Source organism: Sphaerodactylus townsendi, linkage group LG08 (genome assembly GCF_021028975.2).
Source record: "Sphaerodactylus townsendi isolate TG3544 linkage group LG08, MPM_Stown_v2.3, whole genome shotgun sequence".
Lineage (NCBI taxonomy): Eukaryota > Metazoa > Chordata > Lepidosauria > Squamata > Sphaerodactylidae > Sphaerodactylus > Sphaerodactylus townsendi.
In genome coordinates this window covers 35,976,718-36,037,805 of record NC_059432.1, presented here as the reverse complement: position 1 = coordinate 36,037,805, position 61,088 = coordinate 35,976,718, and the positions used below count along the sequence as shown (strand labels likewise).

The 61,088-nt window shown below is 42.5% G+C and overlaps 3 protein-coding genes across 6 annotated transcripts; 2 read left to right on the top strand and 1 right to left on the bottom strand.

Annotated features, from left to right (window-relative positions):
• Positions 1–849: 849 nt before the first annotated feature.
• CEP55 (centrosomal protein 55) lies at positions 850–20,707 on the top strand. 3 transcript variants are annotated; one of them, XM_048507030.1, is made up of 10 exons: positions 854–1,006; positions 3,020–3,085; positions 3,638–3,831; positions 6,713–6,988; positions 8,649–8,699; positions 14,029–14,170; positions 16,522–16,820; positions 17,466–17,537; positions 18,078–18,203; positions 19,802–20,707. In XM_048507030.1, exons 3-10 carry the CDS (start codon positions 3,649–3,651, stop codon positions 20,000–20,002), a joined length of 1,350 nt encoding a protein of 449 aa, XP_048362987.1. In that variant the 5' UTR covers positions 854–1,006; positions 3,020–3,085; positions 3,638–3,648; the 3' UTR covers positions 20,003–20,707. The 3 variants fall into 3 exon arrangements, with proteins under 3 accessions (XP_048362986.1, XP_048362988.1, XP_048362987.1); XM_048507029.1 differs by lacking the exon at positions 3,020–3,085 and having other exon boundaries at positions 850–1,006; XM_048507031.1 differs by lacking the exons at positions 3,020–3,085; positions 18,078–18,203 and having other exon boundaries at positions 850–1,006.
• A 12,080-nt stretch (positions 20,708–32,787) lies between these two features.
• Positions 32,788–44,208, top strand: FFAR4 (free fatty acid receptor 4). Its single transcript, XM_048506613.1, has 3 exons — positions 32,788–33,476; positions 40,253–40,381; positions 42,568–44,208. Exons 1-3 carry the CDS (start codon positions 32,946–32,948, stop codon positions 42,973–42,975), a joined length of 1,068 nt encoding a protein of 355 aa, XP_048362570.1. The 5' UTR covers positions 32,788–32,945; the 3' UTR covers positions 42,976–44,208.
• RBP4 (retinol binding protein 4) lies at positions 42,521–59,936 on the bottom strand. Of its 2 annotated transcripts, XM_048506615.1 has the most exons (7): positions 59,818–59,936; positions 59,412–59,558; positions 56,032–56,168; positions 55,369–55,475; positions 47,638–47,850; positions 46,591–46,662; positions 42,521–42,892 (listed from the first exon to the last, which is right to left on the bottom strand). In XM_048506615.1, the coding sequence occupies exons 2-6, from the start codon at positions 59,541–59,543 to the stop codon at positions 46,628–46,630; spliced, it is 624 nt and encodes a 207-aa protein (XP_048362572.1). In that variant the 5' UTR covers positions 59,544–59,558; positions 59,818–59,936; the 3' UTR covers positions 42,521–42,892; positions 46,591–46,627. The 2 variants fall into 2 exon arrangements, with proteins under 2 accessions (XP_048362572.1, XP_048362571.1); XM_048506614.1 differs by lacking the exon at positions 42,521–42,892 and having other exon boundaries at positions 46,488–46,662.
• Between the last annotated feature and the right edge of the window lie 1,152 nt (positions 59,937–61,088).

Here is a 61,088-nt window from a genome sequence, read left to right as displayed (position 1 = left end):
TTAAAAAGGAGGCTTGTCTGAAAAAAAAGTTTTTAAAAGTTCTCCCAATAATTGGGGAGGGCAGAAGCAGCATAGGGAATGTAGATTGGAGCCAGAAAAAGACCCTGCTATTCTTTGCAAAAACCAATTCTGTTATATTGAGTCAGTAACAACATGGCAAGGGGGAAGACATGGACAGCAGTGTGAGAAGTGGGTAAGGATGGAGCTAGGCAGCCTGGCTGTGGGTGGAGGGAAGAGGTTTGGGGCAAAATTCATGGCTGCGCTTCCCAGTCTCAAGCTCCTTCTGAATCCTTTTTTTCTTTTCTTTTTTGCAGTTTTCTTTTTTGGTTGATAACGGAGCTGATTTGGGACATTCTTCTCCCTCCCCAATTAAATGTGGCAATCTTCCTTCTCCAGTGTTGAGTGATGATGTTGGGACACCAAAATGATTTGGGTTGGACTTATTTGCTGGCATCACTTTATATGCCACGTCAGCAAAACTCTTTCCATCTTATGGGATGGGGGCCTGCTAAAAAAAAAAAAGACAGTGAGCAATGGAAAACTTTAGTCAAATTACTTTTGCATACGTTAATTTACTTGGAGGTGTGTCAAAAACCACACCAGTCGTTAAGATTCTTGATGAAAATGAACCCACCCTTGGACCTAACCGAAACCAGAGAAACGCCAGGAACGGAGGCCAAACCACGCTAAGCTTGCACCCCTCTCCACGATTCTTCGTTCATTCTTCCAGATCTCACTATCAAATCCACATTGTCGGTTATATTTCTCCGGCAATGCACGAGCTTCAAACGTGCTGCAGCTTCATCGCCCTGCAGCAACGAACCGGAAACGGCGTCACGGGGTGCCGCGGTATTCAAACTCCCGGAAGCAGCCTCAGCGCGGCGCCGGGTTCGAACGGGGTGCGGCATTGCTCTTGTAGCCGCGTTGTCAAGAGGCTCTCCAAGGCAAACGGAGCCCATCTCCGGCCCCTTCCAACTGTGGGAGCTCCGAGGCATCTTGGCAGCGGGTAAGACGTTGGCACTTTTCCATCAGACGAGTGCTGGGGTTTCTTTGCCCAGAACTGAAGGGATCGACTTGGGTTTGAAATCTGACTTTTCGCACGGATCGCATCTGGGAGCTCCTGAAAACATGTCAGTCTCGCTTCTGTCTTCAGAGGTCCAAAGCCTCTGATTGAAAACTAAGTAGGGATTTGGGAAAGTATCAGCCTTCTGCTAGTTGGCCACAGCCGGAGGAGGAGGGCAAGTTGGCAAGAAAGCCCTGGCACAGTAAACACTGCTATCATTGTATTGTCGAAGGCTTTCACAGCCGGAATCACTGGGGTGCTATGTTGTTTCCGGGCTGTATGTAAGCTGCCATATGGGTGATATTTTCCCAGACATAATTTTAGTGAAACATTAAGGTGTTGCTCATGGCTAAATGCCTTCTTCACCAGGTGATTACTGTAAAATGGTATTGTAGCTGTGTGATCTAGCCCTTGTAATGGAAATGTTTTTGTGTTATATAAGGTGGAAGGCAGGGAGACACCAAATTGTTCTACCAGATTAAAATAAAACACTAGAAAAAATGTTCCATATATCAGATCTTCTGAAGATGCCAGCCACAGATGCAGGCGAAACGTCAGGAGAGAATGCTGCTAGAACACGGCCATACAGCCCAGAAACAACACAGCACCCCACTGCTATCATTGTACAGGCAACCTTTTTACATGCATCTCTTGCTCCTGGGTCAAGGTCCTCCAGCATTGTCTTGAGCAGTGATGTTCAACTGGTAGTTTTGCAGCATCCGGTTTCTATGCATATATTTGCTGCACCTGACTGTGACAGTTTAGAAATGGCTTCTGTGTCGGACTAGCCCACATTTAAGGGTTGGTGTGTTTCTTAAGGTGCAGATTAGCTGGTTTTAGCAATAACAAGGAAATGTGTAAAGCATGCTCCTTATATGGAGGTACCACCTGATTGGCTGGGAGAGGCACAGTTTGCCTATAGCCTCAGGTAGGGGGAGCTAGAAGTGCTGGTTATATAGAAACAGGAGGAAATCTTTCAGAGACGCACTTGAAATCTGAATTGTTTGGCTCTTGATCTGAAGAGAAGTCCGACTTTGTCAGCAAGAGCTCTTTGAGCAGTGAAAAGCTTTGTTAAGCTGAGGTGGATCTAAGTCTGTGGAGCTTAGCATCCAGGCAGAGCGTATCTGTCAGTACACAGTTCCATCCAGTCTGGGAGTGAAGTCCAGAGGGGTAGTGAAACCCAAATAGGGGCAAGGGAGCCAAGAGTCCTCTAAGCTCCAGCTGGTAGTGTGGGACAGTGGGTGTACTAGTTGCTAAGAAGCTGAAGACTTTAGTAGGAGGGAAAGTACCCTTAGTGGTCCACCTGTGTGTGACCAAGTCTGTGTCAGTGAAACTGCTTGGGAAACCTGTGAAGTAAAAGCTCTATCTAAAACTGCTTTCTTATGAAACCTCTCTGTGCCATCTGAGTAGCCAGTTCATTTCTGTAAATAATAAAGTTAAATCTGTTTTCACGTTACCACAAGTGCCAACGTATCTTTGGATAGTCTGAATGGGGTAGTGCCTGTCTGTGTTACCTCCAAGACCCAACAGAGTTTCCCTCCGTTTTTAAAGAGGCTTTGTTGAGTGGCTGAGTGAGTGGGGTGTTGGGGAGAAGTGACCGTTCATATATTTGGTGGCAGCGTTTTGTTATAGCTTCATTTCCAGTTTGCGAGATAAACGACATGCCCTCAAGCAGTGATGTTTCTGGAGGAGTGGGCTTGTTTATCTGGACTATATTAACCAGCAGGCATTTCTTACTCGCTTTAATTTAAGGTTAGATATATTTTCCTGGCTCCTCTCCATTCTGTTTTCTGTACTTGGCTATGGTGATTCACATAGAGACATTAAATTAATCGTGTGTTCTGTCTCAAACTTAAGAAGATGAGCTTAAGTCTGAATATGAAAGGCTGTTGGATTATCACAAGACTATTTTTTAAAAATTAATTTTTCTTTATTTTTTCCTTTATTTTTCCACAGAAACTGATCTGCCTCTTTCCTGTTACGTGACAGGCAGGCTGCCATCAGATCTTGGGGAGCTTAAAAGTCTGTTAGCAATCCCCCCTCCCTATTTAGACTCTTATCAAGACTCACTCCTATATCTTCTTCCACCCTTTCTCATAGCTTTACATGATAATATGGTGGTGGGAGTAGCTTTTTTTTTCACACATTCCACTTCTGTGTTTGGCAAACTGCTGATTTTGTGACATTTCATCGCAACGGGGCTCCTAAATGTTTCAGAATTATTTCTGCAGTTCCAGTTTAGCTTAATTTGGCTGCTTAGCTGCAAGAAAGAGCACTACTTTCTCCAACTGAATTATTTTCTTCGCTTTGAGAGGGAGGAATTGTGAGCTGTTCCTTGGTCTGCCTGTAGGCTGGAATTGGATTGAGGTTTCTGTCCTGTGTGCTCTTCCTTGGGATCAAGTTCCACAAAATTGGCATGGCTTGCTCCTGATTGTGTGTGATCAGGATCAGCCTCCAGAAAGGGGCTTGTGTGTCCCACATCTTGTCTGCTACATGTGATGCCACTTGTGTCGTTTCTTATTGCACCAATGAAGAAGCTTTTTCTTCAACAGTTCTTTATTTATTTATTTTTAGAAAACCTAAACATGACATCCAAAGCCACCAGTGAGACTAATTTCATCAAGTGGAAGCTAAAATCTGGAGATTCCAAATCTGACACTGAGTTGCAGATATATAAGAAAGAGAATGCAGCCCTGAAAAAATCTCTGGAAGAAATCATTAAGGGCAAAGGCAAAATGACATCTGAAGAAAAAAAAAGGCTCCTAGAGGTGATGCTAACTTAAAACTGTTTCATTCTTTATCTGCTAGCTACCTTTAGGTAGTAAATTAAACTGTGACAAATGAAGTAGTTTTGTACTTCCTCTTAACTTTAAAATCTGAATGCTTGTTCATAAATATTCACTCAGAAATCACCTTTTAAAGTGACTTCTTTCTCCAATTAACCCTTTGCCCCTGAAGGAAAAATAAGTTACTCGGATAGGCCACAGGAGTACTGCTTCAGCATCCAGTCACTCTTGAGAGGGGGGGATGAGATGTTGGAGTGAACACAGGAGAAGAGAGACTTGAGTTCTGCCTCAGGGAGAGACCAGTGATAGTTCAGGTCTGGTTCAGGAACACGGGTAGACAATGGTGGGTTCCACATAGCATAATAATGTGTTGTATCCATTGTTTTTGAATCCGGGTCTGCTTTTTCCCTTCGCATGGATGCCCAAGGGAAGGGTAGTTTTACCTGGTAGTGTGGCAGAGCAATTTAGCTCTATCTATGGGAGAAAAGAGAATGCTCCGAGAAAAGAGTGCAGCCTGTCTCTAGTGATGAGCACAGCTGGTACAATTTAGTCTGACTTTGGGAAAGGGCAGGCTGGTGTGGGTAGAATCCAGTGTGTGAGAGAGGATTCCACCTGGTGGCTAATCAACAAAAGCCTGCTTGTGCCTGAGAGCATTGTAGAAAAATCTAATTCAGGGATGTCAAACATATGACCTGTGGCCAGATTCGGCCACTTGAATCAGGCCTGTGAACCAGCTGAGGCAAGAACTCCCCTTGCTCCGTATCTGGAATGGCGGTGTGGGTGGGGTTGCCTCTGCTGGCTTGCAGGCTGGATAAGGCCTCCTTAGGCAACCACCCCACCCCGCTTCTGGCTCACCAATCTAGGCACACACACACACACACACACACACCCATGGCCACTCTGGGGCCAGCTGAGGCAGCCACCACCACCACCTAGAGCCCGGTCCACCCAAGTTACATTTATTTCATATACAGCCCTTATAACAAATGAGTTCGACACCCCTGAAGTCATAACCAGTTCAAATTTTTGTGCCTCAGCCAACTTTCTACTTTGTCTGTCTGGAGATCTGTGGTGCTGATTTGTTCCTTTAAAACCAACCTGTAAATACATACATATTTTTAGTTATTTATATATTAATCCAACTTCAGTTAGTGATCTCTATAATCTCCTTGTGGACCACAAAACCTATCTCACAGGAGCAAACCCAAAGCCTGTACATTCACTATGTGTAGAGCATCTGAAAACTACTGGGAAGGTTTATTGTTCAAAATAAACCGAGATCCCAAAAATTCCTCAGTAGGGAAAAAAAGCTTGTCGCACTATCCCACCCCATAACCTGCCCTACAAGAAAGGATACTTGGTTCAGTTTCCATATATATCTGAGGATGTGAGTGGTGACTTAACGAAAGCTTATACTGAAATAAATGTTAGCCTTTAAGTCAGAGGTATCTAGCTCTGGCCCTCCAGATGTTCATGGACTATGATGGGAATCGTAGTCCATGAACATCTTGAGGGCCAGAGCAGGACACCCCTGCTTTAAGTTGCCCTTGGTCTTTTGCTTTATTTCACACACAGATGTCAAGATAGATGGAGAATGGGAAAATGTAAACCTGAGTTCAATGCAAAATCCATGTAATCTCCCTGATAAAAATCACGTCTTGGTTCACGCATGAGCCTCATCATGTATGCTTCTTGCTTCTTTTATACATCCCGTGTCTGTAGGCATGCAGCTTCAAGGGGTGGCGCTACTTATACTGTAGACTATGATTCTGAATGTACAAGAAGCCATAATTAGTATGGCCCATGAAGAACAGAATGGCTACAAACTCGCTTGAAATCTGTTTTGGTGTCTAGCAACAGACCTTGCCTGGCTGGATTGTCTGCATTCACATGCCATACTATGTGTAGAGCATCTGAAAACTACTGGGAAGGTTTATTGAGCCCCTAGGGGATGGGGCGGTCTAGAAATCTGAAAAATAAATAAATAAATACCTCACTGGGATTTGAGCAAATCATTTAAATCATATTTTGAGACGTCTAAATGCAGCTGTATCCTGTGACTTCACAAAAATCCAGTTAATTTTTGTGTCACATTAATTGTCGCGCTGTGGGAGCAGAAACTTCCTGGTGTGTTTGTTTGCCTCTGGTCTTCTCTCTTCAGAACAGCCTATGTTTCTGGTTCTGTTGCCTTTCCCCGCCATCACATGTCCTCCCCCAACGAGAGCTTTTTCTGTGCCTTCCTGAACTAGAAATTGTTTGCAAAGATTCAAATGGTCCCAACTGTGTCTGATTCAGTTGATCCTGCTGGCACAATTGAAATCTGGCTAAAACTGATTTTGGCTTTTATTCACTTGTGCAAGGATCAGACAAGATCATTGTAATGGTTAGAGAAGTGGCACCACTCTCATGAGGTCACTCTCCCCATAATATGAGCCCTTTGGGGGTAGGGCGGTTTACCAAATCGAATAAATAAATAAATAAATAACTCAGGTGTACCGTTAAATGCTCTGTACACTTCAAGGCAACAACACAAGCTTAATTTTTTGTTGCTTTTACTCCTGCTGCCTGGTACTGAGGTGCATATTGCCCAGCAGTATGCGAGGCAGTGCCATCCAAGCTCCAATTTGAGGCTGTTGAGAGCTATAGGAAGAGATTAGTTTGGCAGGGAACACCTGTTAGTTCTGTATGTAGAATGTGCATCTTTTTCTTCGTTGTTACAGGCTGAACCACTGCTCTGTACCATAACCCCTGACCTTTTAACAGTTGCCAGTATTATTTGCCTGTACACAATAGGAATATAGCATTTCAAAGCCTGTTGTCCAGCCTGTTCCTTTACTGACATGTCTGCTTGTATATCATATAGAAAATACTTGCCCTTGAAACAGAAAATGAAAAACACAAGAGCGTTCTTGGGGAGAAAGATAAAGAAATCCGACACCTAAAAGATGAGCTGAAGAAAAGAAGCAAAAGTGGAGATCTTGCCAATCTGCATAACCAACTGGAAGAGAAAAACATTCAAGTTGCAAAAAGGGAACAGCTGCTGACTTCTGTCTTGGAAGAGGTGGAGCGTCTGAAAAACGAGTTAGCTACAAAGTGTGCAGAGCTCGAAAACAGAGCCGGAGCTGTTCAGGTTTCCCAGGCAAGTTTTTCTCGAGCTAACATGATCATGCAAGTTACCACTTGTAGATAATCTGTTCCCTTCCCCTTTGGTGCAGTGCTGCTCGTAAGAAGCAGTTAGGGGAGCTTTCTCAGGCTTAATCTGATATGGGTTCAGATCAGCTTGTTAAAGCTGAGATTATTTTAATGAGGCCTCACCAGCTTTCCCTCTCCCATTTCATGAATGAATGCAGCTCTTCCCGTTCAATGTTAGGAAAGCAGCACCCTGGCGGCAGGAGGGCTAACAGCTCTGTGTCTGATCTGAGTGCCTTTTAAGTTTGGCAGGAGAGGGGCTCGTTTGAAAAATTAAACCACCTTATCCTGTCATGAGAGCTAGATTAGGCTCAGAGTGTGTTAGATACAAAATCACCTGGTGAGCTTTATATCAGTATGTGGATTTGAAGCCGGGTCTCTCCAGTCCTAGTCTGAGGCTCAAACAACTATACTGCACTGAGGCCCTTTCACATACAGAATAATGCACTTTCAATCACCTTTCAATGAATTTTGCGGCTGGATTTTTGTGGCTGGATGTGTGGAATAACAAAATTCACTTGCAAACAATTGTGAAAGTGGATTGGAAGTGCATTATTCTGCATGTGCGGAAGGGGGCTGATATCCTCCCAATTGAATGAGTAAAGATGTATGTATGGAAGGGTGTGTTTTTCTGCTGTACTTCTGTTGCATGTAGTAATGTGGCTAGATATTAATGTTATCAAAATCTTTTCTAAAATGCGTATGGTAATGATTGGGCATTCTGAAATAATTGTAAAATGGTGCTCATTTATGTAGAGTGGGAAAAATCCTATTGAAATCCCCTATAATTTCTTTCTAGTTGGCCAGTTTTTTGGCTTGCTCCACTGTGGCTGAGTTTGTGTCATGGTTGGTTACGTAATGTTTTATTGGGAAGCTGCTATGAAAGATTACATTTGGGGGGAAATGCGCTTTTACTAGCTGCATAGCAGACAGCAATCCTGATGCTCAAATTTCAGGCATCAGGAGCAAAGAAATAATTCCTAAATACCTTTTTAATGACTCCCATTTTGAAGAACAGTGTCTGGTAAACCTCAAAGGTGGAAGGTGTTTTTAGCAATACCACTTACAAGGGCCAGGTGGCACTAGAACATTGACGATGATATTTATAAAGAAATTGGATTGTTTTATGTATTTGTGGTTGGTTCATCAGCAATGCCATTTAAAATGCTGACTGCTCTTGTAGTAGCATTCAAGGATCCTGTGATAATCTAAGGCGCCTTCCACACATGCAGAATAAAGCACTTTCAATCCACTTTCACAATTGTTTGCAAGTGAATTTTGCTATTCCACACAGTAAAATCCAGCTGAAAATTGCATTGAAAGTGAATTGAAAGTGCACGTGCAGAAGGGGCCTAGGGCTTATCATACCCACAGTAACAAAGGTTAGAATCTTCGTACGCATGTATGCTTTGGATTTATGCTTCAGCCCATTGCATGGAGATTGCCAGTGCTTTTCAAATGTAGAAACGAGGGCTTCTAGTACTCCATGACTGAAAGATTATGGAAGTATTAGTATTACAGCAGCACACCCTCTGCCTGCGTTCTTATATTTCTCGCAGTGAATGAATGAAGATCAGGAGGTGGTTTTTTTTTTGCTTGTTTGTTTGCAGGAAACTGGACAACAAAGAAATGTGAATGAAGTTGAAATCCAACTCAAAGATGTAAGTTTTTATGCGAGGCATTTTGTACATTCACAACTGTAGTAAAAAAAAATCTAAATACAGATAATTCAGGATACCACTTCAGTTCTTTGCCTGTTTAGCTGGAAATGAATAGACTGTTTTTTGGTACTTTGTGGAAAATATTACATTTTTGAAAATAGATTTTGAAGTAGAATTTCTAAAAATGCATTTTTATAAATGTGACTAGCAACATAATGGGTGTAATGCCAGTTTGACAGTTTTTGAAGCTGTAAGTTTTGTTGCAAACTTTTTTCCACTTTGAAAACCTCCATGAAGTGGGGTAAAATATATATATAAACCCCTCTCTCACTTGCATTAACGGTGCAATCCTATCCACACTTAACTAAGAGTAAGCTTCATTGAACATTGTGGGGTATATAAGTCAGTTCCACCATGTTCAGTGTAAGTTTGCTTTCATTATATTTATTTCCTACTCAAATATTTCAGTTCTGTTTGAGCAGACAGAGTTCTGTGATCACTTCATTTACTAGATGAATCCAACAGTTGTTCTAAATCACCTTCCAGTCACTGTAAGGGCAGTGGAAATCTATCTGGATCCTCTCTCAGTTTCAAACGTTCTTGAAAATCCACATCCTTGACTTCAGGATATGTGATACAGGAGAGCCTTGCTGGATCCCTCCAAGGGGCCGTCTAGTCCAGAATCTACTTTCCATTGGTGGTCAGCCAGGGACCTCTGCAAACAGGACATGGGGGCAGCCAGTCTTCCCTGGTTGGCCCTGCCTTCGGAGGGAGGGGGGGTTGTGTTGAAAGGAAGGCAACATTTTGTGAGGTGGAGGTAATTTTACAGACTGGTTGGAGTTCATGTATGTAGCTAGTAAACTGGCTTTTGTATTAACCCCTGGAAAGGCTAATTGACAGACCCTGGGTTGGATGAAGCAGTTTGGCAGAGACAGTCTTGCCCTGTCTTTCCCACTTCTGTCATTTGTCCCAAAACTCATCAGAAGGCTGGGACAACTTTGCAAGCAAAATGCACCACAGCGCTTAGTGGGAAGTAAGGCAAAATCACCTTTCTTCCTTCTGTCCTGATAGAAATTTCAAATGGCAAAGAAAAGAGGCTATTTTATCTTTCACGTCCCATTCTGACTATCTACCAATGCACAGAGAGGAGTTTCAGGCTGCTTAAGAAAGAGCCAGTCCTCCAGATCCTTCCATGAGCTCTTCTACTGGATCCAACCAACTGTATGACATTTGCATGTGTCAAGGAACTGAACTGGCAGTGGGTGGGGGTACTATATTTTGGCATTATAATCCTAGTACTATCCTTAATCTTCCCACCTCCAATTTGTAGGAGGCCTCTGGGAACTTAATGGAGACGTTAACATGTTTCCTTGAAGAGCAGTATTGCAAAACTCAGTAATTGGGACTTACTAGTAGACTAAACTCAGTACTATAGCCTGTCTCAGAAAAAGATGTCAGTAGGGTTGTATATTCCTCCACCACAGAACTCAACATGCCGGATCTTCTTTGTCGTAGAATACTACAGTCGGTCCTAGTGCCTATCTAACCGTACTCCTCCCATCTGTTTGAAAGCAAAATTCATGCTCTTATATCAAAGTATCATGTATAGTAATGCACAAAATAATTACTTTGACAGAGGCAGCGTGTAAAAATGAATGATAATTCTCATATTTGTTTGGGACTATATTCTAATGCGGAAGCATACAATTTTCTTGACCACTGTTTCTCAACTGACCGTATTAACATCTTTTTCTGAGACAGAGTATAGTATTGCAGAGAAACTCTTATTTATAAAATGGCTTTGGAATCACAATCTGTGTCTATGCAACTCAAAATATGCCAGTTCAGAGAAGGAGTAGGTTCCCCTGGTCAGACCTGATGTGCAGGCTGTGTGTTGTCAGAATTCCTGTGTGCAGTCTGTAGGCCGTGTGTGTAGCCTTATAGCCTCTCTTCTCTTGGTTGTTGACCTAGACATTACTCATCTAGTTCATGATCCTTACTACCAGCTGGCAGCTTTATGTGTTCAATATTTAATTTTAGAGTTTAAAGGGTTATTTGAGATGGTAGCAGGCAAGCAGCTCTTGTTTTAACTGCCCTGGGAGAAGGATGGGACCAGACTCATGTCTCAGATCTGGCATCTGCTTCTTAGCTTGTGTTACTGTCAACTGCTGAACTGAAAAGTGTGTTTTTAAGCATTGGTGGTTAAAAGCGAAGTTAGAAATTGCAGAACTTCTAACTTCTAAGCTAAGTTAGAAGTAGTAGAAGTTGGCATCCTTTTATACTCAAATGGTGTCAAAGTTTAGAGCAAGAGATCAACAGTGAACCAGTACAATAGCTCATTTGCATAAATTATATTGCTGATAATTAATTAGTTGATTAATGATCTGTAAAGTTTCTGCAGCCTGAAAACTGCTGGTTGGTTGTGAGTCCTTTGTAGGAAGTGACACATGCAGAGTCTCACAATAAATACACACAGGATGACCCTGTGTAGTTGTTCTAGTGCACTGGTACAGATGTGCACAGTGTTCACACTTAGAAGTGAATAGTTACCAGTTATCAGTAGTTTCTGTAACACATCTCTAAGAAATCCTTTAGTCCTGCAAAAATCTTTACCTGCCATTCCTTCACATACTGGGTGTTCTGGCATCCCACCTCCTCTTCCAGTATGCCTTAACATAAAGATTTCAGTTTCTTTTTCAAAGAACCACCTTTGGTTCTGTGTTCAGCCACATTTGGCTCTAGAGCCATGGGTTGCAGATCCTTGTGAGGTAATGCGGATAAGCCCTGGATCTAAAAGGTGGTCTTAAGCAACTTCCTTCTCTTCTGTCCTTCTCTCAGAACACTTATCAAATTAAAAAACAAAACAAAAAACCTTGAATCCAAAGTCAATACATATAGTTCCATAGTTTTCCCCATGTCACCTGGCAAACTATTTTCAGACATTAAAGAAATCGAAAAGCGTTTAGGGTAGCATGAGAAACTTCAATTCCACTGGATTACAGCAATTTTTTTAATGCACCCAAGTAGTTGTCTGGATCCTGTTCAGTGGTGTAGAAAATAGACTTGTCAACTAGCACTGGCTCAGGGGCCTGGCAACTTGGTCTATACGCGTGGCTGTACTTGTCTTCAGTATGTCTGAGACAACAATATGTGAGCCAGACCTCTGTCATGTCCTATGGTTGGTTTGTATATCTGTTAACAAACATTACAGTTCTGTATTAGTCAGAGGCGTAGCAAGGGGGAAAAGCGCCCGGTGCACTGGTGTGCCCACCCTTGCCACGCCCCTGGAACCCCCCCCCCCATCATGCTCCCCCTCGCCACAGTCTCCTTTTAGAGCTACGCCTCTGGTATTAGTGTAATATTGTGTGCATATTCTTGAACAGTCAATATCTGCGTCCATAGAAGCATATTGTAGAATAACCAACCATTTGTCAGTCTTGACTGGGAGTCTTTTTACATCCTGGTTAAAAGTAGCTCAGCTTACTGAAGGGCTGCAGCTTAGTGGCAGGAGACATGCTTTGCCCACAGAAGGTTCCGGCTTCATTCCCAGCCATCTTCAGTTAAAGGATCTTGGCTAGCAAATGCTGAGAAAGAGCACCTCAGCCTGAGAGCCCAGAGAGCTGCTGGCAGTTAGAGAAGGCGATATGGAACTATCTGGACCCAATAGACAGCAGCTTAATGCGTACAACTCTTGAAACAGGATGTTAAATCACACTGGCAATGCAGTCCATTGGCAGTTACTCCAGCTTCATCAGCTTGTTCTGAGAATGTATAATGTGGAGATGTGAAACAGAAATCTTGTGTATTGGTTGCCTTTTAATTGCACACTATACTCTGTCTCACCAAAAGATATTAGTACATTGTATATTGTTCCATCACAGAACTCAACATGCCAGACCTTGTTGTTGTAGAATGCTCCACCAAGGTTCTAGTGTCTACCTAGCCCTGCTCCCCACCAGAAAGTGTGATGATAGTTGTTCAAAGAACCAGTATCAAAGTACCATGTTTAATAATGCACAAAATAATGGTTTTGACAAAGATAGTGCATTAAAGATGATTATGATAAGTCTTATATTCATTTTGGACTATATTCTAATGCGGAAGCATACAATTTTCTCAACTTCTGCATTTCAACTGACCATACTAACATCTTTATCTGAGACAGAGTATGGCAACATTTTCAGTCTTCCCTTCCTCCTTTCCCCCTTTCTCCTTCCGATTTTCCTTTTTATCCCTCTTTTCCTTCCTTCCCCTGTGCATGGCTTATTTCTTTTCTATTGTTTTCCTCTGCTGTTGTACCCATCCAAATCAACCTGCAGATGTCATCAGGAAGAGAGGGGTGGTTGGGGTTAGATGAGGTCCAAAGGTGCTGCTAAATTTCTGTGTGTAAATTTTGTTTAAATTTTAATTGAAAGATTTAAAATTATTTATACTGTGTTATGTTGAAGTTTAATAAAAGCTTGAAACCATCCTGAGCCTTCAAGGGGAAGGACGGTGTAGAAATTACATAATAAATAAATAAAAATTTCAAAAGCCAGTGAAAACTAATGTTTGCAAATATTGCTACTGGTGTTCAAAAGTGAATTTCCGAAAACCCTGTATAAATCTTAGAAAGTGTACTTGTTGATGAAAGCATCTAAAATGACCTTGAAGGCGCTGGAGTACCTGATCACTTGAAGTGCAACATCACTTTCTAAGACAGATAACAAGACAGCTAAGCAGACTTTCAAGTTTTGACTACCAATTTGGAACTAAATGCTGAAAATTGGCACTTTCACACACAGAGACTAACGCGACTTCATCTACTTTCAACGCACTGGATTTTACTGTGTGGAAATGGCAAAATCCACTTTCGAATTACCATTAAAATGCATTAAAGTTAGATTGGAAGTGGATTATTCTGCATATGGGATAGGCCGTGGTTAGTCTGAACTCTCCAGTTCATTCTGCACCGTGGGTTCCAAACATGTTTAACAAGTGAGCACAGAGACTATGGCCCTTGAAAAATGTTTTTGCAATTCTTCCTTTCCTCCAGCAGAGTTCTGCTTGCTCTACTGATACTTTTCTACTGAGGAGAAAGGCAATTTTGCTATCTTTGCCCCTCATTGCAGCTGCCCCCTGCCCCAGTTCCTGGAATCAACTTTTGTGGAGTCAGATGGAACTGCAGGTTAAGATCTGTGATTCCTTCATCTGCAGTTAGCTTGTCAGTTTTATCTCGCTACTCAGAGTTGAACACTGTTTTCTGGAGTGTTTGCGCATGGAATGAGTTTAATGTTCAGGAAAGTATACTGGTTGGCCATTTGACTAACAGTCTTTTTCCCCCCTAAAGGCCCTGGAGAAAAACCACCAATGGCTGATATATGACCAGCAAAGGGAGACCTATGTTCAGGGCCTCTTGGGAAGGATCTTTGAACTGGAACAGCAGATTAGAACTACTCACCAACAGGAAGTCAAAGAAACCCAGACAGAAGGTATCGGTTTAGTCTTCTTCAAACTGAACAGGATTAATAAAAATCATATTTTATGTTGAGCAGATTTCCCAGATCAGTTTTTTTTGCGCGCGCGCGGGGTGGGGGTGTGGGTGTGGCAGTAATTAGTAATGATCTGTTTCAAAGCATAAACCTGTGAGATCTAATTCTCACACATCTGACACCTGTATTCATGGTAATGTAAATACTGTTGCCTTGAAGGGGAATATTAACTGATAATTGGGTTGCTACCAAACTGCCAATCACCTAGGTAACTTTGTGGGTTTTTCTCCCTCCCTACATAGCATGGCATTCTTTACATTGCATTGTAGCTCATGGTACACGTTGTGCAAGTTACCGTTTTGAAGCGGATGCATAAAAGTTGCTTTTTAGGCGTGGATGTTTTAAACATACATTGTAAAAAATGACTCCCGTGGCAAGTGGGCATCTCCCAAGGAATAACCCTTTATAGAACAAACAGTTCTAGGGAGACTTGATAAACCAGACCATTAGCACTTCTGTTATGTTGCACTTGGTTTACTCAAACCTCTTCCCTTTTTTCCCAAAACGGTTTGTGTGAGAGAAACAAACTTAGCTAAGCTTATGTTTGGGCACTGTGAACAAACCAGACACAAATCTGTTTGGCTGGCTTTCTCTCCTCTCAAAGTGCTAGGTTTTCACAATCGCTGAACGGGGGGATCTTAAAAGATTCCAGTTTGTTTATTTCCTGGCAACTAATGATTTAAACTCAGTTTAGTCTTTGGAATCCAGTTGTTATGAAACATCTCAGTTTGAGACACATGCCACCATGACATATCTGTAACTTGCTTACTGCATTAATCTTGACAGGGGATGCATGCTGCAGGTACTGGGATAAAGAGATCTCAGCCTCCTTATCAGCTTCACAGCAGTTTGTGCATCTTCTGATTTTTGAAATTTTTGGATAAAGTTAGTTTTGTGTTTAAACCAGTGGTCTCAACTTGTGGGTCGGGACACCTTTGGAAGTTGAACGACCCTTTCACAGGGGTCGCCTAAGACTCTCTGCATCAGTGTTTTCCATCTGTAAAATGGATAAATGTTAGGGTTGGGAGTCACCACAACATGAGGAACTGTATTAAAGGGTTACGGCATTAGGAAGGTTGAGAACCACTGGTTTAAACAGTGGTAGGAAACGTAAACGTTCATTCTTTGGCCTGTGAGTCTGGATTCCTTTAGGTTTTGCCACCATAATGTCCAGAAAGGTTTCCTTATTACCAAAGGTTTTTAATTGCCTGCCATCTTTCAAACAAATAATCTCTCTTAGCCTTAATAGCTTCACAATCTACCAAACTTTGGTCACTCAATATTTAGTATACAACTTTGCATTAGATTTCCTTTTTTTTTTTTTTTGCAATTAATAGTTTAAGATAACATAAAGGTGTTAGTAGATTATATATTCCTCCGCCACAGAACAAATCATGCTGGAGCTTCTTTGTTGTAGAATGCTCCTCCTGGGTCCTAGTGCCTACCTTGCCCTTCTGTCTCTCCCCCCCCCCTTCTTTTTGAAAGTAAAAGTACATTATGGCATAATTGCTATTGTAACAAAGTACCATGTTCAATAATGCCAAAATAATGGTTTTGACAAAGGCAGTGCATAAAAATGAATGATAATTCTCATATTAGCTTGGTACAATATTCTAATATGGAAACATACAATTTTCTCAACTGCTGCACCTCAACTGGCCAAACTAAAATCTTTATGTGGAACAGAATATAGTACCATGTTCAGATTTTCCTTATTACCATAGTCAGAAACAATACCTAACAGAATGACTTTGGGATTTGGGAGAAGTTGAAGCTATAAGAAGAAGAATCAGCTCACAATCAGCTCTCAGGGACCTAACAGCCAGGTCCCACTCCCAGGGTGACATCTCTTCAAATGTCATGGAGAATGAAGGTCTGGGGGACGGAGGGTGCCAATCTGAGGCGGTGGAAGATGCTCCCTTAGATGGGACCCCTTCCTCTGCTGGTGATCAACAGGAGGATTGTGCCCTTAGTAGTATTGTGAGCATTCAGGTCATATAATGGTATTGTGTGGAGAGCCATGAGGGGCACTGAACTGACTGAATACAAGGAGCTAATGAAGGGTAGCCTGCATGATTACACTACTTGAGTGTTGTTAATTAGCATAGTGTTAGGAGAGGTTCTCAAATTGTACCAACGTGTCTATGTGAATAGATCATATTGATATTGGCTTCTGACATCATTCCCTTAGCACTTCTGAGTTGCACTGCACAGACTTGCTAGTGTCTTCCCAGTTTTTCTGCTACTGTAATTCATGTTTCTCTCTCTTTCTCGTGGTGGTTTTCCAACAGAACAGCAGATGCATTACATACAGCAGTTGGCAGCTGCCCGAAATGATGTCGAGATAGAAAGGCTTGCTGTAGCCCAGTTGCATTCTGAGCTTGATGCATTCAAAAAGAGGCATGATGAAACCCAGCAAGAGATGGCACACTTAAACGTGATGAAGGTGGAACAGCAAGCCAACATGCAGACTCTCCAGGATGAAAACCACTCCAAAGGAGAGATAATACAGAGGCTTACTGATGAAAACAAACTAGCCAGAGAAAAGCTTGAAGAAGAAAGGAAAAGGACTGAAGCGCTTGTCTCTCAGGTTAGTGTAGGCTTTGTTTATAACATTTAAATTGCCCCTTCACCCAAGGCTCCCATAGTGTCATAACACATCTCAAATTTTAAACCACAATTTGATCATGTTAAAACTACCAAAAACCATTGAGACCTATCATCAAACTAACAGACCAATCATACACCCTAAAACCAGAACAGGGCCAAGCATAAAAGCCATAATGCTCAAAATAACTCACTCTTGCCAGCACTAAAACTACCAGAAAGCAGGCAGGTCCAGATTGTGGTACAAGTGGTAATCTTTTTAAAAGAGGCTATTGGGTAGAAAGGATTCTTGTCCAAGTGCCTACCGGTACTTTCATTGGGATGTGAATTTGATTTCACATGCAATCATGCCCTAGGAAGTAATGCCGTGGCGAGAGTATCTGCAGCTTGAGTCCACAGCTTTTGATCCTTTTTGATCTTTTGGCTGGATGGGTGAAGAAACATTTGAGGAAGCAACAGAAACAGGAGAAGGGGATTTCTTTTCTGTGCATTGCTTACCTTTAGTGGATAACAAAATACACTGGTAGGACCTAAATATACAACTAATGAAAAATTTTCTCATGTGTACACTGGTATCATTTGGAATCTTCTTATCATACTTTGGAACTGTTTGTATGATCTTGAACAGGTTGAATTGCTTCACAGAGCTCTCTTAAGGCAGCAAGAGGAGAATGACAGGATAGCAGCTTTGGAACAGCAGGTATCATTTTATTGATGCGTCACTAATGTGAAATGCTTCTTGAACTAACACCTGTACCCATGTTATTAAATGCTCATTTTAATCACTGCCAAGTTCTGTATGCAGATACTGCATACTTCTGTTGATAGCAATGTGGCTCCGTACTGCTTGGAGGCTTGCTGATATACACATGCCGAATATAGCAAGGATTTGAAATACATCCTTGCTATATTCAGCATTGTATATCAGCAAGCCTCCAAGTAGTACGGAGCCACATTGCTATCAACAGAAGTATGCAGTATCTTACTAATTCATTAACCTTAATCCTGTTTAGATCCCTGATAGATCCCTATATCTATCTGTGCCTCTCTGTTACTACAAGTTTCTGAAAGAGGTTTTTAGAAACAAATGCCACAGTTTATGTGTATAATCTTCCCTAGAAGACCTGTCTGCAAATAGAAACTTGAAACTGGACTGGAAGAAACATACACTGATGAAGCGCCAGCTATTTAAGACAAGCTTTGCACGTAACCTGCGCTTCCACCCATTGGTTCTTGACAGGTCCAGGCATGTACGTTAGACTTTGAGAATGAAAAGGTTGATCGCCAGAACTTGCAACATCAAGTGCATAAGCTCCTTAAGAAGCTGCACAAGGCAAGAGAGCAGAGCACACGACTTGAGCCCATGGTGAGTAGTAAAACTCAGCCTTTCTGGATTTACTTTCATCATCTTGCCTTCAATATGGAGTGGAATTTTTAACTGCCTCAAACATTAAGGTTAATAGTAGGAGATTTTGTGTGTTCTCATGTCCAGAGGTAGACATTCTGTGGACTGTACACAAATATGTAGTTCTGTGGTACAGGATACACTAACGTGGTGCATTCTGGTGCATCCTGTTTAGGGAAGTGCTGTGGTTTGGTAGTAGAGCACTGTTTTGCATGCCAAAGGCATCTCCAGGGAAAAGAATCAGGTTGTAGCTGATGTGAAAGTCCCCATCCTGAGACCTTGAAGAGCTGCGGCCAGTCAGAGTTGACAATACAGGCTCAGGATGAGTCTGCTTGATGTTTTGAAGACTCTTTGCTTTCGTTTTTAGAACAGCAACGGGTGGGAGTCTTGGGTTCCAAATGCAAACAGGGTTTCCACTGGATCCTACCATTTCCCACAACTATCGTCCCTCTAATCAGAATCCCCATCCTCTTTACTGATCAGCCTGGCTGCCAAAGCACCTCCTTTTAAAAAGGATAAAACATCGCCTATGCCGTTGCTATAAAAGTTATTCACAGCTGAGCTTCAGTGATCTTGTTGGCAGCATTTATCTAGCGCTCCTGACAGATTTGTTCCTAATTCCTTTTAGCTTTAAGAAACTGGAGCATGTGTCTGGTAGCTTTTCATAGGTTTCCTTCTACATATAGGTAGCAGATTTTCCATCTCTTATGTTCCTCGTATTTTGGGGTTGATCCTATCCCTATGTGTAATGCCCAAGAAAGGGGCTTATAAAAGCAAGCGGCCCTTCCTTCTGTGGCAGCCTGCTGAAACAATACTCCTAGTGGGTAATTGGACCACCAGGATCATCGCTGGAGTCTGCTGTGAGAGGTGGGGATTGGTGACATCCTTCTCTTTCTATCAGCAGAAGTATCTTCTGCAAGTGGAAAACCTTGTATTTCTGCTATTGCTTGGTGCCATACTATACCCTAATATGTTACTATTACTACTGCTCTTTCAATTCTACCTTCCTCATCTGTTTCAACATTTTCTGCTCCTTTACCCAACTCGTCTGTTTTCCACTTGCTTTCCCTTATGTCTGGCGCTCCCATACAAAAACCTATAAGGTGTCCTTCAGTGTCCTCATTCAAGTTACTCATCATGACATAGACTTTCTGTGAAACCTTTGGCAGGCCTCTTTCATTTTCACCTTTTACTTTCTTAAGGGTGCCGCTTGTAAATCACACTTCCACTTCTTTAATAGAATGGCTAAATTCAAGTCCAGTCGCACCTTAAGAGATCATTAAGATTTTTCATGTATGAACTGTCAAGAGTCAAAACTCATGCTCCAAAACCCTTGTTGGTCTCTACTACTGGACTCAATTCTACCTGTTATAATGTAGACCAACACGGATGCCCTCTGAAACTATCTTCTTGAATAGAGTTGAAAAATAATAGGCTGTCCTAGCTTGAAGTTTGTCTCACTTTTGCATGTCTAGCTCTTATTTCCTATTAGTAAGTACTGCCAATATAATCTCCTTGATAATAAATTAATATAAAGTTGCCTGTATGATATATTTCAGAAGCTCCCAGAACCTACGCGTATAGAAGTCCTGCATAATTTCCAGGCTGCCTTCGAAGACAAGATGGTAATACAAGAAGAGCATTCTTCACCTACCAATCTTCATGATGAAAGTTTCTTGGAATGCCCTAAATGTAAAGCACTCTATCCTACAAGCCAACACAGGGAGTTATTAGTCCACATTGATTTCTGTGCAGTTTAAATAACGGCTTACAGTTTACAAAGGACTGCTGTTTTACATATGAAATAAAACACTGTACAAAACATGGTTTTAATTAATAAAACCAATCTTAGCAATGATCCTGAAGGCAGCAAAAAAATGTTTCTGTTTTAGACCTATTCTAAACTACTGAGTGTATTTGCACTGTGTACAGACCTGTAGAAAAGTTTTAGCTGACTTGTCTTATTTTGCATGGCTTTCTAATTGTTCAGGAAAAAAATTGCCAGACATGTCTATTGCAATCTGAGAATATACCTAGTTTTATATGATTAGAATAATATATAACTGCTTTGACCTGCCTCCAAAGTGCTTTTCACAATGTTAGTGTCTTGAGACCTTCAAGCATTTGCTGGAAGAAAGAAATGTGTCAGTTCTGATTGCTGTGGAGGGAGTGTAGTGCAGAATGGGTTCTGACAGGCAAAGCAGAAAACATAGGGAGCAGTCCATTTTTCAACTTCCATTAAATGCTTTTTGCATGTGTGGGGAAAGAAACAGTGAACTCAAATGTGAATGCATCAGGATACTTCTTGTTTTTGTTGTTGTCTTTAAAAACACACACACACACTCTCCACTCTTAGCATTCTGGTATCCCCAGATAAAAGCAAGGGATGTAATACCTGTTTTAAAAAAATGATTTACTTATCAGCAATAAAATAAAATCAGCGTTACCAGTTTGTCTACCCATGATTGGCTACCTGTGTCTTTTTTGGTGGGCAGTAAAGGGTAAAAATAATGAAATTTTGTTTCCGCAATGGTATGTTTGTACTACAGTATTTCTCAAACTTTCTCAAACCATAATACGTCCTAAATACTGTGGGCTACACACAATTTTTGTGGCTGTTCTTGGCAACATTGTCTTTGCATCCCTAGTCTGAGGAGTGGAACGGGTGTCACGGAGGGTGCCTGTGTCCTTCGGGTTGGGCACCAGTAAGATTTTTGTGAAGACAAGTCTTAACCATGCGCCCTTCCTCTGTTGCAGCTTAGACTGTCAATGCATTTTACACAGAGAAAATGCCTGCCTGCAGGGCACTGTGTGCATTCTCCAATGATCCCATCACTTCTAGGTTCTAAATGCGCACAGTAGGGTTGCCAACAACCTGGAGAACAAATGCCCCGCCCTTTCCATACAGGCTTTATAGAATGCTGGTTGTATGCCATAAAAAACTTCAGTTGCCCATTTCTATATGTTAAGGCTCTATTAAAGGGTCAGGACATTTTTCTTCCAGGGTGTCAGAATGATTGAGTTGGAAGAGGCCATACAGGTCATCTAATCCAACCCCCCTGCTCAATGCAGAATCAGCCTAGACTCAAGCATCCCTGACACATGTTTGTCTAGCTGCTGCTTAAAGACTGCCCGTGAGGGGAAGCCTAGGTAGCTGATTCCACTGTTGCCCAACACTTATAGCAGAATGTTTTTTCCAAATATCCAGTCAGAAACTTTCTTCTCATAATTTAAATCCATTATTGCAAGTCCTATCCTCTGCTGCCAACAGGGACAGCTCTCTGCCCTCCTCTAAGTGACGGCCGTTCAAATACTTAAAGAGAGCAGTCGTGTTCTCCCTTGATTTCCTCTTCTCCAGGCTAAACATTCCCCTCAGCCTTTCCTCATAGGGTTTGGGTTCCAGGCCCTAATCATCCTTGTCGTTCTCTGCTGTACCCACTCCATTCTGTCTGCATCCTTTTTGAAGTGAGGCCTCCAGAACTACATAATACTCTAGGTGCAGCCTGACCAAGGCAGTGTAGAGCGGGACTATGACATCTTGCAATTTGGATGTTATACCTCTGTTAACATACCCCAAGATTGCATTGGGAGTTTTTCTTGCTGCATCGCACTGGCTATTCATATTTAACTTACTGTCCACCTGTACCTCAAGATCTTGTTTACACACGCTGCTATTCAGTAATGTGTCCCCCATCCAGTATGCTTGTTCCTCAGTTTTGTTATCCAGAAGGAGAACTCAGCACTTATCCTTGTTGAATTGCATCTTGGCAACTTTCCCAGGGAGCAACAGCCTGAGATGTGGCTGTCCTATTCAAGTGTATTATTCCAGGAGAGCTGTGGTTGGCTAGGTTTGTGGGACAGGGGGCAGTAGTGGGTCTCTTTTTCCTGACTTTATGCTCAGTAAGACTATTTTCACTTCTGCTGCTCAAAAGAAGATCATATATTTGAATTCTGAATCATAAAGAGATGCAGGCTAACTTCTTTGATGTTAATTCTTAAACAACATTTAGTATCAGAATGACATTTAGAGCTAATAAGAATCTGTTGCTAGAACCAGTTATTTGAAGGTCTTCAAACTTGTGTTTACTAGGCAAGTAAAACGGGGAAAAAATTACAGCCACTCTGCAAATATCCGTTTTTGCTAAGAAATCTGTTTTTGCATAGCAAATGCCTTTTGCTGTAGTGTGGTTTGGACATGGTCCTCCTGATTCCTCAGGTCTTCTTTATATTTTTTGGCAAGGAGTTAGCCAGAGGTCTTGTGGGTTTTGCTGGCAAACTGTCATGTACAGTGGAAGGATAAGTGAAGAAAGCATAAGAAGGAAACATTGCAGCAAATATAGGAAGTGGGATGATGGATACTTCATGTCAGGGGCTAACCTATCGAATTTTATCTCATGCATCATCTAAGAGTTCAGAGTAGCATATCAGGGTAAAGTCCCTTCTCCCTGGCTTCCAACTGATGCCGTTGCTACTGTGTGCATAATTCTCCCTTTCCTCTGTTGAGCCACGGACACTCCCCTGAGCTTGGAGGGTCAGTGGGACAAAAATGGTCAAGCATGGCACATTTTGTGATACACTAATGGCTACTTATTCTTTTAGCCTCACTGTAATAAACACTTATGTGGTGCAGCACCTTCAACATGAGAACATGAATAACAGAGGCAGAGCAAGGGGAAACTGCGCCCAGTGCGGGCACTCTGTACCCCTGCAGCAGCTCCCACCCCGGAACGCCCCCACCACGCCCCCTTGACAGCCAAGTCACACCTCCGCTGCTGCTCTGCCCAGGGCATCACGCCCTCTTCCCTGTGGGCACTACGCCACTGATGAATAAATTTTAATAGAGTTTTACCAAGCAAGAAGTAACAAAGTTTTGATTTTATTTTGGGGAGAGGATAAAATATATCTGCTAACGAGCAATCCATGGCTTTGCTTTCTTGTCCATTTCTTTCAGTCCTCTTTTGGATTGTAATGCCACCGCCAATCAAGTGGTTATCTGCAAGGATAAGACTAGTTCAATGTAATGTTCATTTTTATCTTCCCAATGAATGGTGTTCTTTATTCTCCTGCAGCCCAGAACAGATGCAAAGCCACAAGTCCCAGGGCCTGCACACGTGTTCCTCTGACATTTAGTGGGCCAACTTGAGGCAGAGCCACAACTGTTGAGTCTATGTTGAGATTTTGGTTTTCCTTATTTGTTGGGGAAACCTATTTGTGAAGCAGCAATTTCTTCCTGCGAGAACAACAGCTCAGAATTGTTGCATTTTGTAGAAGCCCAAACCAGCAGTGTTGTTATACGCTAACACTTTTATTGAAACATAAGCTCTTGAATATAGAATGTAGGCAGCCCTCTCCACTACTGTTCAACATCACTAAACAAGGATCTGGGCAGAAAGATATATGTTATAGAACTATTATTTTGCCATGCAAGGGCCATTTTTTCATTCTCCACAGAAGCAATTGGGAAATCAAATCCCTTTGGAGTTTCATGGAAAAATTGTTAGGGCAGTGGTCAGGAAGACTGAGGTCCTTTATATAATTATACAGATATATAATTATATAGACATGAATGATAATAGCTTTAAAGGAAAATTTAGGAACAAGAAAATGAACCGCCTTGAGCCCGACTTAGGTCAGGAAAGGGCAGGTTAGAAATCTAAGAAGAAGTGAAAGGATGGAGCCACCGTCAATAAAGATTCTGAGGTGCATGTCACTAGATTGTTGGGGTATTCCTGCTGAGATCTAATTAATAAATGAAGTTACCCTAAAGATTTTGAGGTGTAAACCTTACCTTCCTCTACAACTAAATGCACGGCAAGGGGATGAAGGGAATCAGTTCATGATATTTTCCCTCATCAATCCATCTGAAACTCTCTAGTGATAAATATCTTTGTATGGTCCAGGATAATGAATGCATACCCATCTTGGTAAGGAAAAGCATTCTCTATTGTTAAAAATGGTTAATCCAATTACAGATGTAAATCCCCCACTCCCCAATACACATATATACATATACTGCAATTGGTGTTGACTTTTAATGAAAACTTATATTTGTGCTTTCAAGTTCGGGCTGAAAAAAAGATCCACAGCTTCCTGCAAGGGAAGAGAATGGATTTTTGTCTTCCTGCTTTGCAAGTGATCACCTCAAGATGGCCCAGCTATTTTCAAACACAACCAGCCTCCCCCAGTCACCATGTCAACTGCTCACCATCTGTTGCTTCGAGTTCAGTCTATCTCAGCCATCTGTTTGCTTAAATGCAGTGAGAAGAACGAAGTTGGTTGCCTCTTGTTTGCCACGTGTAAATAATGTCTTTATGCAAGGAATGCTATAAACAATTCCCTGCGTGCAACTGAGAAGAGGTTACTGCTTGAAAGTGCAGCCTTCCTTCTGCATACAGTTTAATAAGCTGCCCCAAACACCACAAATATTTAAAGTTGCCGTGTGTTAACTCTCACCTGTAAGAGAATATGGAAGCACGTCTTCAAGATCTTCCATAGTTTTTCGCATCTAGCTACTCAAAGGCTTTTCCAACATTAAGCAGTAAGGTGGCCAGAAATTTTTGAACATATTTATTTAAGAAATTTATACGCTGTCTGCCCAAACTTGTCACACACAAGCCATTCTGCTAATTACAACACTTTGTCTTGTACAAATGAATTGCCTTTAAGAATAAGCTTAAATAATAACACTCCTGCCATGAGGCTTGGAATTAAGGTATGTTTCAGAAAGAGTTTTGTTTCAGTCTTGTTTCTTAAATGTTGTTATTGAATGGTTATGCTTCAAACTTTTGCAACAGGAGGACAGAGAACTGCAGTAATACCGTGTTTCCCCGAATATAAGACAGTGTCTTATATTAATTTTTGCTCCCAAAGATGCGCTATGTCTTATTTTCAGGGGATGTCTTATATTTCTGTGTTCTGTTCGTCAGGCATGCTTCCAAACAAAAACTTTGCTACATCTTACTTTTGGGGGATGCCTTATATTTCGCACTTCAGCAAAACCTCTACTACGTCTTATTTTCCGGGGATGTCTTATATTCGGGGAAACAGGGTAGCTGCAATCCTAAACTGATATAATTCAACTACTAACTGGCAACAGAAAAAAAAATTCTTGGAAGGACATTCTGACTAGAAGATGACAGTTTGTGCAATTTGGCAACCTTTGTTTTTTGCATTTTTGTACAAGGAGTACATGCTGAAATTTAACCCATTAAGTCTCTACATTTTCTTGCCAAAAGCTAAGCATAGGCATTGAATTAAAGCTTTGTAAGACTTATCATGTTCATGGGTGGAGTTAGGCTAAGTGACTGTTGGTAGGGATCAAAAAACCCATCGAGCCTTTCAGCAAGATGTCTGAGGTGGTATTAATTAATTAGAGTATTTATTTTGTGGCCACAGATGACATACAATTCAACAAATTAAAAATATGCCAAATGTAATACAATACTATTTATTCTTCTCCCCAAGAAAATGTCTGCAGCTAAAGTACAAACAAACTAGTCTTAAATACCTCCTGAAAAACTTCTAAAAATACCACTCCCCATTACCTCCTGAGCAAGCCTGTTCCACAAAGTGGGAGTTGCTAAAGGAAATGAACAAGCTCTAGTAGAAGCCAATTTTATTTTTCATGCAAGATAGCTATCAAAGCTTCGAAGAGCCTCCTTTCTACCAAGCTGTGGTCCCTTTATCAAATCAGTTTTCACTCTTTTGCTAGTATGAGAAATGAAAAGTCGGCTCAGGCCTTAATAGGTAATAGAGCTCAGTTAAGTGAGAACCTTAACTAGTGTTGGTATACCAGGTTGTCATCTTGGACCGTGCTTTTGTTGTAAGAGCAGCTATAAGGGACGGCCTATGGTATCCTTGGTCTAGATGGTTGTACGTTTCAGGAACACCAAGAAGGTCTTCTAACCGATTAACAAAGTTCCTGCTAAGTCTTTTCAGATTCCAGTTTCACTTGGTCATACAAAAGTTAGCATTTGTCTGTACATCTAACATCGTCCTTGATGTTTGTGTTTTGCTCCAAGGCTTACACTGGAATAAAATTAAAAGTAGCACATGAACATTTTTAGCATCTATGCAGCACTTTTTAAAGCATTCAAAGCACACAATTTCAGTAATCTTTACAAAGATCTGTTAAGGTGCAGATAATTTGCACATTTCCTCAATGACAGCTACTGCAGTAACAATTATGAAGCATTGTATTGCTCTCAATGGTTCAATGCTTTCTTCTAATACAAGATAAATGTGTATGTTCCATATATTACAACATTAGTTGGTCCGTTAAAAATACAATTTCACTTCCTTGGTCTTTCTTGAAAGTGAATTGCTAAGAACAGTTGTCTCCCAAGGGAACTCCCTTTTCAAGGCTTCTTGCGATGACTAAAAATCAACATCATGAATAACAATGATGTCAAAGCACTTTGCAAACATTACACAACACAACACACCTGTTGGGTTGGCAAATATTGTGTTCAACCCAACATGACACTGGTGCCCGGAAAGATTATAACCCCCAAGAATCAAACCCCAGAGTCAACGATGGACAAACCCAGGAATTTTATACGGTTAATCTTGTCTCAACAGGTTCTTCTTGGCAAAGAAGAAACCTGACTTGGAAGAACTTTAAGTGTTTAACAGGACTGGTGTAGTGGTTAGTGTTTCAGTACAGTACCAATGAGACCCTGGGCTGCTGTTTACCGCTCGTGCAGAAACACTTGCCTCAGAAGGTTGGTGTAGGGATCCAGTAGAGAAAAGGAGAACAAAACATACCATCCTAAGTACTGGAAAAGGGTAGGATAAAAATGTAACTGATACATGGGTGGATTCTGCATGGGCCAAAAACAGCAGTGTGAAAATGGTGTGAAATCTGTGTAAAATGGTTTAAAATGGTGTAAAAGGGTTTACACCATTTTCACACCACTGTTTTTGGCCCATGCAGAATCCGCCATAGAGAAAAGTTACATTCAGCAAACTTACAGACATTCATATGATACAAGATATGTAAGGATCTTAGCTTTGGCCCATTTCCCCCTAAACTTTATGTATTCCTCAAGTGCCTTCCAACAGAATGTGAACTAATTGTTGGCATGGTAACAGATAATTTTTTCCTCCACGTTTCTCTTTCTGTCAACCACAGCCATTAAAGAGCTATTAGAGTGGCAATAAATTTGCTGCCAAAAATGTTTTTGTATACAGGAGATGCTGCAATGTATATATAAGACTCATTGCTTAGATGGGTGCTACTATGTGGAAGGCAACTTCACACCCAGTCTTTGGACACTTGCCTATATAGCTCTGAACTATACTAATGAACATAGACAGTACAGATACATATCACTATCAGCAAGCACTGGACTAAATGGAAATTTTGTTGGCAGATAGCTGCCTAGCCAAGCCCAACTTCATGAACAGAACTAAGTTGCTTTGCTCCAGGAAACACAGGATTTAACATATGGCTAATTATGCACATTTGGTCTCATTTGCATTCAGTGTACATTCCCTTTAGGTTGGATTCTTAATTGCTCACATTTCCCCCTCTTCAGAACTCACTGCGCTCCTAGGTCAAATTTTCCCCATGATTTTCAAGACCGGTTGAAGTGCAACCGTTCAGGAAAAAGCAAAGGGAGATGAGGGGAATCTACATGCATTTGCATTCCTTGGTCCTCCTGGCTTTCCCTGTGTCAGTCCCCGGCTCGGACAATAAAACGCTTGTAGTTTTTCAAGGATTTTATTGAAGACATATGAGAGACAGTTCTGGCGAAAAGGCACCAAGCACTTGATAATATGGATAGCATAATCCCCACCCCCACATGGGATCAGAGAGTCAGAAGTGTCCAGCCTGGAGGCCCTTCCCAGCCGCAGAACTCCAAGGCCAGAACCAGTAGATAGGGATGCACCTGCAAAAGTGAAAGCACTCCCACATAATTCCCCCCACCAAACAGGAGCATCCTGACACCCTGCCCACATAACATTAATTCCTCCCAATCAGGCAGAACAAGGAAGTGGGGGGTGGGCCACCTGGCAGATTGGCTTGGCTGCAGACACTTCACAGCAGGATAGTCCCCTTCAGACAAAAAAGAAGGGAAATCCTACTGCGTACACACACCTGCAAAGAGTCCTATGACAGAACCCCTCAAGAGTTAATAATTACTTTAGATCATGGAGGGAGCACAAAAGTATTTTACCAGCTCTATTCAATTTTTGCACTGACCTGGATGACCAAGGCTAGCCTGATCGCATCAGATCTCAGAAGCTAAGCAGGGTTAGCAATTGGACGATTAGTAACTGAATGGGAGACTACGAAGGAATGCCATGGTTGTTGTGCAGAGGAAAGCAATGGCAAACCACCTCCGATAGACTCTTGCCTTGAAACCCCTACTGGGTTGCCATAAATTGGCTGTGACTCACCAACACTTTACACACACATTAAATTTTCATTGGTACAAGTTCAGCCCACATTTTTACTAATATAAAATTAAAACTGTTTCCAAAAACTGTGGAACCTGAAAACCTACAGTTTCACCTTTTAATGGTATGTCATATATATCCTGATTTTAATGGTATGTCATGTATGTCCTGATTGAAAGCTATTTAGGCATTCTGAAGTCTAATTTGTTGACCCAGGATTGGGTTCCCCCCCCCCCCCCCGAAACTACTGCCTGGAGCGGCCCTCAAAATGTCAACACATGCTTTATCTAGACAACTGAAGCTGCAATCCTTAAACACATTTTTTTGGAAGCAAATCCCACAGAATTCATTAAACATGTGTAGGTTTGTGATGTACCTCTAGCAAATGACACTTTCAGGATATAATAATGGCAAGATGACCTTCTGCATTTATAAGTGGTATGCTTTTGTGTTAAGGATGGTTTCAATTTATCAATTTGATGCAAACAGGAGCCACCAGGAGAGGGAATCTGGATGTGAGCCTGGTGAGGGGTGGGGTAACTCTTTACCAAATACAAAATGCACCCTCCTATTCTACTGTAAACCTCAGCAAGTAACAGGACAAGTAACTGTATTGTGCCTTTTTTCCTACTGAATGTTAAAGAAGCCCCAGAAAACTGGTACCACTGAGTGGAGTTAACTTCCTGTTCAGCAACACAACTGAACCAGTCCACAGCCATTTTTGCTAAATTACGCAACAGGAGAAATCTGATCACAGACCCGCAATATCCCATGCCTGCAAGCACCCAGATCTGTTTTTCAAATCACACACAAAAAACTGTATCTGCAGGAATAGTACTTTCACAACAAACTCCCTGTGAGGTGGGTGGGGCTGAGAGAACTCAGAAGAGCTGTGACTAGCCCAAGGTCACCCAGCTGGCACATGTTGGAGTGCACAGGCTAATCTGAATTCCCCAGATAAGCTCCACAGCTCAAGTGGCAGAGAGGGGAATAAAACCCAGTTCCTCCAAATTAGAGTATACCTGCTCTTAACCACTACACCACTGCTGCTCCTTTAAGCTCCACAAGGTTTCCAACAAACCAGAACAGATATGTTCAAAATAGACAGGAAACATTTCATGAATGGGGAAGAAGGAGTCAATCTACTTTCCATCTAATCATATGATTCTAAAAGCTAATTAATGAGGAAGAAAGTCTGTACAGTTCAAAACTGTTGGAAATGACTGGTTGAAAAGCTTGAGGAAGGAAGCCTTAGGTTCAACCAAAGGTGAGTCAGACAACCTCCAAGTGTGTAACTGGACATTTTTCCTTTTGTCTGAGTTGACATCCTGGATTGAACTGTTCTGCAAAGCAGTCATATGAGAGTTCTGTTACAAATACAAGCTGATTCAATATGTACTACTGCAGTGATGGCGAATCTATGGCACAGGTGCCAAAGGTGGCACTCGGAGCCCTCTCTGTGGGCACACGCACACAGAGTTCATCATGTGGGGGTGGAAAATCACCCCCCCCCCACACACACACATACATCTAGACTGGCCTGGGCCACTGAGTATGATGTGTGCACACCGCAGTGAGCAGGGAGGACTCGGCTGGCAGGCTTCGTGCCTGTGCTCCAGGTGGCTGCTGCCCGAGGGGGGTGGGTGGCGCAGAGGAGGCAGAGATGCTAGAGAGGCACAAAGCGGTGCGCTGGCCCCTGCTCAAGCAGGTGGGCGGAGGAAGAGGGAGCCAACCGTTTTTTTCTAAACTAAAACCTTAGCATTCAGGTTAAATTGCCAGGTTGGCACTTTGCAATAAATAAGTGGGTTGCAATTTGGGCATTCAGTCTCAAAAAGGTTCACCATCACTGTACTACTGCAAGCCATCCTAAAGTGCAAACACACCATTTGTGAGTAACGGAATTTTCACAAGAACAAGTTTGCTATGCTGGTTGTTAGTTTAGATGGAGAAAAAGTAACTCAGTACACAGCCAGAAGTTGTGTGAATGACCATCAGAGATCTGTACATTCCCTGTCGTTTGTATAATGGCTTTTGTAACATGGTATCCAGGAAAGGGTTGCCTTGAGGAAATGGGTTGCCTTAAGGAATGCGCATTAAGCTTACCACCCAAGCAATTAATATCATCCAAATTTCAAGCCTGAAGTGCCTGCCTGGATTGGCTGGTTAAGTAGGGAACAGATAAAATGAATGATGCTTGAAAGTGAACTTAAGTAATAACAAGCGTGAATGGGAAGATGTAGAACAGTCATCCCCAACAAGTTGCCTATGGCAACATAATGCTTGCTGATATGTTTCCTGATGCTCACTTGCTTCTGGCCCAAACCACTCTTCTCAAAAGCAACAAGCCATCCCTCATGTCATTAATAACATAAGTAGTCCCCAGCTGGATTCGACCACTGATCCATCTAGTCCAGTATCCAATTTAACACATTTCACACACTTTCACACACTGGTTGACAACTGCCAACCAGTTGTCCTGGAGCAGAAGATGCTTCAGGTCTCCAAGAAGAATAATTTTTGAGGCTTTAAGGAAACACCCTTAAATAGCAGTTGCCATCACAGTAGAGTGGTTGGCTTGGAGCCTCCACACATAGTGACTGCCCTTCCCCATGGTGGCTATTTTATGGTGATGCTGGCTTCCCCTCCCTAAAACTCTAAAAGTATCCATAGGTTCGACAATGTAGAAAATCAGTGGAACAACAGGGTTCTGACTGGAGAAATAAGTAATGGATGGAGACATATATTGAAAATCTGTGAGGAAAGGGCTCTATGAAGCAGTTCAGTGAAGCACCGATATTCTACATGGGTGGTAAGACAGCCACTCCTGTCCAAAAATTAGCCCAGGGAAGTTTACCAAAGTTTGACTAAAAGAACCCCCTAATTCCCAGTACAAAAGAGTAGCCATGTTAGTTTGTTGTAGAGGAGAAAAAAACCTGAAGAACCCAGTGATCCCATATCACCATACATAATTTTTTGTAATGAGGGACCATGGTTTTTCAGATTTCCCTAAGACTTTCATGAATGATTTTGCTAATGTCTAAATCAAATTCCATGCAGCTCTTATAAATGAGAGCAAGCCTAAACAGGTCCAGCTGTTAATAGGGCTTATTTGCAGGAAGCTCAGACCTAGATGGCCCAGGTTAGCCTGCTCTTGTCAGATCTCAGAAGCTAAGCATGGTTGGTCTTCACAAGTATTTGGATGGGAGACCTCCAAGGAATGCCATTCAAACCACCTCTGAGTGTCTTTTTTCTTGAAAACCCCATAAGGGGTCTCCATAATAACTCTGCTGTGACTTGGCAACACTTTACATGCATACATTCATAGGAAAGTGCTGTTGAGATTGCACTGAATGGCATTTCTGACTGTCATCTTTGAACTCACTCAACGAAAGCCCGAACGGGAGAATCCCACAGTCATTTGAACGATTTCTCACTGGGAAGCTGTAATTCATCCTTTCACTGTAATTATTGGGACTGTGTAATTCCATAGTTTGTTTTCTTTCTTTCTTTCTTTCTTTCTTTCTTTCTTTCTTTCTTTCTTTCTTTCTTTCTTTCTTTCTTTCTTTCTTTCTTTCTACAATCTTGGCTGCTACCAAACTAGACGAGACGGCGGGAGGTCTATGATGGATTCTCCCTGGCTTTTGGCAAAACTTTAAAGCAGACACTTTAAAGGAGGGTGAAGCTGCGCATATTAAAGGTGGGATGGACTACTTTCCAACAGACTTAGCTACCGCGGTGAGAGTCCTGGACTAAACCTGGCGCTGGTGTGTGTGTGTGTGTGTGTGTGTGTGTGTGTGTGTGTGTGTGTGTGTGTGATCCTTTCCCCTGCGGCGCGGGGGAGGCAGACACCCATTCCTAGTTGATCTGAAACTTCAAATCCAATCACGGATCTCCTGCCGCCTCGGGTAGCTTGAAGGCTATCCATCCCACGTGTTCCCCGGAGAGCTCTTGCGTGCAACCCACTCCCACCGAGTTATGGCCAGTGGCCACCACTGTTTTGTGGCTCGCAGCCAAGCCGAGTATGTCTTCCTGTAACCTGCTGATCATCACCTGCCCGTAACACCCTTTTGTGTCCCGGGCCAGCACTATTTACCCTCCTCAATCTCCTCCTGCCACTTCCTTCTTCCAGAGGCGACACCGAGCCAGCGAGCCAGCCCAGCGCCTTCTCCTATCCCGACGGCCAGGAGCAGGGGCGACGCCCACCCCTCCACCCTGGGGGTGCCCGTCGGGGCTAGAGACCGTGCTCCTGCCCTTCGCCGCCCGTCTGGGTCGCCTGATGCCCTGGGGGCTGCTACCCCGATGCCCGGGGCTTGGGCTGCCCCCGAGGACAACTGCAGCCTCTTCCCCTTTTTCTCGGAGTTCAAGGGCGCCGACCGCGTGGCCCTGACCGCCCTGGAGACGGCCGTGCTGGCGCTGATCTTCCTGCTGGCCCTGGCCGCCAACGCGTGGGGCATCGCGCTCCTGGCGCGCCGCAAGAGCCGTCTGCGCGCCTCGGGCTGCCTGGTGCTCAACCTGTTTTGCGCCGACGTGCTCTTCATCAGCGCCATCCCGCTCATCCTGGTGGTGCGCTGGACCGAGAGCTGGACGCTGGGCGAGGCCGCCTGCCACCTGCTCTTCTACCTGATGAGCCTCAGCGGCAGCGTCACCATCCTCTCGCTGGCCGCCGTCAGCCTGGAGCGCCTGGTCAGCATCGTGCGCCTCCGGCCCCTGAGACCCTGCCGGGCCCGGGTGGTGGCCGCCGTCCTGCTGCTCATCTGGGCCTTCTCGGCTCTGGCCACCCTGCCGCTTTGCCTCTTCTTCACCGTCGTGCCCCGACGCACCAGGGACCAGGTAGGACAGTGCCCGCAGGAAGCGCAAAACCCCACGCTGGAGGAGCCTATATAGGCAGGTCCCTCTTAACAGCATTACAGGCCCCAAGACCAAAGCCATACACTGGTTGTGTACTATGTACACAACCACTGGCAGGAGTAAAACTTCAAATGGTCATCACACACACACGCGCGCACACACACACAATGTCCACTTGTTATAAAAATTAACATCAATATTGTTCATAATCTTTAGTAAAACACATACAAAATATGATTCTCCAATAACATATTTATAGTTTATTATAGTATAGTATTTTTTTATTTATTGACAGCAAGTCAGAACATACGTAGATTAGCATGGGGGCTCTATGATGGCGGGACCCCTGGGCCCAGCGTGCCCATGTGTTAAGATGGCCCGATTTATAGGACTGGATTCTGAATGGCTTTATTCAGAAGCAAGCTTTGTGAGGTCTGTTCTCCCTTAAGCAATTAAGTATTAAGCTTTGATTAAGTATGAAATGGAAACCGGAAGGATTTTTTTCCCCATCACAGCCAATTTCTGTTGACCCCTCAGCATTTGGTTTTTAGGGCAAGAGACAAAGGTGCTTTGGTATTGCCTACCTCTGAATAGCAACTCTGGACTTCCTTGGTGGTCTCAGCCAAGTACTAACCATAGCCAGCTCTGCCTAGCAGCCAAGACTGAACTAGCATTATTGTTGTTGTTGTTGTTGTTGTTGCTGCTGCTGCTGCTGTTGTTGTTGTTGTTGTTATTATTATTATTATTATTAGACCACCCACCCCTGAAGGGCTCTGGGCGGTGTACAACAAGAAACAACAGAACAATACATAATAAATATCAGAATTCTAAACAACATTAAAACCCTTAAAACACAGCACAGCAGCAACATCATAAAACCCATACTAATTATTATCAATGGCGACCGAACCTGAAGCTAAAGCCAGGAGGGGAATGGCAAAGCATAGTACAAGCATCAGGCAGGGGCAGGCAATCCACAGCTGGGTTCCCCAAAAGCCCGGTGGAATAACACAGTTTTAAAGGCCCTGCGGAACTCACTAAGGTCCCGCAGGGTAATATCGATTTCTCGCCATATAATAAACATCTGGCCTCCTGTGGGTACAAGTAAGGGGGAGGGGGGGGGAGCTGAAGCCATCTGTAAGTTACGGTATATATAGTTCTTCTTAATCGGTTATTGGTTTGTTGTTACTTGTTTTAATTGTTTTTATGGCTAATGTTGGACACTGCCCTGAGCTCTTTGGGGGAGGGCGGTATATAAATTTGATGAAATAAGAATTGATGAAATAAATAACTGCAGCTGGAAGAGTGTTCCACCAGGCAGGGGCCAAGGCCATTAAAAATATCACACTGTTATTATATTGAGGGAAAGAGGCATGTTATAGCCCACTCTCATCAGATCGCCAAAGCTAAGCAGAGTCAGTATATAGATGGCAGACCACAAAGGCTTTGCAAAGGCAAACAACCTCTGATACTCATTTGCCTTGAAAACCCCTTGCTCGGGTTGCCATAAGTTGGCTGTGACTTGATTGTCTTCTCACATTCACATCTATTATTTTGCTCGTTATTGCACAGACACTCAACTCCAAATTTCAGAGAAGAATGCAACACTCAGTATCTTAAGACCTTCATCCCAAGTCTGAAGTAGATTTTCCTCTTCTCCCTTAGTGTGGAGAGGTGCTCGCTATCCTTGAACTGAAAGGCTGCACAACTCCCCTCTGGGCATAATGTAGTGGTTAAGGTGGTGAACCTTCTGCCCAAGAAGTTACCAGTTCACATAACACTCCACAAACTCAGTAGGGCAAGTTAGGCAATAAATGAATAATAATAATGGTATCCTGCTTTTCAGGACTATTTTGAATGAACTGGTTTGAGAACTGTTAAAGCACGCTACAATACTGAATATTACTGCTTTGTGGAAATAATAACTGCAGTTGTTACTGTGGAGAATAGATGACTGTAAGTTTAAAATGCTCTCGTGGTGGACCTACATTTAAAATATGGGTTAAAAGGCCGAAGTTCTGAGAAAGGAGCCAATGGAATGTAATGATTAGAATTCTGGATTAGGATATAGGAGACCCGCATTCAAAGTCCCTTCATGAGACTTTGGATCAGGCACACATTCTCCACTTAATTTACCCCCTGTCAAGTTGCTGTGAGGAGAAATTGGGGAAGGGAAAACCACGTACACAATCCCAACCTCATTAGAGAGAGCAGAGGTGGATAAAATGGACCAAATAGAAGTGGTGAGTAGTCTTATGCATTTGGAAACTTTGCTGAGGGAAAAGTGAGTAAGGAAAGGCAATTCAGAGCTGATAAATGGCGGGTCAGAGCTCAGCACCCTCCCCACTCTTCTGTACTTCTCCAGAAGACCTTCCTGATGTGGCTTTTCATTAAGAAAGGCAGTCTCAGGTTTTCCTTGCATACAGTACATCATTGGGCCCTGTCTAAATCTTCTCAATTGTACTTCGTACTGTCTCTGTGTGTGCAGAGCTTCCCCTCCTTATTGATTCACATGCAGTTAAACCAAGGAAAGATTCATTCTGGTGTCCAAGCAACAGTTACAGGGCAGAGTTTCACTTGTATTCTGTAAAGAGGAGTCTGATATTGGTTGTTTATTAGCAGGATCTCTGAGTGCTTCACCAAAAGTACACAGTGTAGGCATATCAAAGGAGATGCAATCGGGATTGATTTAAATATGCTTTTTAAAATTATTCTGTCTTGAATGCTCAGAGGAACAGGGTATAAATGTGGAAATAACTTCAGAGAAATTGAGCGTCTCATATGGGACTGTCCTGACCCAGGCTCACCTGATCTCACCAGGTCTCAGAAGTTAAGCAGAGTCAGCCCTGGTTAGTACTTCAATGAGAGGCCACCAAGGAATACCAGGGTCACTCTACAGAGGAAGGCAGTGGCAAACCACCTCTGCTCTGTTAGTCTCTGGGTCACCATAAACCAGCTTTGACTTGAGGGTACTTTATATACTCTGGGACGGGCAGTTGGTTCACTGTAGTTAGAAACTAACTTCTCGGTGTTGGACCTGGAAGCGACCAAAATGCACCCAGCTGCCTGCAGCAAGGGAAACCCATGCAAGATTGGACCTCCAACCCCACCCCACCCATTCTATTGAACAGCATAAGCAGGCGACAGAAGAACCAACAGGAGGTAAACTGCAAAAAGGTGTATCAAGGCAAGCCGAAACTGACTTGCACTATCAAACCCAGCCAAATACAGAGATGACACTAAAAAAACCCTGGAAAAGCAATCAATTCTTTGTCTTTGGCTTTCCTGCCAGATTATCTCATACCACCTCAGGACACATTTGGGGGTTAAAAATTTGTCTTTTGGCCATTCGTAGCATGTGTGCATGTTCTGGATCTGTGCACATATCCCCACTTGCATGTGGAAACACTTTGCATGTGGAAACTCTTTGCTTCTGGAAACACTGGTCATTTTCTTTTTCATTGCTGCTTTCCCTGGACATCCCGTCAAGATTGGTAACTGTTACCCATCCCTGAAACCCTATCCAACTTCTTTCCTTTTCTCTTAGGCTCATTCCGCACATGCAGAATAATGCACTTTCAAACTGCTTTCAGTGCTCTTTGAAGCTGTGCAGAATAGCAAAATCCTCTTGCAAACAGTTGTGAAAGTGGTTTGAAAACGCATTATTTTACATGTGCGGAAGGGGCCTTAGCTCTTGTATCCTTTGTGCGTGTATGTTCATTACTTAAAATATGCTTCTTGTTTTACTATTTTTATTCTTTTAATAAAATCATATTATAATTATACAATCGCCTGCACGTTTGAGAGTTTTCACCCAGTTTCAACCTGGTATGCATAGGTTATAGATCCCAGTTACTCCTCCTTCCTTTCTGTCTCCAGCTAATTCTCCAAAGTGGAGGCTGCCTACTTAGGGTAACATAAGCATAAGCATTTTATTGTCATTGTGCACGCACAACTAAATTTACAGCAGCATTCCTCGATGCACACAATTTCAGACTCATACATCATACTCATACAATTTCAGACTCATACATCATCCTCACTTTCCCCTTCCTCCACCCATCCCTACACAGCCCCAAACACATCAACACGAAGCCACGGAGTTCAGCATCGCCACAGCTCTAGAGCAGAAGCTGTCTCTAAGCCTCTTTGTCCTAGTTTTGATAGACCTGTATCGTCTACCAGATGGTAACTGTTCAAAAAGGGAGTGTGCTTGATGAGACGGGTCCCTCAGAATATTTTGGGCTTTTTTTAGGCTTCGGGAATAACAACTCAAGAGTGAGCCAGAAAGTTGAGGTTTAAAGCTTACCGCAGTCATAGATACACTTTAGTATCTTTAGGCAAGCCTTTTTTTTCCTGGCTGAAGGCCCCCTGCCCCCAAACTACAATATAAGAATAATATTTCTATAGTGTAATAATTTGTTGACTCTCAGAAATTTTGGAAGCACTATTCAGATAATGAGTTGTATCCTATCCTATGAGAAAGGCAATTTTCCACCCCTTTGACCCACTGTATTCAACTGAATGTTAGAAATGTTGTCTCTGAGGGTCAGGAAGCCTTCTTGAACAAAATAGGCGGAAAGTAGGTGTCTGCGAGGAACAGTGTTGGCACTGCCTATTTTTACCAACATCAGTGATTATTTATCATTGCAAATAGGCTGTAGGATGTAAGCCACAGTATGCTGATCACCTCAGACTCTCAAAAAGCACTATATAAATACTCTGTCTTGTTGCTGTTACTATTATTATGGAGTGGGAAAAGGACAAATGCAAAATATGGTTCTGGAAAAGACTGAGCCAAGGAGAATTCAAGATTGGTGTGCATGGAGTTATATTGGACACTATCATGGCAGTTCTATACAGACTAAAATCAGTGGACAGACTGGAGTCATTCTGTACAGAATTGCACTGCCATTCTTCTGTGCCTTAAAAGAAGCATAAAACATTTGATATGTAGAGAAAGACATTTTGAGATATTCAAGGTAACTCGACTTTCAGGAGAAGAGCCCATGGCACAAAAAGCCTCCTTGCTTAGGAGAACATTCGGAATTATTTTTTATGTTTATTATACCTGTATTTGTGTGAAGTGGGAAAGCCCTGAATTGTGAAGCACAGCATTCTTAGGGTATCTATAACCTTATAAGGTCTCTCTAATAAATAGGAAGTGTTATATTGGGATCCATTATGTAATATGTACTTAATATAATGATGGGTAGATTTCTTCTTTGATGTAATCTTGTCTGGTTTCTATTATTTATTTTGCTTTTTTCTGTTTTGTTTAATATATGTTAAAAACAATTACAATTTAAAAAATTACAATTCTTAGGGTTGCACTGGAACAAACTGATACCTGTGAAAAGTTGGAAGCAGTTTCCTTCTGGGCCAATGTTCTTTGTCTTACTTCGGATTGCATTTAACAGACAGTATGAAGCAGTAAAGAGCACAAATCATAGATTAGTTCCTATCCAGTAAAACAAGATAGCTGTTTGGAAGCTGCAAATCATTTCCAGTTTATATTCCCACTGCATTTATTTTCAGCTATTCGTAGCCATCTCAAGATTTTGAGCCCTGCGGGGGAGGGCGGTGTATAAACCTAAATAATAATAATAATAATAATAATAATAATAATAATAATAATAATAATAATAATAATAATAATAATTTTACATGGCATTTTAGTGGCAATTAACATTGAAATCTGACAGTGGAAGTTTTCCCTGGCTCACAATTCAGGACTATCCAAGTCCATACAAGTAAACAGATGTAACAATCATCAAAAAGAACTGAAGCCAAGATTGGATTATTGTAATGATAATGTCTTAGCAATTGCACATAACATATCAGCAACCGGATGCTGTTCAGCTTCTAAGCATTATTAGAAGCTGAATCAGCTGAATCATCTTCTAAGCATTATACTTTAGGATGTATTCCTGCTTTGGTATATTATTCATGGCCCCTTCCGCACACGCAAAATAATGCGTTTTCAAACCACTTTCACAACTGTTTGCAAGTGGATTTTGCTATTCCGCACAGCTTCAAAGAGCACTGAAAGGAGTTTGAAAGTGCATTATTCTGCATGTGCGGAATGAGCCTAAGTGTAAGGTTTATATGAGGTGTAAGGCAAAGAAAGTCTATTTTTAGCTGTTCCTTACAGCTTTTTTCTCACAATCTGCAAGAAAAGTTTGGTTCACTATTGACTTGGTTAGCAACCTTTACACCATCAGACAACAAAACATACAATTTGTTAAGCACAGATTGTACCATTTATGTTGAATAAACAAACTATGTTATACCTGTGCATTGTACAAGACCCAGATGCATGGTAAATGTACAGATGCATGGTTACTGTGTGGACAACCACATGGGATGTAACAGGAGAATGCAATTATAAATAATTTGTAGGCATATCTTTCCTATTTTGAGTACCTTGTAGCTGTTAACCTAAGGATATCAGATTTTGCAAAGGTCATATAAAGGTTAGACATGATAACTGCCTCTCATATTTGTTCAGCTTCTTAATGATATTGATGCAGTTATTCTGTTTTTACTTTCAAGATCCTAAGAGTTTATACACCTTTATTTGAATATGCTCTGTGGTACAATGACAAATGCATGCTGATTGTTCACTATTTCCCTCATTTCTTTTTGGCTCGTGATGATTTATTCTCAGAGCATACCAGTGCATTTCTTGGAAATTTTATGATAAAAGTAGATAGCCCGATTGTAATATTTATGGAGCTTTTGTGCTTTGATTACAGGAAGCATTCGTTTGCACACTGATGTGGCCGAGCATTGCAGGAGAAATTGCTTGGGATATCTCTTTTGCTGTTGTTGTTTTCCTGATTCCAGGACTCATAATCATCATCAGTTATTCAAAGATTTTACAGGTATTATACTATCTCATGTTCTTAGACTAACAAAAGTACCAGCACTTATAAGTCAATCAAAAGAGATAGCAGGTGGATTCTTAGTTGTGTAACTAGATAGTTATAACACTATTTACTCAAGGGGTAGAAGTGCGGAATACAGTAAGGGACACACCTTTTCCTGTTCTTGATAATTTCAGAATCATTTGCTGTCATTTTCTAATTTGATAAAGTTTATCACTGTATATCCTCCAAAGGGCATTTAAGGTCAAACTCTAAAGCAAGCCTTTATTGGCATAGACAACAGTACAACAATAATAAAAATGGATTAAAAAGCATATACAATACAGGAAATAAATGTTAGATTGAAGGAAATCTACTGGCATTTAGTAATTTCCAGGAGAAAGTCTGCCACTATCATACAGAGAGAAGGATCAGGATTGTCCAACAAGTAGAGTAATCTAATTAAATCGGGGAGATTGGGTAAATGTAAAGGAGTAAGATTTACATACTTGATTGAACGGGGCCCCAAGTGGCCCCGTTCAAATGGGAGAGAAAAATACAGGGGGGAGCATGTTTTCTTGGCTGCGGTGATTAGGGTAGAGAACTCTCTTTCCTTGAATCTGAGACAGTGTAGTAATTGGTGGGCCAGAGATTCAACTGAGCCATCATTACATGGGCAGAATCTTTTAGCCTTTTCTTACTTATTAAATCTGCCATGTAACAAGGCAGAAGGCATAACATTAAACCTGGCGAGCATCATGGCTCTCCTTTGAGCAGGGTTTATTAAGCAATACAGGTAGTGTACCAAGTGGCCCCGTTCAAATGGGAGAGAAAAATACAGGGGGGAGCATGTTTTCTTGGCTGCAGTGATTAGGGTAGAGAACTCTCTATCCAATAGTTGAAGGTCAGACTCTATGACGTGGGAGATTTACAAATGGGAAGGAAGGTGACATGACATAATGACATCTCCTGTGGCTAGGATTAGGTGATGTGAAAGACTTCTACCTGAGAACCTTGACAGCCAGTGCCAGTCAAGTGGACACTACCTTGATAATCCAATAGTCTGATTCAATATACACGTATTCAGTGTAACATGGAAAAAGAGCTACTGTAAATCAGCTTTATGGGTTTAATATGCATGTGAAAATTGTCAAAATATTTTCAACTGAAATGTCTTCTCTAGAAATTAAATGATTTCAGGCTTTCTTCATATCACTTTCCTTCTGAATGTTTCCCTGTTCTCGTAGTTCTCCTCTGAAACTTTTCATTTGCCAGCCTTTTTTTCTCCAAAAGTGAGGCACCCACTCTGAGTGTGGTGTTATAATGTGATGTTATATATGGAACACAGGAATATCCAAAGCTTTGGTCTGTATGTGTTTCTTCATACACTGTGCATATTAAAGGATGAGCTACTTTGAAACAGACTGCTAGCTATGAAGATGAGAGTCCTGGGCTAAATGGGAGTGTTACCCACTGCATCTGTTTCAACATTTTATAATGTGATAGAATATTATCAGTAGCACATCTCAAGACTACCATACTTAATAAGACCAAATGCTGTGGGTGGAATGAGATTAACTTGCAGTTACTTAAATCTCAGATGTGTTGCAGTATACATATTATCTGTCAGCTCTACACAGTTACTATGGCTGCAGTGATAATGAGCTAAATTCTTTATTCTTGTGCATCTCAGAACAATTGTTTCCTTCTCAGTTCAAGGAAGATGTGTGTGTGTGTTTGTGTGCAGAGAAGAGTAGACTTGTAGATAAGCTAGAAGACACTACTCCAGTGGCGGAGCTACAAGGGGATAGGGATGTGTGCATTTCACTGGGCGTGTGCCTGGGGGGGCATGAAAATCACCCCACCCATCCCTTCCATCCTCGTTCTGCCCTGCCAGGCCTGGCCCCACTCCACCAGCCTGGCCCGTTTTCAGCTGGAAGAAAGCTGTTTTCTGCCAGCTGGAAAAGGTAAGTGGGGAGGGGCTGCGTGTGTGTGTGTGTGTGTGTGTGTGTGTGTTGCAGGGGGGTGGAAAACATGAAATGCACCCCAGGCGCACTCCTGCCCAGCTATGCTTCTGCACCGCTCCACTGAAATATTGAGTACAAAATCAGTGATACTATTGACTTGCTGTGTAAGAGAACTCTTTTTTAATTAAACTCTTTTTAAAATTAAGACTAAAAAGTTGACTTAATGTTTTAATGCAGATTACGAAAAAATCAAGAAGACGTTTACATGCCAGCATGGCCTATTCGAAGAGAAACCACATCCAAGTTTCCCGACAAGACTTCAAACTGTTGCGGACTCTCTTTGTTCTGATGATCTCGTTCTTTGTCATGTGGAGCCCAATCATCATCTTCATTCTCCTCATTTTAGTACAGAAATTTCATCCCGATTTGGCTATTTTGCCATCTGTTTTCTTCTGGATCATGGCCTTCACATTTGCCAATTCTGTGGTTAATCCTGTTTTATATAACGCAGTTCACTTCAGACACGAATGGAGACGAGTCTTTTTCTGTTGTCTAGGTCAATCTGGAAGAAACGAGACTACACCAGACACAACCTCTAGGCACAATAACAATGGACCTCTTACCCTGTCTGTTATTTCCAGATAGCTGTGTGTTGTTTCTGATTAGGGTTATCTCACCAGCCTTTGAGTGGTGCGGACTGAAATAAGCAGTCAGGAAATACAAAAAGGTTCAAAAGATCATGTTTCATGGTCCTGGTACAGAATGTAATGGTTTTGGGAAGTCTGTTAGGATGACTCAGAAAATGATCTTGTGTGTAGCACTCTTGTCTCGGTGAGGTCCAAGAAGTGCCGCAGCTGATGAAGATCAACAGAACTTAAAAACAGTTTCATTAAGAGCAGAACTGAGGTTGAAATTTTACACAGACTTCAGGTCAGGGGGAAACCCTCTTGCCTGCAAGTCATAGAGCTGCTTTTTAAAATACCATAAAAAAAGAAAAGGAATACATGTGGAAATGAAACAGCCTGGTGTTCACCTGCTGCATTTATAAAAAGAACCGAGCAAGTAAATCTGAGCTGCTGGAAACTTTATTGGTTGTTTGAATAGCTCTGTACTGTTTTTAAAGTCCCAAATAGAGCATGCACCTTCATTTTGTGCTCAGATGGGGTATATGCCTAATACACAGAATGAAGTTACATATAGGTTTCCATTTGCAGTGTACTCCATTACCACTGCTGGTGGAGCATCAGGGTCACATCTACAGTGCCTGGTAGATGACCAGCTCTGGAAGCACCTATCACCAGTTGGTCAGGGGAGTAAGGGATAAGTGCAGTGGTGGGATTCAAATAATTTAACAATTGATTCCGGTGGCGGGATTCAGATAATTTAACAATCAGTTTAGGTGGTGGGATTCAAATAATTTAACAACTGGTTGTTTACAAGCACCATTTTAACAACTGGTTCTACCGAAGTGGTGCGAACCTGCTGAATCCCACCACTGGATGAGTGGGTAAGTGATATCCTCCTTTCCAGCTTCCTAACAAGAGTCACATGATCATCATCAGATAGGAAATGAGCAGGGAGTAGAGGGAGCTCTTCAAGGTAAGCAGTGAATGTACAAACTCCTGTTGAACTCCTGTTTGGGCAGTAATTCTTCTTAAACTCAGTGACATTTAATGCCAATTAAATCATGCTGCAAGTTACCACAATGGTTGACTTGGCTCAGGGATCTAAATACAGTTCTTTGGATAATGGGGGGCTTTTAAAAAGTAGATGTTTAATAAAAATGTAAAGAAAATACAAGACATTTTGTAATTCTATGAGTGTGCCCATCCCCCACACCATATCCCGCAAATTAATAGAGATATTGTACACCACTAATACTTGTTGTAGATTAATTGTCTGAGTGTGGTAGATTCTTGCCACTAGGGGGCACTTATGTACACTTCCAAAGCCCTCAAACTGCAAAGGAAGGAGATTTCTGTCACCCTGTTTCTTTGCCTTTCTCCTGACCCTTCTCCTTGTTCAACCATAGGAACTCATCTTGGGGCCAACTCCTTTGGAGGTTGTATATTACTGGAACACCAAATGAATCAGAACAGTTCCTGTGGAAAACTACTCAGTCGCTACATCCCAGTAGTGACTCTGTTCCTTGTTTCCCTACCTTGCTTTCAAAGCTGAATCCCAGCTGTTCATCAAGATCCAGTCCCTGTCAGGCTGTTGAACAGCAGGTTTTGCCTTAAAGGGGTCACATATGTGCCCCCTTTGGTGCATGGACACTGAGGCTGGGTCCCTGGCTACTTCTCAGGCTCAGGGAGCCTGAGGCTTGCTCATGTCCCTGACTCCTTTCTTTTTTCCAGATGTTTGTAAATACCCCAAATATGCCTGAGTGCTTTTGCTCTGTGAATAAGGAGCTTTTACTGCCACATGGTAGCAATTTCAGAGACGTATCTTTTGTAAAGGGACCAGGGCAGCAAAATACTCCCCCCCCCCCAAAACCCACTGGCTGAAGAATAGAAGTGAACCATCTATCTTTAACCTAAAATGGTGAATTGTGCTGCTTAAACTGGTGTGATCCAATTGAGGTTCATTGCTAATATTCTGTGATGACCTCATTATACAGTTTTTTTTTTCTAGCGGCGAGCAGGGAGGGCTGGTGGGCCTGGTGCCTGTGCTCCGGGTGGCTGATGCCTGAGGGGGAGCAGAGGAGGCGGAGATGCTAGAGAGGCACAGAGCGGTGTGTGTGGGACTTGCTAGAGCCTAGAGCAGGCTGGCCCCTGCTAGAGTAGGTGGGGCAGAGGCGGTGGGGTGGGGTGGAGGCGGTGGAGCAGCGCAGGGCAGAGTGGCAGGTGCACGCAGGACTAAAACCTAAGTATTCAGATTAAATTGCCATGTTGGCACTTTGCAATAAATAAGTGGGTTTTGGGTTGCAATTTGGGCACTCAGTCTTGAAAAGGTTTGCCATCACTTGTATAGGAAATCCAGTACTTTACCTTGCTTTATCTATGCCACATTATTCTCTTCCATTAAGTTTCCTCAAGGCATAGAAACCTCTAGATGGCATCTCATTCCTATGATTAGTTAGCTAGAAATAAAAATGGATCTTACAACTTTCTTACACAGAGGCCCTTTGTGCACTTATGGTTTTTGGTGTGGCTGTGTGTTTCGCAGTAGGGTCTTCCTGTGTATCCTTGTTTACAGGTGGCTCACTGCTTTCCTCCAATTCTAGCTGCCATTTTGCCTGCCCCTTGCTTCTCCTGCTTCTAGGTTCAGGTGGTCATTTGCCACTTATTTCTTAATTTTTTTTCTTTTAAAAAGGACGTATCTTCAATCTATCACTCCTGGGATAGATCAAAAGTGTTTAAAAAATTTTTAAAGGAGTGCCTGGAAATTCTGGTGGAACTGCTCCTGTATATGTGGGGGAAGGCAGGGAGAACTGCCAAAGGAAGCAAAATGTATACTGCTCTGTTTCACTTTCCTTGTAAAGGCAGGGAAAAAACAGTGTTTTGCCCACTCATGGAAACCATGGGACTCGTCTGATCTGTGGTGCGGTGAGTTCTGAAGGGGAAACAGATGTGCAATTGAAGAAGAGTTGGATTTATATCCCCCCTTTCTCTCCTGCAAGGAGACTCAAACTCCTTTCCCTTACCCCCCTCACAACAAACACCCTGTGAGGTAGGTGGGGCTGAGAGAACTCAGAAGAACTGTGACTAGCCCAAGGTCACCCAGCTGGTGTGTGTTGGAATACACATGCTAATCTGAATTCCCCAGATAAGCCTCCACAGTTCAAGTGGCAGAGCGGGGAATCAAACCCGGTCCCTCCAGTTTAGAATATACCTGCTCTTAACCACTATGCCACTGCTGCTCCCTGGCCCAAAGGCCTTTGACACTTGACCCGAAGAGACAAAATGTGTTCAAAAGGCCCAAGAAGATTTCTTTGGCAAAGAAAATTTTCTGTTAGAAGAAGCTTTTCTACATCAGAAAGAGTAGTCTCCATTGAAGGCAGAGTTTCTCCCTTGAAGGAAAACTTACAAAAAGAGAGTCATATGATCCAGTTTAGAGTAAAGAAGTTACAAGATCCAACCCATAATCCTAAATTCTACAATAAAATAATTTTGACTGTACAACTGCAGTGATTTTGACTGGGGGTAAGAGTGATATGCAGCAAGGCTAATCTATGTTTATTAAGTATCTCTTACTTCTAGTCAGTTTGGATAAATATACTACAAAGCTAAATGAAAGACTTCCAACAAAATGGCATACTTGATAAACTTTACAACTGCAAAGTGGTTTCCGTAGATTAGATTGTTCCATATATTGTGCTGTCACAGTATCCTGAAAAAGAACACAAAAGTCCTATTAAAATATCTCAGACAACATTACAAACTAAAGACAGCATATTTGTACACAAAGCTTGTAGCAAAAAACTTTAGCCAATTTGTTCAAATCAATATATGAAATTCAGTCCCTTGCCATGGTTTCTTGATCCTTGTTATCCTCTAGGACCTAGGTTGTTTGTTTATGATGCTGCAGGACAACAGAGAAAGCCCAACTGGCAGAAATTTCCTTTCTGTGCTGCTCAGCAATGTATCATCTAGTCAAGGTGAAGATTTTAGGTCTAGAACCATTTCGCTACCTGGCATAGAGTCTCCTCCAATTTTCCAAACCTGCTCATTGTCTACCTGAAAATTATTCACACTCTCCCTTGCCAGTACCGGCAGTTGTTCCTCTTTCTTATCAGCCCTATCTTTCCATAGGTCTCATCTGCTCTTTCAGTAAGGCCTCTGTACCTTTTAACACTTTCTTTCCCCTACCACCGCCTCCCAGTTTATTGCCAATGCCTCATCCTTCATTTGAATACCTTGCTTTTGAGCTCCCCTTCCCTCCAACCCACGTAGCTTCCTAATTTCAAGGGCTAATTCCTGTTTCTCAGCCTGTCTCACAAAGTTATTCCTCTTTTGTCTCTAAAGACAGTGGAAGATTCCTGTGGAAGGCAAATTGACTTTCCCTTCCCTTACACACTTTCCCTTCCCTTACTGATAGCTTTGTTGCTTCTGCAGCTAGGATATTTGTGAGTGGTCTGTGCCATCACATCAATTAAGCTAATCAGTATTAGAAGCTGCACTGTCCACCATATGCAACACAAGGGGACCAGCAAGGATCCATGTGGAAGGTGAAAACCCAGCTGAACTCCATAGTCCCTGGCCTGCCTCAGCTTGCCTCCAGTAGCTCCAGCTTTCTTTCCTGGGCTTTGGTTCATCTCTCCTTCTGCTTTCTCCACACATGCAAACAGCCTTGCCTCTTCCTTACCATTATGAACAATAGTCCTGTATTGCCTTTCTAAGCAGAGCTCCTTCTGCTTCTGTCGGATAATCTTTTGTGCTTCTGGAGGTAGCCCGTGAGGATCCCGAGAGAAGACGAAAGAGTAGCTGTCAGCACAAGTGCCGTCTTCATTAAGTGCACGGCAGCTGTAGTGCAGAGCGTAGGTCTGATAATCGGTTGCAACTATCCAATGATCATCATCTGGAAGAAACCATAGAATAATTTAGAGAGGCTGCAGCCCTAATGCCAATCTGCAAGCTACTTAAGGGAACCATTGAAACAATATAACTTGGAGATCTGCCAGTAGAGTAGATCTCTGCTGATACTGCACCACAGTAAATTTTGCTTAAAAGCCAAACTACAAGTGACAGGGTCCACAGGTTCACCATTTTAGAAGCACTTGTAGTTTTCAAAAAAAATTCTGCAAGGCCCTGATTTGGATCAGGTATGTGCGCAGTGGCCCAAGGATCTCTAGCAGTCCCTGTCCCCTCTCTGCACCCTTTCACATGCAGAGGTTTTGTCACTTGACAAGCACCTAGGTCAGTCATGCTGTGTTCCCAGCCTGGATCAAGGCCTTGCAGCATTTTTTAAAAAAAACTAACCAGTGCTTCTAAAATGGTGGTGGTGGCCACAGCTTGTACCCACTTGAAGTTTGGACCACGGCACAGGTGTGCCAGTCTAGGGGCCAGAGATGGTGTTTATTAGAAAGTGTTTGGAGAAAGAGAAGGATTTAATTAGTATCCTAATCTCCCTCAGGCCGTGTGTCTGTGCCAAAGTAATGTTACATCGGTATAAATATAAACACTCCCAAGGAACCCAGTGGAAGGGAAAAACAAAGTCCTTCCACATTCAAAGCTACTTCAGAACTCCACTCCTGATGCTGGTTAATAAATGTTTGGATTGTTTCTCTGTGGACAGTGTTTCTGTTTTCATGGAGTTTGATGGGTAAAGATCTCTACCAGTTCCTGGCTTATTACTAGCTTCATCACTTGTACTGGGAGGGAGCTGAGGGAATTCTCCCCTCACGGCATTGTGCTTTAGCAAGAGGGGTAGACTCCATGGGATTCACAGTTCTCCTGATCATGGCTGGTGTGTGGCTCACTTCCATGATGAGGAAGGGAGATGGAACACAAGGGCTGCCAGCAATGAACAGTAAGCTACCATAACAAACCTATGAATACGAATAGGGATGGCTTCATGGAAAGATGCTAAGCAAAACATTTATTTGGAGCATCCAATCAGCAGGAATGGTCAGCCTCCAGTCTGATGGTATCAAATTTCAGCTATGCTTGGGACTCCTTCCAGGGTTCTCTGATTGCTTTCCTTAAGCAGAAACTGAACCAAAGATCTATGACTGTGCCTTTATATGCCATCTTCTCTATGCTCCTGGCAATGGATAGTGTTGAAACCAGGGCCAAAGGAAGGCTCCAGAAGTCCTGTGATGAACCTATTTCCTGTATACCCAATTCAGCATGTGGCTAGAGGAATACTCTGCAGCACATTTGGAGTCGGTTCTAGTCCTGCCTCCTCCTTTTCCTGTTTTGCTGTTTATCATCATGATGTTGGCCAAGAGGTGTACTTTATTCCCATCTTTCTACCTGGAGTGTTTTCTGTCTCTCTCATTCCCATTTTGCAGCAGCATGCTTTCCCCTAGAGAGCTACTGCAGAGATGACAGAGGTACCATCTGTGAATGTTCTACTCTGTGTTCTCCTGTTTTTGTCCTAATGCCTGTATCATCTTTGTCTTATAAAAAGCTGTTCCTTAGCATGTTCACACTCCCCAAGTAAAACAGAAATTCTTGTCTAATGGAGAGCCTGGTTCTTCCTGTTCCAAGGGAGCTGTAGAGGTGTCTGGATGACATGGTTAGCCATTTGTGCTTCCAGATGTGTTGATCCACCAAAAGGGAAGATGTTTGCAAGAAGAAATGTTGAGTTCTTAGAAGCTTGCTATTGGTCATGGTACAGCCCCTCTCTACAGCAGAGGAAGCTATGTCTCCTATGTTCGTTCACAAGTGTGCGGGGCAGAATGATGCAACATCAATGTGTGTTGGTTGGTCGCTTCTGGGGGCATCACCAGCACACTGCTCTCTGACTGGTGGGTGTCAGCAGTGTCATTATGGACATCATTGTAGTTATGTTCTTAGCTCACTGGAGTTGGATCCTTTCTCTGTCGCATGAGCAAATGGATACTAATTAATTACACCAATTAATTGCCAGCATCAGCATTGCACCATCACCCACAGCTTAGAGCTGAATCACTCATTTCTTTGTTATATCACTGAAGACTTTATTTATTACTTTTTTCTTGAAATGAAGTGGAAGACATCCCAGCACTAAAATAAAATACATTAGAAACACATGAAAAACATTACTCTCCTTGCTAGAAAGTGCTGGGACTTGCACATTACATTTCAAATTTAAAGTTTCCATAACAAGTGTGAATGACATGCCTTTTCAAGGTGTACAAGGGGCCCACCAATCACCTGTGGTCTTATTTGACACCCATGGTTGCAATGCTCTGTAATAGGGACAACACACAACACATTTGCACATGTGTACAACTAAGTATGTGCAAACTGAATGCTGGATTTATCCGTAGAATATACCAAAGCTGTACATGCATAGAAAATCCACGTGTTTCTTTCCTCACTTGCAATGGTGACTGCAAATATCTAAAGCATTTGTAGAGGTTATGTGTTCCCAATATGTCAGTTGCAGAATTCCCAGCATGCATGGATGTAATGTCTGAAAAGGCCTTTCAAACATATGCATCATATACATACATGCATGCATCACATGCATCATATACATACATACATGCATGCATCATATTCAAACATATGCATCACATCCTTAGACTCATTTTGAGTGCCTGTCATTAGGCAGCATGTGAAAAAAGCTCGAGCAATTATCAAGGCACAAAACGTTCTTATATTCAAAGATGCCAAAAAGGATGGAAAGAGCAGCCCCTCTTGAATAGCTATTTCTGTCACAGAGTCACCCTACAGAGGTGAGGTGACATCAGAAAATGTGACCTGAAAGGGATGCAGCAAATTGGGTTTTCAGCATGATGACGCTGGCCTTTGGACCCTACGTTCTCTGGAAGCTGCTGTGTTTTGATTTCGTGGCAGGGCAAAGGTAGACTCCCTGCTGAAGGTCGAAGACAAAAAGGAATCCCCTGATGGTGTCTATGAAGCTGCTATACAAACAAGCTGCTCCAGTGTATGTTATAGTGGAGGAAACAGTCTGGAGATATCTAACTCCTGAACAGGTAAATCAGCCCAGGCAGGTCTAGTTAAGAATGAAGAAAAGTAGGCTCTAAAAGCAAGTGTAAGGAAAAGGAATATTTTGCAAATTCTTTTTCAAGTAGGAGAATGTTGAGGGGGTAGAAAGGAATATTCCACTACAGGTGGGGATATCATGTTTGACTCCTCACCCATCATAATTCTCAACAAATAGAAAGGCCTGTCTGCTCATGAATGAGGGAGTCAAAGTTTTAAGACCATCTACTCTGAGAAGTGAGACAGGTATTTTCATCTGAGGGACCTCTGCTGTTTATTTCTATTTACTTATTAAAAGATTTATGTCTCACTTTTCCTCGAGGCTCAAGGCAGTTTAAAAATGAGAATTGAAAACACCACAATTTAAATCCAACAAAATGAAACACCAGATAACCACCCTCTACCTCAAAAGATGCCTGAAGTTTTTTCCTATTAAAAGCCCAGGCAAATAAATTGGCTTTTGCGGCATCTGCTAAACATTTCTAACCACTCCCCCCTCTTTCTCAGGAGTTCATTCCACAAAGTGCAGAAGGGAAAGGCTGGCTTAAATGGGGACTCAACCAGTAGGTGGCACCCTGAGGACCATAGATGGTGCTCAGGAATATATGAGAGAAAGTGGTTCTTTAGATACGTGGCTTGTAGGCCACATAGGGCTTTAAAGTTCATAATGAGCACTCTGAATTGCATGTGAAAGCAAACTGGTAGCCAGTGAAGCTGTTCTGATAGGAGAGTTATGTTTCCATTGGCTAGTCCCTGATAATAATCAGGCTGCTGAATACTGAACCAGCTGTTGCTGAAAGGTGAGGTCAAGACAGAGGCCCCTTCCGGTCATGCAGAATAATGCACTTTCAATCCACTTTTCTTTGCAATCCACAATTGGTTGCAAGTGGATTTTGCTATTCCACACAGTAAAATCCAGCTCAAAGTGGATTGAAAGTGCATTATTCTGCATGTGCGGAAGGGGCCAGAATGTATTACAGTAGTGTAACTGAGGTTGCCCTGACCTGGATGGCCCAGGCTACCTTGATCTCATAAGATCTCAAAAGCTAAGCAGGGTCAGCCCTGGCCAGTATCCGGAAGGGAGAACACCATGGGCCCTGTTCAGAGGAAGGCAATGGTACACTACTTCTGTTAGTCTCTTGCCTTGAAAACCCTACTCGATTGCCACAAGTCAGCGGTGACTTGGCAGGACTTTACACACAGAGTGAAGTTACAAAGGCATGGACTGATGTGGCCAGCTTAGCTGAGTCTTAGAATGGTGTGAGTTGCTGAACCAGATGCAGCTCATAGAAGGAACTCTTGGGAATGACACAAGCCTGCTTTTCAGACAGCAGGGCTGAGCATGAGCACCAAGCTCTTAATCTGCTCTGCAAATATCAGCTCTATTCCACCAACCACTAGTAGATCCAATCTCTCTAAAATATTAACCTTCCAGACCAGCATTACCTCTGTCTGCCTGAGCTCGTTTGGCCTAAGCCATGGCTTCATAACACTGGTTCAGAGCCAAGGCAGACATACTTGGAAAGTTGGTTCATGAAATATACTGCTGGGGAGTCATCTATTTATCGATGACATCTCAATAGTCTCAGTCACTGGTCTCATACAAATATTGGAAGTGCATAGATGATAGAATAAGAACCATGTAGTGCTCCACGGGACAAATCCTACCCTGATGATTCTCTTCTTCTAGTGCAGTGGTTCTCAACCTGTGGGTCACGACCCCTTTGGGGGTCGAATGACCCTTTCACAGGGGTTGCCTAAGACTCTCTGCATTGGTGTTCTCCATCTGTAAAATGGATAAATGTTAGGGTTGGGGGTCACCACAACATGAGGAACTGTATTAAAGGGTCACGGCATTAGGAAGGTTGAGAACCACTGTTCTAGTGGAAACTCTTTGTATCCAATGAGATAGAAAAGCTCAAAACCACTGGAAAGGTACTTCCCTAATATCAACTTCATATTCCAAGAGATGGGTAGGAATGGAATAGACAGCTATGCCAGCCACAAATCTAATAGTATCAACAGGGTCTACTGTCCCCTGTCTAGATTTAAACAGAGATCTGTCTTCCAGTGCAATTAAAGATGTCTCAGTTCTGAACACCAGTCTTAAGCCAAATTGAACTGAGGCAAAGCCAGATTTTTATCCAATAATTCCAGAATTCACCACCACACAATCTATCACTTTCCCCAGAAACGGTAAATTGGCATATAACCAGCCACCTTATTCTTAGCCAATGATTTCTTTTAAAGCAAAGTTCTAATAACTGCTTCTTTCCAAGGTCTAGGAACAGCCCTCATCTGTTTGTGAGGCATTAACAATTTTAATCAATTGGTCTAATAACTTTACCTAGCATCATTTTAAAAGCAAGGACAGGCACAGATCAAGATCCAGTAGTAACTCTTACGTTCCTGTTAGCATCCACTGGCAAGATCAGTCTGAATCTATCCACAACAAAAACACCACCAAACATAGATTTGGTACCAATCCATGTTCAACTTGGTCTCCAGATCAGAACAAATGAGAGAGAATTTATCAGCAAAGAACTTTGCATAAACATCACAACTGTGGTCCAAACTAACAACCACAGATGAGCAGATTTAGGTGTTGTCAAGTCACAAAACTCTTTAACCAATTTTGATGGATGAGATTCAGCTAATGCAAAGGTGATGAATTGAAAAACCTCCACCATTATAAATAGGCTTTATGGGGTGTTTTATTTGCTTCACCCTGTGCCTTTTGCCAATCATCCCCAATCTGCTTCATATCCCCCAGGTCCCTGGTAAACCACAGAGCTGGGAGCCTTCCAGAAATGAGAGAAGACACCAAGGAGTAACCTTTTTATGGCCCATAATTCAATGCAGCTACAAGGGGTTCCATGGCAGAGGTGTAGCTAGGCCAAACTGCGCCTGGTGCACAGTCTATATTTTCTGCCCTCCCATGCCCCCCCACGGCACCCTGCCCTCCCCCTGTGGTGCCCCGCCTTCCCCCCTTCCCACACTTACCTTAGTTCCTTTCCTTTTCCTAGAACTTTTTCAGGCTGAAAAAAAGGCCTATTCACAGTTCAGACTGAAAAACGGCCTGATGAGAACTATACTTCCCAGGAGACCTTGTGAGCCAGGTGCATGGGACCCCCCGTCCCCTGGTGAGCCAGGTGTATGGGACCCCCCGCCTCTGCTCCATGGAGACACTATGGAGGTTCTCAAAACTCCCTAGAGTTGTCTGGAAACCAATAGGTTCTATTAATCTCTAGGTGGAGACTATCCAAACTGGTCCACTACTTCTGCAGGAAGAAGGCAGCAAGCTCAACAATGCCATCAGAAGACAATGATCTAACCATAACAAGTGCTGAATCTCCAGCCCCTTAATCAAATCCCCAGCAAACCATTCAGTATACAAAAGAAGGTCCACCGTATGTTCTTTCGTTTGTTCGTTCTTTCTGTTCTGAAATCAACCCCTGGTTGCATGGTGGCCATAAAAGCCTGGGTTTGAGGTAATGCATCCTTGTCATGAATGTTGAAATCCACAAGGACAATCATCCTTGGAGTCCAAAATACCAAATCTGAGATCACTTCCATTAGCTCAGAGAGGGACCCCACTGGCAAACAGAGCTGCCCTTCTTTACTCCCTGCTTGGCACCAAATTTGGGCACCAGCTGAATGCTTTATTTCCCACGTGGGCTTTTTGCATATCATCATCCCTCTCCACACATGAGAATAATGCACTTTCAATCCACTTTCACAATTGTTTGCAAGTGAATTTTGCTATTTTGCACAGTAAAATCCATCTGAAAAGTGGATTGAAAGTACATTATTCTGCATGTGCGGAAAGGGCCATTGAGTTGCTTTTTACTCCTTTGGGCATCATGCCAAAGAGTTTTAATGATTGTTTAGTGTAATTATAACTGAGCGCTTCTGGATTTTGTTGTAATTTTAGACTGCTGGTATACTGAGACAGTTGTTTCATATGTAGTTCTAACTGTAAATCACCTCTTGCTCTATTGAAGTGTAAGGTATATAAATATTTAACAATAATATTTAATAATAATATTTAATAATAATATTTAATAATAATAAATAGTTTAATCATAAATAATAAAACTATTTTTCTATTTAAGCTCATGCCAAGGCAGAAAGTGAAGATAACACATACCAGGAGGATTGAGCGTAGAGTGTCCATCCTGTACACACATTCACAGCATCACAAGCCTAATGCCTTAAAATGGTTAATGTTAAGACGAAAAAGAGTGCATGCCATAGTTACACAGCAGGGGGTGATTTCAATAGAGCATGAGGTCTCTTCTTTCTCAGGTGCCCCACGGTGCAATCCTAAGGACATTTTACCCCATTTAATAGAGCTGAGTACAATTCTGAGTAGACCAGATTAGGATTGCTCTTCAAGTCCTTTCTTTAAAAAAAAAGTCTGATGAATGGTACTCACTTCCTCTGTCGAGATAGGCTGCCACACCCCAATATTTCATCCTGAACTTGGCAGAATCCTCAGTCTCATTGAAGGAGCCAGACATGTCAGCACATAAATCCCAGTGACTGAAAATAAGGAAAAGTAGGTGCACAATTTGCCTTAAACTAGGGTTGCTAACTCCAGATTGTGAATTTCTGGAGATCTGGGGTAGTGCCTAGGGGTGGCAGTGCTTGAGGAAAGAACGCTGGAGATGTGATACCACAGAGTCCATCCTTCCCAACTGCCATTTCCTCCAGGGAAACTGATCTCTGCAGTCTGGAAATTAGTCCTACCGGTAGTTCCAGGAGATCTCCAGGTCCTACTTGGAGACGCTAAGATGACTTGGAAGTCAGTGGCACAGTACCAAGGGGGTGGGGGTGGGGATGCGATGCACCAGGTGTGCTCCGGTGTGGGGGTGTGGCTGGGGCATGGCCAGGGTGTGGCAGGGGCATTCTGGGGCTAGGCGGGGCGGGCAGGTACAGCAGGGGCGCAGGGTGCACACATGTCCCGGGCGCAGCTCCCCCTTGCTCCAGCCCTGTTGGAAGCCGATAGTGGGTTGTTTACAATGGGGATTTGGAAAAGGGCCTCATAAGAAGCAGAATCCTGGAAAAAGCAGAAAAGGAAAGGGGCATCTTTACTCACCCGAAGAGTCGCACTCTGCCCACGGCCCTAGCTGCCATCTTTCCTTGTTCATTAATAAAAAAATTGGCTACTATATTGTCTTGAAGAAACAATCCTTCAGGATCTTTCTTGGCCATGGCATACCATACACCTGTATACTGCAGAGACAGAAGAAATGCTTTGATTATGCCTGCATGGTGAATCAGGACAGGAGGTACACTCTTGGGTCCCACCAAGAACATCTGCTAAGAGGAAGATTTCTGTCAGCATGGCTCAATCTTAACACCTTTCCTGTTCTTGCTCCTGCCCTGGAAGACTGCTTCTGGTGATAGGATACTTCTTGAAGAAATCTCTCTGTCAGAACTATGAAGAGAGAATCAGAGGTCTGCCGTGGGAGGATTACCGTAATCAACAACAACTAAAATCAACATTCCCCTCATCAGCAGAAATCCTATGCAGAATGTAACTCACTATAAAGAAAGGAAACAAACTGAATCTGCCTATATCTTTTTCAGAATAAAGATGACACCAGATTTAGGAATTCATCTGCCATGCTCCATTTGGTCCTGGTGCCTACCTAGTTTTGTCTTCAAGGCACAAGGATGCAAGTTGAACATTCTAGAACAAGTGGAGCATTCCAGAACCAGAAAATGGTGGAAGGATTCTGGGGTCATCTTTATCCTGAAAAGGGTGTGTGGAGAAATGGCTCCTTCCCCCCCCCCTTCTGTTTCCTTTTTCTTTCATCCTCTCCTTCTCCAACCAGGTACCAGAGATTTGGAGGACTAAGAAATCCCAGAGATACATCAGGAAATGCTACCTGACCTAGGGGGAAATGATATCTTGACCCAGCCTGACCTGGTCAAAGGAGGGTGGGGTCTGGGATCTGATAAATTGAGGGGAAGAGAGGGGCGAGGTCTCTGGGCTCAGGTCTCTCTGGAGGGGAGCAGAGATCTTGCCTGAACTGGGAAGGCGGCATCCATTTTCTGGACCATGTGCTCAGCCAGGTAATGTGAGCTCTTTGCCAATGGCAACATTTTAAGCTCTAAGGACCTACCCTGCTTTCTACCATCTTTAGCCAGGGTATGGATTAGTGATAGGAAAAGAGGATTTGCGTTTTATCTCCTTTTATTTTGTAACCCTTGCTAAATCTGGTGTGTGCTAAAACATATGGTAATCATTTTCCTTTTAATAAATACTTTTAAAACCTTAGCTGTGGAGGAAAGTTCTCTGTACCACTTATGCCCTACTGTCTTGGACACGCTATGTAACCAGGAGGTAGAGGAAGGCTGAGCAGCTTTTCCTCCAGGATCTCCAGTCTACCCTGTGGAACCCAGGAGAGGGGAACCAAGGGGAAACTGAGGCAGGGGCCTTGTGCAGTGGGAAAGGAAGCTGGGAAATCCTGATCTTCCCCAGCAGGCAGTCCTCAACTGATCAGGTGGTGGCAGCATACCCAAAGAGAAAATTAGCCCTCCCCAGGAAAAGTCAGTAACTCCTGGGGGTGTGCAGAGTGTGAAATAGGGCCTGCCAGCCAAAAGCAAGCCCGTTTCGCCACAGGGTGTAAATGTATTCCTTGTTATTTTATTAGAAATAGAGCCACCGCAGAAATATCACCAGAGTGAAATTAGAAACTGATTTTGGGAGTTTCCCTCCAAGTCAAACATGTGAGGAATTTCAAGAGGTGTTCAATTATTTTCAAAGTCTGCAGTATTTCTGAGTTTTTAAGCAGAAAGCCAATTAAACATAAATCAGAATAAATGTAAAGCATTTCGCTTGAAAGAAATATCCAAGAAATGTTCATGGAAGCAATCAGAGTGCTGATAGTAGAGTAAGAGATTAGCATATTATAGGAAATGGGAATTTGTACTCTCTTTTTAAAGACTCAAAATATTACCTATTTCTTGCTATGTAATTTCTTTCTAGGCAACAATAAGCTTTTCTGTAAACTTCACCAATATATCCACAGCTGGGGATTCCCTGGCTCGTTATCCATCTATACCATTATTCTAAGGAGTTCAGGATGGCACAAAAGGGCCTTCCTTTCCTCATAACCACCTTGTGAGGTATTGTGAAGTGCAGAGAAATGGCTACTAACCAAAGGTCATCCAGTAAATTTCACAGATGGGAAGGTATTTGAACCTAGATATTCCAGATCATAATCTGGTATTCAGTGCCATCCTGAACAGAGTTACATCCTTCTTAATAGACTGAAGTGAATGGGTTTTGATGTGTGTAACTCTGCTTAGGATGGCACTATAACTGAGGCATCCCACTGGCTTGCAATTGCCTACTCCTTCTGTCTATCAGAAGAATGAAAAACTAATCCTAAGAAGTCAATGACTCTGTCTCACTTTGACTGACTCCAGACATCTCTAACAAAAGAATCTGCTTTATAGAACTGTGTATGCTGTGCAGGAAGCAATTTAAACTGAAGTAAAATTACTATTATTATTATTATTATTATTATTATTATTATTATTATTATTATTAAGAAGCTAGCCACAATAAAGTGAAATCAATACAGAAATTTATGCAAGAACTGTCCTTTTGGAATTTAGTTTCCTGAAGCCAGTGTCTTCCCTTCAGGGTTTTTGCAAGTACGTTTAAAGAGCAGCCAATGTTTACAAGTAGGACAGCTTAAGCCCCTAGCCTAGCTTCAGCTGCTAAAAATGCTGATTTGTACACAAAAACTAAAAATATCCCAGAATGCATGACAAGGTGCAAAAAACCCTTTTTGTAAACAGCAGAGGCGTATCTATGGAAAATGTAGCCTAATGCAAAATTTTCTGCCTCCCCCCCCCATATGGGCGGCCACTGTCCCCACCATGACCAAACAACTTTTTTGCACCTTGAAGTCAGTGTATGGACCCAGGGGAAAGGAGGAGGGCTGTGGGGGTGATTTTCCACCCCCACCACGTGACTAAATGGCCACAGCTTGGGGACATTTGAACCCATATGTCCCCCCTTGGCAGTACACACCTGGTAAACAACAAGCAAACTGGCATCAAACCTAATCTGAGTACCATACATCTCATCTTGGCTTAGCCTAATCTGAGTACCATACATCTCATCTTGGTTCTCTTCAGTATGAACCACGTTCCCTCCTTTCTTTGGCACACACAGTGTATTATAGCTGTTTATTTTTCAGACCAAATTTAGATGTTTGTGATCCAGGAGTACTCACTTGTTACAGAATAGGCCATGTGACGGAATGGGCCTGATCTGATCTGCCACAGGTCAATTGAAGAAGTGCTATAGGACAATTGGGTTTTGGGAGCAGCTGCATGCTTTCTGCTTGGATTGTAGCATTTAGAGGGCTGGAATCCAGCAGGGGGGAAATTGCAGGCAGGTAATACTTCCTAGCAGGGAATGGATAAGAGGAAAAGTAAGGCTGAATCACCTACCTGGTTTGGGTCAAAGTTTGGCTGGACTTTGAAGCTGCTCACGCGGCAGTCCCGTTCTGCTTGGCATCTGTTGTCCAGCAACACCACGGCCACAAGTACTAGCCAGGAAAGGAGCCCCCTGGCATGAGCCATAGTGCCCCTATGTTCCTGCAGTAAATAGAAATGGTCAGTCATCATAGAGAGCAGAAACATAAGGGCCCACAATACCCTAAAGGAAAAGAATTAGAGCAAGCTCTTTAAAGCACTGGATTAGGGTACAGCTGGGGGGAGCGGAATGAGTCAGTAACTGCACAGCGACAGTCCAAAACCCTTCACAAAAGAAGACTCCTTTTTGTATTTAGTGCCCGGAGACTGTCTTTCTGCTATTGTATCATAATCACCAGGAAGTGGTACTCCAACAACCCACCAAGGAAACTTGTCAGCTGAAGAGCAGTGCAGATCCAAGCAGTAAAAACCAAAAGAGAGAGATTGAGTACAGGTTTTTATAGCTTTGGCAGGGAAAAGCTGTTCTTTTGTAAACCCAGCAGGCGAAAGATCAATATAATGAGGGGGAGGTAGCGAGAGGCCAGGGGTGGGGGCTTATTCAATTCCAGCTGCTGGCCAATCTCTTCTCACAATGCATTCCTTGCATAACACTGATACAGGATACAGAGGGAGCTGCAGGGATCTTTGACCCTAGACCCTCTAGATCTGTAGGTGGTGTCGCAAACACATGATCATCTCTCATTCTGAGGCCAAAGGATGCCTTTTGGTTGTATAACACAACCCAAAAGACACAAGCATGATGACAGAGCTCAGCTTAGGGCATAGGGAGTGAGAGAAACCAACAAACTGATCCTTGTAGGGAAGAAGGTTTTGTTATATTTTGTTTTGTTGCTTCCTTGCCACTATTAAAACTTCTTGTACAATTATGGTAGAACCTTACTTGTTACTTTGATACTATTAAAATTATGGGCCTCCCTAGAAATATTGACTCCAGTTGGGCTATGAAGTCCAGTCTCTAATTAAAAACAAGACACTTGAGATAACCTATGCAACGGGACATAACAGAAATAATTCTAGGTTTTCTCCTTGGCTTAAGACCTGTAAACCTGATAACCTTGCCCCTTGGAAATCAGTCACAGTCCAAACAAGAAGCAGTCAGCAAAATGGCAAGCCATTGGATAGCCATTGGATATTTATTTAAAAGCTCAACTGAGTTAATACAGGTAGCTACCCCAAGTTCAGAACAAGGCACTTAGAGACATACACAGAGTTTTATAGTTGCTGTCAGCATGAAGCTATGAGCTCATGATTGGTCCAATAACATATCACCTTTTCTCCCTCCAGCCTACATTTGTCTAAATTTGGTTATGCAGCTTCATACAGAAGTCAATCAGCAATTGGTAACATGAGTTCTGCACAGCATCAAATGCGTTAACATTGTTCATCAGAAAAGATAAGAAGCAGAAAAGGGGGAAGTGGTACCAGGGGCTTTCCATGAGCAGAAGGAAAACAATGGTTGGTGGTTTTTCTAGCTACAGAAGGAACATTAGAACAACACCTAGATAGCAGAAGTAGCTTGGTGGCTTTTAGGCGCTTTCTACACCTGACCTCCTGACACAGGGTGCTACTGGCTGCTATCACTGAGGCAAATCAGTCTGCGGCTAAGCTACATTTTCCAGCAAACCACAACAG

Coding starts and splice junctions, on each gene's coding strand:
- CEP55 (XM_048507029.1), top strand. CDS start 3,649: ATGACATCCAAAGCCACCAGTGAGACTAATTTCATCAAGTGGAAGCTA. Junction 8,700..14,028: donor TTGAAATCCAACTCAAAGAT/GTAAGTTTTTAT, acceptor TCCCCCCTAAAG/GCCCTGGAGAAAAACCACCA. Junction 14,171..16,521: donor CAAAGAAACCCAGACAGAAG/GTATCGGTTTAG, acceptor GTTTTCCAACAG/AACAGCAGATGCATTACATA.
- FFAR4 (XM_048506613.1), top strand. CDS start 32,946: ATGCCCGGGGCTTGGGCTGCCCCCGAGGACAACTGCAGCCTCTTCCCC. Junction 33,477..40,252: donor CCCGACGCACCAGGGACCAG/GTAGGACAGTGC, acceptor CTTTGATTACAG/GAAGCATTCGTTTGCACACT. Junction 40,382..42,567: donor GTTATTCAAAGATTTTACAG/GTATTATACTAT, acceptor GTTTTAATGCAG/ATTACGAAAAAATCAAGAAG.
- RBP4 (XM_048506615.1), bottom strand. CDS start 59,543: ATGGCTCATGCCAGGGGGCTCCTTTCCTGGCTAGTACTTGTGGCCGTG. Junction 56,169..59,411: donor CAAACTTTGACCCAAACCAG/GTAGGTGATTCA, acceptor CTGTCTCTGCAG/TATACAGGTGTATGGTATGC. Junction 47,851..55,368: donor AGCCTATCTCGACAGAGGAA/GTGAGTACCATT, acceptor GGTTTCTTCCAG/ATGATGATCATTGGATAGTT.